General features: G+C 47.7%; 2 protein-coding genes across 2 annotated transcripts; one reads left to right on the top strand and one right to left on the bottom strand.

Annotated features, from left to right (window-relative positions):
- Window positions 1-11,925: 11,925 nt before the first annotated feature.
- Window positions 11,926-32,442, bottom strand: ZNF142 (zinc finger protein 142). Its single transcript, XM_056861601.1, has 8 exons — window positions 32,187-32,442; window positions 30,001-30,699; window positions 28,706-28,987; window positions 24,271-25,083; window positions 22,544-22,721; window positions 17,921-21,161; window positions 15,938-16,043; window positions 11,926-12,404 (listed from the first exon to the last, which is right to left on the bottom strand). Exons 1-8 carry the CDS (start codon window positions 32,440-32,442, stop codon window positions 11,926-11,928), a joined length of 6,054 nt encoding a protein of 2,017 aa, XP_056717579.1.
- Window positions 32,443-39,714: 7,272 nt separating this feature from the next.
- On the top strand, window positions 39,715-59,808 carry LOC130487882 (mitochondrial chaperone BCS1). The gene is made up of 7 exons (XM_056861431.1): window positions 39,715-40,103; window positions 42,730-42,869; window positions 43,923-44,117; window positions 53,123-53,186; window positions 56,994-57,163; window positions 58,333-58,450; window positions 59,555-59,808. Exons 1-7 carry the CDS (start codon window positions 39,784-39,786, stop codon window positions 59,805-59,807), a joined length of 1,260 nt encoding a protein of 419 aa, XP_056717409.1. The 5' UTR covers window positions 39,715-39,783; the 3' UTR covers window position 59,808.
- Window positions 59,809-62,885: the final 3,077 nt, after the last annotated feature.

Here is a 62,885-nt window from a genome sequence, read left to right as displayed (position 1 = left end):
TGACTCATGTTCAGTGTTTGGTCTAACTAAGACCCCAAGATCCTTTTCACAAACACTACTGCTCAAACAAGTCTCCCCCATCCTATAATTATGCATTTGATTTTTCCTACCTAAATGCAAAACTTTACATTTGTCTTTGTTGAAATGCATTTTATTAGTTCTAGCCCATTTCTCCAGCCTGTCAAGATCATCCTGCATCTTGGCTCTGTCTCCTACCATATTTGCTACCCCTCCCAATTTAGTATCATCTGCAAATTTAATAAGCATCCCCTCTATTCCTTCATCCAAATCATTTATAAAGATGTTGAACAACACAGGGCCCAGCACAGATCCCTGAGGAACTCCACTAGTCACTTCTCTCCAAGTGGACGAAGAACCATTAACTTGCACTCTTTGGGTATTATCTGTCAACCAGTTGCAGATCCATCTAACAATAATAGGATCTAACCCACATTTTTCCAATTTGTCAACTAGAATACTATGTGGAACCTTATCAAAAGCCTCACTGAAATCTAGATAAACTATGTCTACAGCATTCCCCTGATCCAGCAAGGTAGTAACTTTCTCAAAAAAGGAGATAAGATTAGTCTGACGTGACTATTCTTGAGAAACCCATGCTGGCTCTTGGTGATCAGATCCATCCTTTCTAAATGCTCAAGGACGGACTGTTTGATGATTTGTTCGAACACTTTTCCTGGTATAGAAGTCAAACTGATGGCTTGGTAGTTACCTGGATCCTACTTTTTCCCCTTCTTGAAGATGGGGACAACATTTGCCCGCCTCCAATCTTCGGGCACCTCACCTGTTTGCCAAGACTTTTCAAAAATAATGGACAGAGGTTCCCAAATTACATCTGCAAGTTCTTTGAGTACCCTTGGGTGCAATTCATCTGGCCAGAGGATTTTGTTTCATTTAAAGAAACCAGGTGTTTGTGCACTAGCCCAATGCCAATTCTAGGCTGCAAATCCCTTCCCTCATCACATGTTCTGTTTATGCCATGTTGAGCACCACTTCCATCACGAGAAAAAACTGAGGAAAAGTAGGAACTGAGGAGTTCTGCCCTCTCTTCATCTCCTGTTACAATTTCACTTTCCTGTCCACGCAATGGGCTTATCTTGTCCTTGATCTTACTCTTACTCTGTACATAGAAAAAGAACCCTTTTTTGTTGCGTTTAGCATCTCTCGCTAGCCCAGTGGTCGGCAAACCGCAGCTCGCGAGCCACATGTGGCTCTTTAGCCCCTGGAGTGCGGCTCTGCCACAAATGACCATGTGCAGGCACACAGTCAGTCAGCAGTCTCATTGTGTACCAGGCAGGCGGGCGGCTTTGGCGGCGCGCCGCTTTTTTTGAGCGGCTCGCCCTCTAGCAGGAGAAAGGAGGCGGTGTCGGGCAGCTAGGCGTGACTTGGCTGGCATTCGCCTGCCTGCTCTCTCCTGCCCGCCTGCCGGGGGGACCGTGAGTCAGTGCGGGGACTGGTTGCCCCCCCTGTGGGTGTAACCCTGGGAGCTGCTACGTGCCGGGGGGGGGAGAAAGCAAGAGAGAGGCACGCCTGGCACCCAGACGGGAAGTTCCAGGCGCCGGGGGAGGGATCCCGTTATTTTGGCTGCCTAGTGCCAAAAAGTGCAGAAGTGAGAGCCGAGTTTCCTGCGGAGTCTGGAGCGGGAGCAAGGGCAGAAGCGAAGCCCATCTTGCTCGCCCCAGGAGGGTGGAGGGTGGATGGGCTGCCTTCGATTCCTAAGCCCAGAAACTTTGTGCAAGTTGCGCGTTGTTGGCCAAAGGGTTGAGGGCGGCAGCGGGGCAAGCTGGCTGCTCTGGCCATTTCTGCACGGGAGGCTTTGTCTGGGATTTGTTTTCCCCATCTGAATTCTCAAAACTCTGCAGGGAGGGTTATTGTTGAGTTTTGAGAATTTGGGTGGGGAAAACGTGCATCTAGAGCGCGGCAAATCCTCTGTATTTTGTCTATTTCTTGTCTGTTTCTGCTGTTACACGATGGTTTTAGAACTGAATCCATATCAGACTTGCCTTGTGTTACTTATTAAAAAATTAAAGTTTTCTGTTCAGTCACTGATTAAAATGGCACTCTTATTATGATAATATAGAAGAGAAAAGTATACCCTGCAGTGTATTACAAGGATGTAATTACGCTGAAGAACTCCTATAATGTATCTTTGGTCTCACGGTTTAGTTATCATTCTGCACAAAAAAAAAAAAAATTACAGCGGCTTGAAATAAAACAAACTATGTAATTTTTTAAAAATAATGATAATGCTGACGTAATCTGGATTAAGACTTAAAACTTTAATTAAAGTTTATTAAGTTAATAAACAGTGTACCTATCTATATAGTTTAAGTTTAAGAAATTTGGCTCTCAAAAGAAATCTCAATCGTTGTACTGTTGATATTTGGCTCTGTTGACAAATGAGTTTGCCGACCACTGCGCTAGCCTAAGCTCATACTGCGCTTTAGCTTTCCTAACATTCTCCCTACAAGCACTAATTATTTGCTTATATTCCTCTTTGGTTATAAGGCCCTCCTTCCACTTCCTAAATGAGTCTTTTTTTATTTCTCAACTCTTTAAAAAGCTGTTTATGGAGCCACCCAGGCCTCTTTAGGCTCCTCCCATTTTTCCTTCTCATAGGAATGGTTTGGGATTGCGCCTTCAGTATTTTATTTTTAAGAAATGCCCACCCTTCTTGAACTCCCTTCTCCTTAAGTATTTCTGACCATGGGATTCTACCTAGCATAAGTTAAAATTTGCTCTTTTGATGTCCAACCTACATGTCTGACTACGTACAGGTTTTCCTCTCCCCAAGATTGTAAATTCCAAGAGTACGTGGTCACTACTACCCAGGGTGCCTACTACTTTAACCTCATCAACCAGTTCTTCCCTGTTGGTGAGAATCAAGTCTAAGATAGCAGACCCCCTTGTTTCCCTGTCCACCTTCTGGAATAGGAAGTTGTCAGCAAGACAAGTCAGGAATTTATTGGATCTTGCATTTTTAGCAGCATGGGACTTCCAACAGATATCCGGGTAATTAAAATCTCCCATGACCACCATGTCCCATCTCTTTGAGAACTTTGTGATCTGGTCTAGGAGCGTCCCATCCAAGTCCTCTGCCTGGTTTGGCAGTCGATAGCAGACCTCCACGAGAATATCACTATTATTTCTTATTCCTTTTATGTTTACCCATAGAGTCTCAACTGCACTACCATGCTCAGATTCATGTACCTCTTCACAAGTATACACATCTTTGACATACAGTGCTACTCCTCCCCCCTTCCTTATCAATCATGAGTGACATCCCACCAAGTTTCAGAAATGCCTATTAGGTCAAAATCCCTTTCCTGTATTAGGGCTTTGAGTTCTTCCTGCTTGTTTCCCATACTCTGAGCATTAGTGTACAGATATCGGAAACTGTGGTTTATGTTTCTGTACTTACCTGTGAGTTTATGTTTCCTTGCATACATGCCACTCCCTGCAAATCTTTATTGTTCTCGTCTCCAGGTATTATCAGCATACAAGGCTTTAAATTGTTGTCTCGCTCCCCCATAGGATTTAGTTTAAAGCCCTCCTGATCAGGTTTGCAAGGCTCTCACCGAACACATTTTTTCCTACCCTCGTGAGGTATAAACCATCCCCCGACAGAAGATCTTCTCGAAAGTGTAAGCCATGGTCCAGAAATCCAAACCTTTCTTGACAACACCACCTACGCAGCCAGTCATTAATTTGGAGTATTCGTCTTTCCCTTCCTAAGCCCCAACATTCAACAGGCAGAACTGACGAAAACACAACCTGCGCCCCCAAGTCCTTCACCTTCTCACCCAGAGCCATGTAGTCTCTTTTAATACGTTCTGGGCTGTGCCAGGCAATATCATTTGTTCCCACATGAACGAGTAAGAAAGGGTAATAATCTGTGGGCTTGATGAGTCTTCCTACCCTTTCCATCACATCCTGGATGCATGCACCCGGTAAACAGCAGACCTCTCGGGACAACAAGTCAGGTCGGCATACTTTAGACTCTATCCCTCTCAGGAGGGAATCCCCAATTACGAGAACCCGCCTCTTCCTAAATTGTGGGGCGGAAGATTGAGTCCTCTCATGCGCAGGAGCCTGAGAAATTTCTTTCACACTTTGGTGGGGGGTAGCCCTTGTTCCAGTGGTCCAGAATCAGTATCTATTGGGAGATCCTGGAACCGATTGCTGAGCAAGAGAGGATCAGGATGTGTCCTGATTTTCCTACTCCTGTGGGCCACATTCTTCCATGCATCCTCCTCCTGTGCTGTTTGTACCTCCATTAGTTTAGATTCCTTACTCTCCTACTCCTGTTGCTCGCTAAAGAGAGCTTCATGAGTTCTGTCCATGAACTCTTCACCTTGCTTTAAAAAAATGGAGTGTGGACAAGCATGCCTCAAGACCCTGTATCTTCTACTCCAGTAGGGCTACCAACTTACACTTGCTGCAAGTGTAATTAATGTTACTCTCAGGTAAAAAGACAAACATGCCACAGACCTTGCATGTTACTGTCTCGGCTCCCTCACTAGCCACAATGCTGTGATCCATTTCTGAAGTTTCTTTCCTAGGCTACTCTGATAGTTTCCCTGGCAAACCTTCCTTCAAGGCTCCCTCCTTGAAGAAGTAAAACACTCAGCACATTAAAAATATATTACAGAGCCTCCAGGCCAGACCCCCAGGCTAAGAGCCCTTGTTGGCAAGCAGAGCCTGTTTAAATACTCTCAGTCCCACCCTCAGCAATCAACAGCACAGAAATTACCTTCAGCCAGCTACAGCTAGATAAAACAACAAAGAGAATCAGTCAGAAACCCCCCTCCAGCAGGCTACAGGCACTCTCTCTCTCTCTCTCTCTCACACACACACACACACACACACACAGCAACCTCAACTACTGCTCCCCAGCCACTGAGAAAAACACAAATTTTACAGTAAAACTTTCACTGACCTTTCTCTAAGCTCCTCCTCTGTCTCTCTCCCAGCTGCTCAGGCCAGCCTCTGGCAAGCAGAGCCTGTTTAAATACCCTCAGCCCCACCCTCAGCAATCAACAGCACAGCAATTACCTTCAGCCAGCTACAGCTTTCTCTAAGCTCCTCCTCTGTCTCTCTTCCAGCTGCTCAGGCCAAATGATTTGGATGAAGGAATAGAGGGGATGCTTATTAAATTTACAGGTGATACTAAATTGGAAGGGGTAGCAAATACGGTAGAAGACAGAGCCAGGATACAGGATGGTCTTGACAAGCTGGAGAATTGGGCTAAAACCAATAAAATGCATTTCAACAGAGATAAATGTAAAGTTCTGCATTTAGGTAGGAAAAATCAAATGCATAATTATAGGATGGGGGAGACTTGTCTTAGCAGTAGTGTGTGCGAAAAGGGCCTTGGGGTCTTAGTAGATCAAACACTGAGCATGAGTCAGCAGTGTGATGCAGTAGCAAAAAAGGCAAATGTGATCTTGGGCTGCATTAATAGAAGTATAGTGTCCAGATTATGTGAAGTGATGGTATCACTTTACTCTGCTCTGGTTAGACCTCACCTAGAGTATTGTGTTCAGTTTTGGGCACCACAATTTAAGAAACATGTAGACAAGCTGGAACGTGTCCAGAGGAGGGCAACAAAGATGGTGAGGGGTCTGGAGACCAAGTCCTATGAGGAAAGGATGAAGGAGCTGGGGGTATGTTTAGTCTGAAAAGGAGAAGACTGAGAGGGGATATGATAACCATCTTCAAGTACTTGAAGGGCTGTCATATAGAGGAGGGCACCGAGTTGTTTTCTGTTGCCCCAGAAGGTCAGACCAGAACCAACAGGTTTAATTAAATCAAAAGAGTTTCCATCTAGACATTAGGAAGAATTTTCTAACAGTTAGTGTGGTTCCTCAGCAGAACAGGAGGTGGTGAGCTCTCCTTCCCTGGAGGTTTTAAAGAAGAGGCTAGATGGCCATGTGTCGGCAATGCTGATTCTGTGATCTTAGGCAGGTGATGAGAGGGAGGGCACCTTGGCCATCTTCTGGGCACTGGGGGTGTGGGGGGGAGGTAGTTGTGAATGTCCTGCATTGTGCAGGGGTTGGACTAGATGACCCTGGTGGTCCCTTCCAACTCTATGATTCTATGAAGGTGGCACAGCACCTTCGTCTACTTTGGTGCTGGGCTGAATATTGATATGCTTAAAGGCTTCCACACACCTGCCAACTAAAGTCTACTTATAAAGCACATTTGCTTGAAATTGTGCATGATCAATATTCTTTCCCTCACACAAAGGACAATGGAATTTAGAAACCCATAAAGGAGCTAGATTGCTGTTCTACTTGCAGAGGTGCTGACACCCTAAAGAAAATCAGTGGTCTAATCTGAGTGGGGAAACTAGTGCTTGAATTACAGGGGGCTAGGGGTGCTTCCCCCTATCTCTTCTGATTGCTTCCTCCCCCCCTCCCTACCAGCTACTGTTTTAGGAGGCTCAGGAGCAAGATTGTGTTCAGCTAGGTCTATTAAATGGATCTCTTCACCATGTTTCTCTATGGCTGTGTGCCTGGCTGAGGAGGCAAGTCTGGTTTACGGCATGGTAATACTTTTATTTACTTTGCCCAGATCTGCTCCAGGTTATGATTCCAGGTGGGATCTCTCTTTAGCCTGCTGCTTGCCTCTTTCCCTCCACGCATTTGGCTTGGTCACATGTCCCACCCTCTCAGTGTGTCTTGCCACACCTTAAGAGCCCCAGCTGCCGCAGTCAGCTACATATACCAGTTCAAGGAGCTTTCTCTGGGGCCATGTCGAAATCCAAAAGAACCCTGCGCAGACCCAAGGTGAGCAGCGCCTGGGGGTCTTCTCTGAAATTAAGTAGATGGTGGGGAGGGCGCTGTTTCAGCCCAGAACGACCCCTGTGGCTGTCATCTTACCACAGTGTAGACACAAACCAGGGAAGACAGGTCCCTGACCAAGGGACTAAAATTAGCAGAAGGAATTATTTACTGTGCATCACTGCCATCCTGTGCCATCTCTCCTTTCCTGGGGAGTGTCTGGTAAGTCAGCCGAGAATCAGGACCCTGTCTTCTCACAGGCATAGTGAGAACAAAGGGGAAGAGGCTTGTTGCTGCAGGTAAACACCCCACTACTTTTTCCATAATGGAATGTTCTATAAAAATAATTTGCACAGAACTTCATAGTAACAGACATGGGGTGTGGCTTCTGAGAGCTGAGGGGAGCCACGAGGTAAGAACATCAGAAAGGCCCTGCTGGATCAGACCATGGCCCATCAAGTCCAGCAGTCCGTTCACACAGTGGCCAACCAGGGGCCTCTAAGAAGCCCACAAACAAGACGACTGCAGCAGCACCATCCTGCCTGTGTTCCACCGCACCCAAAATAATAGGCAGGCTCTTCTGACACTAGAGAGAATAGGTATGCAGCATGACTAGTATCCATTCTAACTAATAGCCATGAATACCCCCTCTCCTCCATGAACGTGTCCACTCCCCTCTTAAAGCTCTCCAAGCTGACAGCCATCACCAAATCCTGGGGCAGGGAGTTCCACAATTGAACTATGCGTTGTGTGAAAAAATACTTTCTTTTATCTATTTTGAATCTCTCACCCTCTAGTTTTAGCAGATGACCCCGTGTTCTAGTATTATGGGTGAGGGAGAAAAACTCCAAACCATGCATAATTTCATAGACCTCTATCATGTCTCCCCTTAGCCGCCTTCTTTCCAAGCGAAACAGCCCTAAGCGTCCTAACCGCTCCCCATAGGACAGTTGCTCTAGTCCCTTAAGCATTTTGGTTGCTCTTTTCTGCACCTTCTCAAGCTCTGCAATATCTTTTTTGAGGTGTGGTGACCAGAACTGTACACAGTATTCCAAGTGTGGTCTCACCATAGATTTGTACAAGGGCAGTATGATAGCAGCAGTTTTATTCTCTATTCCTCGCCTAATTATGGCCAGCATGGAATTTGTCTTTTTTACAGCAGCCGCGCACTGGGTTGACATCTTCATCGAGCTATCCACTACCACCCCAAGATCCCTTTCTTGATCTGTCGCTGCCAGCACAGATCCCATCAGTGAAGTTGGGATTTTTTGCCCCAATATGCATCACTTTACACTTACTCACACTGAATCTCATTTGCCATGTTAATGCCCATTCTTCCAGTATGTAGAGATCCTTCTGGAGTTCTTCATAGTCTGATTTTGTTTTAACCACCCTAAATAATTTGGTGTCATCTGCAAACTTGGCTACTTCACCATTTAACCCCAACTCCAGGGCATTGATAAACAGGTTGAAAAGCACTGGTCCCAACACCTTGAGGCACCCCACTGCTCACATCCCGCCATTGTGAAAACTGACCATTGATTCCTACTTTCTGCTTCCTATTTTTCAGCCAGCTCTCAATCCATAAGAGGACTTGTCCTCTTATCCCGTGACTATGAAGTTTGCTTAGCAGTCTTTGGTGGGGGACTTTGTCAAAAGCTTTTTGGAAATCCAAATACACAATATCCACAGGCTCATTCCTGTCCACATGCTTATTGACGCTTTCAAAAAACTCTAATAGGTTAGTGAGACAGGACCTGCCCTTACAGAAGCCATGTTGGGCTTTGCCCAGCAGACCTTGCCCTTCTATATGCTTGACAATTTTATCTTTAATAATGCTTATAAGGTAGGACTTAGGGCTTCCATCCAACAATAGTTTCCACAGACAGAGTCTATGAAGTGATTTCCTTGCCCCCCATTGCAGCCCAAATTGCTCCCCACCCCAATGCTTCTCCCAGGGAAATCAGCAGAAATCACCCCTCTCCCTATCTGTGGAAATGCGTTTTACGTTTCCCTTCATAATTTCAGCACTGTATTGAATGTTCTTATATGAGCATAGCCGTTGTAGGTCCCACAGGAGACAAGAGTATACGAGCCAGAGATATACACAATCCTCTCCCACTGCAGTTTCACAAGGAGCTGTGAGGCACTTAGTATGGGATCGGCATCGAATAAAAATATCTGGAGCTAACTTTGTTCTGCCATTTCACCAGTTCAGATAGTGGTCATACAGTATGATGGATTAGCCCCCCACCCTTTACACCTAAAGCCAGAAAGTATAAGTTTTATTACCTGACTTTTGATGTTGATATTTACTGTAATATAATCAATGATGTTATCAGACCTTTAAAAGTCATCATCAGACTACTACTAATTTATTGGAATATAATTCAGAAAATCCTAAAAGGGACAGGCTTTCAGAGTTAAACTGAATCTTGTGATTTTGTGAAATCAAAAAATGTGGTGGATATTAGTGGATAAAAGGTAGCTCAGTGGGTATAGGGTTGCCCTATTTTTTGGGCAGGGCTCCTGTGGCTTTAAAAGCTCCACAGCAAGTAAAAATTCAAGTTTTAACTTTGCCAGCATTCTTTGAGGAAGCTGGTCCTGGTGTATAAAAGTCACTAAGAGCCAAAGTGCACGAGACATTTGGGAGTTCTGTGGTCAGAGCGCCAAGGCTGCTTCTTCCTTTCTAAATAGGAGTGATATGCAGGGAAAGTAAGGTTAGGGGGGCAGCGACTCCCCCGACTCCATTTTAGCAATCTGAATCAGCCCAGTGGAGCTGCTATTTGAACCAGTGGGACAAACATACAGGTACTCTGTATGTCACCTGTATCGTTGCTCTAACAAGGTGAATAGTTTCACAGAGCCATTTCAAATCAGGCAAACAACGTGGAGCTTGGCAGGGGACAGGTAAAAGGTAAAACTTCTCTCTAAGTCAGGTCCCTCAGGCCTGCCATTTAAAAAGGAAAAAAACCAAGCAACCAACCAGAAGCCCGTCTAGGAAGCTCCACCCACAGCACATCCAGCCTCATATATACCCTGTGCTTCACCCAAAAGTATCATTTTGAAGTTCTGCAGGTGTCTGTGCCTGAAGATCCCAACAGAAGCCAGGCAGGGGCTTCATTCCGAGCAACACTCAGCTTTGCCAGTTTGCAGATAATACAGTGCACCAGGGGGAGGAGGGAGCTTACCTCTGTCGGCCATTTTTAATTCATTGATGGGTGAAGGCCTCACTTGGGCATCCTAGTGATAAATCTGGGGTGGGGGTGGGGGGCTTTATCCATTGCATCAGCCAGAGTCACTGTAGACAGGAGACAAACTTTTTCTTTTTAAAGCTAGTGTGTTGAAAATGATTCAGCCTCTTATCACAGATTCATCACTGCCTTACAATTCTTCGAATCTTGGCATTTGTGGAATCTCATCTCTAGTTTTCTACCTGAGCAGTGGTTTTTAAAGGGTCCAAAAGCAAAGGTAGGCTTGGAAGGCCTTTTGATTCTGCACAGTATTTTCTGACTGCAGAATTTGGGTTTTTCTTTAGGGAAGAGAGAAGGCAAAGTAGGGGGAGGTGGACAGAACAGATGAGGGCAAAAATAGCCAGCTGAAGCAGGAAGGGTGACAGTTTCACAGGAAAAAGGATCCACATTCTACCCTTAAGAAGAAAACAATTCTGTCATTGCATATTTTCATAAGCTTTGACTGACTGGGTTTGGTTACAGAATTTGGATTTCTTTTCTGACTAGGAGTTGGAAGTAAAGATGGAAACTCATGAGAAAATCTGGGTAACGTATCCCGTGTCAGAGGAATGATCAGTGTAGGATGTCCACAAACCTTGATGCTCCCCCCCACAACCTCCCACCAATCTTATATCTAAAAATATGCTTTAAAAACCTTAAAAGTGAGACTCTTGGGAAGAACAATAACAACTGGATTTCATGCTAGAGGGTACGTAAAAATCACAGCCCTCGATCTTCTGGCAGACGAGAGAACAGAAGACACTTTTAATTAACAGCCACCGCATAAGAACACTACCCTAAATATGTGCAGCTGCAATATATGCAACCCCACCTGGGCTTTGTCCAGGAGTGGCAGCTCAGACTAGTAGGAACCCTGAGGGGCAGTGGGGGCCCCAAGGAGGGTCTTGGTTTCTGGTCCAGCTCTGCTAGATACTTTTAGTTGCCTCATCACCAAAAACATGCACGTTTTGAAACTCTGCTTGAACATAAGGTTTAGCAAGAAGATCAAGCTTCCAAGAAAGTTATAGCACCAGGACAAACGAGATCGATTAAGAACAGCTAAAGCCTATCTTGGCACAAGGCTGTCAGAAGGAAGCAGCCTCATAAAAGCTCTTAAGCAAATGTTCTCACCATTTGGGAGCTGAAAAAACTGATTATGTCAAACCTGGATCCATGCCCTGACAACAGCTTCTACCGTATCGTATTATTCCCCCCCCCAAACACACACACAGAGAAACACTGTCACACACAAGCACTTTTTTGCTCTAGTGCAGTAATCCCTAACTCGGTGCCCGTGGGTCCTGTGGGGCCCATCAATGTACTTCCTGGTGTGCACTACCTTTTTTTCCCAAAGCAAACAGCTGATCACAGCTTCCCTCCACCTTCTCAGCACAGGAGGTATTTCAGAAGAGCCCAGGAGGCATCCCCTCTGTGTCTGCAGGGACAACCTATTTGGAAATAGCTACTTGCGTAGTAAAATGAAGCTTGGCTTGGCAACGTTTTATGATTGGTCCCATCCACCCCAATGTAGCCATTTTGCTGTGGCACCCACTACCTGTTCTTGAAAACTAAACTACAAAAATTCCCATGGGTTCAACAAGGTCAGTGACCTTGCTTTCGTGCGCAAACCCAAAGAAACCCAGTGCCATTGAAATTGCAAACAATGCTGAGAAGATCCTTTATATAGTTACATCAGATATACAGATATGCCTATGAACATACACGAGTGCATCCACTTGACCTAGAATGGCCTGTGTTTGCCCTACTGGGATTGAAATGGCTTGGGCGTGGCTCCCTGGTGCTGCCAGCACACTGCTTCCGCCTTCCTATGGCTCCTGGAGAGTACAGCAGAGCAGTCCTGATTTCTAAGTCAATCTGTCTGTCTTAAATTAGCTGTGTGGCAATCCCTGAGCCTCTGGATGCCTGGAGGGGAACATTTCCAGCTGAACATCATGCAGGTGAACAGGGAGTGTGCCGGGGTCTTTGCCTACCCCTTTGCTGAGGTCCCCCTCTGTCCCACCCTGCTCACGATGGTGCCTCTGCAGATGCTTGATCACTTGAAACTTCTGCTTGGCCTTGTAGCTGCAATAGCGGCAGAAGAAAGGGTGCTCGTTGGTGTGGGTGAGGTAATGGTGCCGCAAGCCAGCCGCCCACCGAAAGCCGCGGCAGCACACGTTGCAGACGTATGGCTTCTCCTCGCTGTGCTTCTTCAGATGAGTCTTCAGGAGGAAGCGGGTCTTGAAGGCCTTCCCGCACTGCTCACAAATGAAAGAGCGGGCTTCACGGTGGCGCGTCTCCTTGTGGATGCGCAGGGCATCTGCTCGGTTGGTACAGTACTGGCACTCATCGCACTGGTAGGGCTTGATTCCTGCACGGGAAGCAGAGAGCCACGCATCAGAAGTGGAGGGGGCTGATGTGACCTCAGCAGCAGAGCTGAGCTTCCAAGCATGCGTATTCCACTTTCAAAGCAAGATTCCACCTTACCCCTCCGCATTGAAAGCCTGAGGCGCACACAAGTCTGAATGTGCCCCTAAATCCCCACCCCGCATTACAGCTCCCTAAACTGCCAGGAGCAATGGCTGCAAGCAGCCAATTAATGCAAATGCAGTCAGCAGACCAAACCCCACTCTAAAGCAACAGTGCCCAGTGGAAGTAAAATGGTTCAATGGTGTTAGGATTTGTTAGAATCAGCGCTTTATTAGCCCCGAATCCAGAAATATGCTGGGGTTGTCCGATTTCTAACTCCTTCCTTGCTGTAAGAAGTTCCTTACAGCTCCGGAGGAGGGCGACCAGAATGGTCAGAGGTCTGGAATCCATGCCCTATGAGGAGAGACTTAGGGAGTTGGGTTTGTTTAGTTTGGAGAAGAGAAGGTTGAGGGGAGACATGATAGCCATGTTTAAATATTTGAAGGGATGTCACGTTGATAAGGGAACTAGCTTGTTCTCTGTTGCTCCAGAGACTAGGACACGGAGTAATGGATTTAAACTAATAGAAAAGCGATTCCACCTAAACATTAGGAAGAACTTTCTGACGGTGAGGGCTGTTCGATGGTGGAATGCCCTGCCTTGGAGGGTGGTGGAGTCCCCGTCTTTGGAGGTCTTTAAGCAGAGGCTAGATGGCCATCTTTGATTGTGGGATCCTGTATGGCGGGGGGAGGGTTGGGATCACTGGGGATGTGGGGGGAGGTTCCTGCATTGGGCAGAGGGTTGGACTAAATGACCCTGGTGGTCCCTTCCAACTCCATGATTCTATGATTCTTCACTCCTTAGTTTGTCACCACACAGAGGAACTGTTTTGGGGTCCAAGCACCATCTCAGCCAGGTCATCCTCTCAACATCTGAGCCCATACTCAAAGTGAGGCAAACCTTTCTTCCAATCCACAGATGAGAGATTAGAGAAGCCTGCCAGCACTCCCAGGCAACTCACAAAGTTCCTCAGCAGTTGGAAGTACAGAGCTATTTAGCACTTATTATTACTACTAGCCTGGCGCTGTGAGTCCCCCAAATTGCCCCATTAATATCCATTATTCCAGTTATCATTCAAAGCCAAATATTTGCTGCAGAGCTACCTGCAGGTGAGATTGAGTGTGCATGTGTCTGTATTTCTGCATTCAGAACAAAGGAAGCTTCCACTGGGAACATTTCTCTTAATTATTTCAAATACAAAAGTATAATTTTTTTATCAGGGGAGGAAAAGTAAGGGTTGGAGTAGCAGTGATGGGAAGTAAAAGACACTGAAGGAGGGCGGGGGAAGCAGTGCATGTGTAGAGAAATAGCTTTTTAATTTGAGTTTTGGGCTTGACAAAAACCCCATATTTAGGTTTTAAAGTTTTTCTCTCTCCTAGCAGAAGATAACCAGGAACGGGGAAGCAATTGCTCTCAAGGATCGCTCAAGTACTAACCCTCAAAGCTTTGGAAATGCCAATGGCCATCCTGACTGGAGACAGTGAAATGGCTGGCTCATACCTGAGCTGGACTCTGACACCTAGGAGTTGACAGAAAGACTGGGGGAGGGGAGACGCTAGACCGGGAGTCCCCAACCTTTTTGAGCCTGTGGGCACATTTGGAATTCTGACATAGCCTGGTGGCCACAGCAATAAAATGGCTGCCACAGGTGGCAAAGTCAGCCACAAAAAGATTGCCACAGCTTAATTTCAATAACACAGTACAGATCTTTGTGCTGTGGTGGCAGCTGCTGCCAAAGCAACAGTTCAAACATCTGCACAGCCAATCAAATCTCCAATAGTCACTCAGAAGCCTTGCTGGGCAAAAGCCCTACCTGGCCCCACCCACTTCCTGAGAACACTTGGCAAGTGCCAGAAAAGGTGTTGGTGGCCCACCACGGGGACCCCTGAACCAGATTAAATCTTTCTGAAGGTTTCAGGGAAATATTCTTTGACCCACAAGGGATGGGCAAACACAATAAAGTCCCTTGGGGTGGAGGGAGAGGGTGCCATTTTGGCTGATTCCACCTAGAGGGCGGAGCTCACACCTGAGCTCATTCTCGATGGCCACTATTGCCATGTGGAGAAAACAAAGGCCAGGCTGCCTGGACGAAGGCTCCAAGGTAACAGGAGGCTTTTTAGTGAACTTAGGAAGTTAAAGAGCCTGCCTTAGAGCCAGACCAGAAGGTTGAGGGACACGGGATCTTTCCCTTTGTGGTCCTTGTCCAGTCCATTGCTGTGCAGCGAGAGTGTGGGTGTGAACATTTTACTTTCAATAAGTTATTTACTATTTAAAATGCTGGTAGTTGTTCTCTGTGCCACACAGACTGTTTGAACATACTATTTGAAAAGAGTTCCAGGGAAGGGAGGCAGATAGTCAAGAGATTGCTGTTTCCCTCCCCAGAAATGCCCAAGTGCTTAGTAAGCTGTCCCCGGGGTAACCAGCTGCTGGGCAGCAAGAGATGTGGGCGCTTGGTGGAGCCTTAGAATGACCATGCAGAAAGGAAGCTGGGAGTCCTGGCCCTCTTAGCGGACAAGTCCTAAGACGACCAGTGAGTGGCAGCAGACCAAGGGAGGAGTCAAGGCAATCCAGGGGAGTGACAGGTGCCGAGAAGAGCGGTGGCTCTCACAGGTCAGTGGGGCCATTCTGACACAGTGCACATAAGAAGAGGAGGATGGGGATTGTAAGCACACCCACACAGTTACACTGGGAAGTATAACAGCCGAGCATTTGTGTTCTGGACCAGCTGCAGCTTCCAAACACTTTTAACAGGCAACCCTGCATACAGTGCATTGCTTTAATTTTATAGTACAGCAAGAGAGAGACAGCCACAAGGACTCACAAGGAGAAGAAACCCCACACCTTACCTTTTGGTCTCTTCTTACTGCCCTCTTTTGCATGTGTGTTTGAGGAAGGAATTTCTGCCAATTCCCCCTTCCCACTACAACATTCCATGCCAAATCTCACACTTTTCCAGAGGTCCCAACCCCTCAGGAACACTCTGCGTGTTCATTTGTACTTTTCTGTGCCCCCTGCAAAGAGACCTTCTGCAAAGCTGTTCCATTTATAGTTGGCTGGAGCCAGTTCAGGTAGTGTGCCTCTAAAGTAGGCCATGCACAATGAACCATGCAGGTGCTTACCCAGGGGTAACTCACATTTGTCCCTGGTGAGCAGATAAATGACAAATTGAAAGTGTCACAGAACAAACCATCAACACATCTCTGCAAGAACCCTACAAATCACACCTTTCTTAGCTCCAGCAACTCCAAAAAAAATGTTTATCAGCTCAAGGAGGCATTAACCATTTGCCTGTGTAAGGTACAAAGACTAATGCAGCCCTGTGAGGCTTTCTCCCATACGAGGCGTAAAGGTTGCACTTGCCCAACTCCCTCCCCACCCCCAAGCGTGTGGCCCTCCTCCCTCCCTCCCTCCCTCCCTCCCGGCCCAGCCCTTTACCTGTATGCTTCGTCATGTGGTACTTCATTTGATTCACCCACTTGCACTTGTAGCCACACTCTGGGCAAAGGTACTTCCTCTCTTCCTTGTGGATGCGCATGTGATACTGGACAGGAGAGAAGAGTCAGGGGTGGCAGGTGAGACCTCACGAGCACTTTTGCCTACTTTCACTGAACAGTATAAACTTGATCCACTGTAGTAAAGTAGGTAGAATGTCAAACCACACATGAGGTTGGGGAACCATGGATGGATCCCCTAATGTATGATTTAAGCTCAAAAGAAAGTGGGACGGGGGCTATCTGGATTGTGACAGTGGTGCTAGGGGCTTAAGAAAGCCCAACCGCTCCCTGGGCTGCTATCCAACCCAGTAATGGGGGGGAGGGGGGAGACAGGCACCTACGTTACGCCTGTCTCCCCCCGCCACTACCATGTCTAATGACAGCTTGGAGGAGGGAGTTTCTTTCAAGGAAACAGGACTGTGTGGAAGGTGTCGATCTTCTCCCACATTCTAGTGCCTCAGCCCTTATACAGGGTGCTCCTGTGGCTCCCCTTTGAGCTGAAATCACATGTGGTGGCATCTGATTACAGGTCCCCTGCATCACGTGTTTACCTGAGACCAGGTTTAAATCCCCATTCTTCAGTCATGAAGCTCCTCCTGGGTGGCCAGTCACTGTCTCTCAGAATAACTGGGTGCAAATTCAGCCGGTGGTGGCAAGGATAAAAGCAGTGAGGAGGGCACGTATGCAAAACCCCTGCTTTTCTCCCCAGTCCCCAAGGCGGCTGACGACATTGTTCTCCCCTCCTCCATTTCATCCTCACAGCAATCCTGTGAGAAAGGTGAGGGTGTGATGGGGCCAAGGTCACCCAGCAGGCTCTCATGGCATGGTGGGGAGCCCAACCTGGGCCTTCCAGACCCTAGTCTCCCGCTCTAACCACTGCATCACGTTGGCTCTAAACAGGCAGGGAAGTAAAAACCTGACCTAAGCCTTAGGGACAGTGCGGGCCAGAAAGTTAAAAGCAGCAACAGAAGCCCATTTGTCCCACTGACTGGCAGGTCACATGACAGCTCTCTCGCAAGAGGACTGGAAAAATACATTAAAAATAGTGAGGGGTTCAAGAATTCCAGTAGTTAGGGGAGACCTATGTAGGGCACCCAGGCACACCCTGTTATTTTTCTAAATGTCTCGTCCACAATATCTGCTTCTAATCAGAGAGTGATACAATTGCTCAGGAGCCCACCTTTTAAAACGCCCAGTTTGTGAGGGAGGGGGGAATGACTACAGTGCGGAGAATAGTTCAGAAATTTCAAATCACGAAATCAGAATCCTAAGCTGGAGGCAGTCAGTCTATTTTTGCTGCAAAAACAAAAACAGAATGGCAATTGGGATGTCAGAATGACCTGTCAGTGGAGGAACATTTTAAAACCAGAAGCAGCAGTTTACGTCAGTTAAAGGAAGTTAGGACCAAAACAAATGACTTGGAAGTTAAAGCCACAGGCCACTTTCAGGTATTCTAACTGAGCATGAAACCAAGGAGGCGACCCAGAGGTGCCTGCTGCAGGAGGAAGAGGCACATTAACTGTCACCTAGAACTTTCAGATCACAGATGAAAGAATGACAACGTGACCTGGCATTAGGCAAAGCTGTATGGAAGTGATCACGGAGGAAAAGGAGAACTGAAGAGCTAAAGGGCAGGGATGCGTTCTCTGTCACAGACAAGACAGAAAACTATGTGGGGGGGGGGGGAATTATTTTATCTAGACAGTTTGATTGAACCTCAATAGAAAGGAATTCCAGGAATTGGGTTTAGAAACCAGGGAAGGTCCCACCATGTGACAGCATCTAACCGGAGTCATTTTTAAAACGAATTTCCCCTCTTTGGACAGAGCCTTGCCTTCTGCCGTGCCAAGAGAGGTTTAGTTTCTGAGGTTAGGGTTTCCAGTAACCTTCTACAACCCACCAAAAAGCCCTAGAAAGTTCTCACCTTGAGGCGTGAAGGGTCAGCGCAGGCATACTGGCACACGGGGCACTGGTAAGGCTTCTCTCCAGTATGGATGCGGAAGTGCCAGGTGATCTTTTGCTTGTTCTTGGTGGTGTACTCACAGTCGGAACACTTGTAAACACGGGTGCCGCCGTGACCCTTCACGTGGTGGTCAAAGACCAGCTGGCGGTGGCAGGCAAAGTCACAGAAGGAGCACTTGAGCGGCCTTTCCTCAGCCACAGAGGGCTCGTGGGCCTCCAAGTAGTGGTTCACGAGCTGCTGCCGCTCTTTGGCTGCAAAGCTGCAGCAGTCACAGCGGTGACTGAAGTGCAGTTTCTTATGCTCCTCCAGCTCCTCGCGGGTGGTCAGAGTCTCCTTACAGGTAGCGCACTGCAGGTGAGGGTGCTGCTTCTGGACGTGGCACTTGAGGGTGGCCTCACTGTGGCAAACGAAGGCACAGTGCGGACAACAGTAGGAGACTTTCTCCTCATGCTGCCGCAGAGCATGCTGCTTGAGCGCAGTTTCGGAACTGAAACGAGCCGCGCAGTGTGAGCAGGAAAAGTTCAGCTCCCCTTGGTGGCAGCTGTTGACATGGCGGGTGATGTCGTTCTGAATATAGCCACTGTAGTCACAGAGCGGGCAGAAGTGCGTGGGCTTCTTCTCATGGACTCGCAAACGGTGAATGCGCAGTTTGGAGTTGGTGCCAAAGGTCTGGCCACAAGTAGGGCAGGCAATGCGGCCTACCCCTGTGTGCAAGGACTGGTGGGCATCCAGGCGGTAGCGCCGTGTGGTGCTGAACTCACAGTAAGGGCACTTGTGGGGCTTCACACCTTCGTGCTTGAGGCGCTCGTGCTGGCGCAGGCAGCGGGCTTGCTTGCAAGTGAAGTCACACTGGTGGCAGGCCAGCTGGGGCCGCGTGCTGTAGTACTTCCGGTGGACCTTGCGGTGCAGCCTCAGGGCTCCGTCAGCCTCGGAAGTGAAGGGGCACAGTGTGCAGCGGAACTCGCCCCGCTTCAGGCATCCCCGGTTCCTGTGAGTCTTCAGGGCACGCTCCTGGTGGCACGTGAAAGGGCAGGCGGGGCAAGAGAAGTGCCGCCTCTTGTGCCCAGTGGCTGGGTGGGGAGACACTGCTGCTGCCGCCGCTGACCCATCAGGCTGCCCCACCTCTGCACGGCCAGCCTGCCCGTTCTCGTGCTCCTCTCCTCCTTCTGGGGGGACGGCGCCTTTGGTCCTTCCAAGCAACTCGGTGGGCTGGGCTTCAACGTGCGCTTCTGATTGGTGGATCTTCAGAGCCCTCTTGGAGCGGAGAGGCTTGGAGCATAGAGGGCACCAGAACCTCTCCAGGCCACGGCAGCCAGCCTGCACGTGGGAACGGATGGTGGACGCTCGGGAACAGACGAACGAACACGACTTACAGCGGAACCGGCCCCATTCCAAGGAGTATTTTTCTGAATGGGAGGTGGCTGTGTCTATGGCAGCTTGTGACAATTTTTCTTCTACCGCCATCGCAAGGACATCCTGAGATGGCTGATCAACGGCCAAATTCTGTACGTCAGGATGCACAGTGGCCAGACAGCCTGCATCCTCGTGTCCCACAGCCCCAGACCCCTCCTGCAGCTTGCTCATCTCTAGCTCATTTAAGGCTCCTGCACCATTCCTTTTTGCCTCTACCATTTCCAGACCCTTCTGGCTGGTCTGTTCAGCAACAGACTGATCCATGCAGACTAATTTTCCATTGTTCTTTTTCATGAGGACTGGGCACTTCTTAAGGATGTGAGTGTTTAACCCTCTTTGCTGCTTGAAGATGGCTCCACACTCTTGGCACACCAGAGGGCCCTTTCTGCCCTGGCAACCTACTTTGAAGTGCACTGACATGGACTTCTCCTTCCTGGTGATGTATGAGCACTTCTCACACCTGAACACCGGGCTTTCAGACTGCACCACCAGCATCTGCACCCTCCCTTCCAGCACCAAGGTTTCTGCCTGCTCTCTGTCCTGCCTCCTTAGAGCCTTGAGAAGTGACTCTGATTGGGAAACATCTTCTGAATGGAGAAGAGCACCTCCTGGGGCCAGGTAAAAGTCACAGCAGGCATCAGGTTGGAGGGAGTCTGACTTCAACACGTTTGACCAGGTCTCCTGTTCACTCAGCTCTTTGCACCCTACTCCCTCCTCAGGACTGGGTGGTACTTGCAGGGGTCCTGGGTCCTGCCTGTCCTTCTCTTTCCCCCCTGGATCTTGCCGAGTGTCCTTTTCACTGTTCTCACTAACACCAGAACCAACATCTTCCTCCTGCTCCAACTCTCCGTCCCCATGGACTTCGGTTTCCTCCTCAAAGTCAGGTATATCTTCAAGGGCAGGATCACTGTCCTCCATCGTAAGGGGATCTCTAGGGCCTAATGCTTCACAGGCTGACCCCATTATCCTGCAGTCCAGAGCCTCTTGTTTCCCTGGCAGAGCTGTGGGCATCTCCTTGGCCAGCTGCTCCAGAGCCTGTTCTGAATCACACAAGGGCTCCAGGTGCAAGGTGCAATTTTGATCCAGCACGCTGCTGACATCGCCGGGTTCCCTGGAACTCACAGGTGCTTTCTCGGAGAATTCTCCTGGAGGACCCATGCCTGCCTTGCTGTGGTCCTGCCCTCCAACAGCTTCTTCTGCCAGTGTCTCAGCGTTATTTCCATTCCCAAAGACCGGTATGATGAAAGACTGTCGCCGCTGGAACTTCGCCTGAGCTTCTGGAGGTGGGGAATTTGCTTTGTTGGGCCACGGCTCTTTCCCACACAGAGAAGGGCTGGAGTGGGAACACAGCGTCATGGCAAGGTTGCGACCGAGCACAGCCTCAGTGGAGCTGACTTCCACCTCCTTGCTGGCATAGTTCACCTGCCAGTCTTTGTCACCTGGCACGTACCCATGGACCTTGCGCTTGTGGAAGAAGAGGCTAGTGTTGCTGAAGGTGCGGTAAGGGCAGAGGGCACAGCGGAACTCCCTCTGCTTGGTGTGCTTGCAGTTCTCGTGGTTGAGCAGGGCTTGCTTGTACTTGGTCTGGTAGCTGCAATACTGGCACTGGAAGACAGGCACCTGGTAGTCCTGAGAGTGTTTGGCCAGCATGTGCTTCTGCAGCTCATACTTGCGCTTGCAAGTGAAGCCGCACACCTCACAGATCAAGGACTTGCCTTGATGACGTAGCTTGTGGCTGCTCAACTGGTCAGCCCGATGGCAGCGGTAGGGACACTGATTGCACTGGTACCTTGACACAAAGAGAAAAGTGGGTCAGACTGCAGGAACTCAGGCTGAGGACGGGCATCAAGACATTACAGTTTCCACATTCTTTCAGCAAGCAAGCTCTAGTCACCACTGCACAATAGCCTGGTAAGCTGGTTATCGTCCTCTTTTCACGGTTGGGGAGCCGCGAAGACAGAAATTATTTGCTCAGGCCACCCAATAGCTTCATAGTAAAGTTGAAATTTGAATTAGGGCTTCCCAAGTCTAAACCCTGTGGCTCTCGTTATCATCATGGGGGCTCCAGCATTGCTCAGTTCTATACACAGGGATGGGCAGGTGTCCTGAGCTTGGAGGTAAATCCCAGAGATTTGCGTTCTAGTACAGGAGAGGAGTATTTTTCTTTAAGAAAACAGGCTTACAGCAACAAAAACAAATAACAAAATATTTTGAAGTGTTTGTGAATGGCTGTGGGAGAAATCCCTGGCATCTCCAGTTAAAGGGACTAGGTAAGTAGGTGATGTGAAAAGCCTCTACCTGAGACCCTGGAGAGCCGCTGCCAGTCTGAGTAGACAATACTGACTTTGATGGACCAAGGGGGGTCAGTATAAGGCAGCTCCATGTGTGTTCGTGTGAAAATAACTTTACACTCGCTGTTTCCCTAAAATGCTGTTGAAATGGATCCTTTTCTGAGTTGTGGGAGAGGAAGTAAGCAGAGACACACAGAAGACTTCCATCTCTCTCAAACTTTGTCACTTGCTCAAACTCTAAACACATTAACAGTGTCAAAAAGCATATTGTCCTGACTACAATCTTTTTGAATTCTTTTAATTTTATTTCCTAGTAGACACCACTTCCGCTGTCATCTGTCCCAAATATCTGGAGGACAACCCAAGTTGTCTCAGCATCTGCTTTTTCTGGGCAGATGTTACAGCTACTGCCCCTTCAAAACAAGATCACACATTCAGACGGCCATCACTGTCAGAAAGTTGATTACTGCCTCTCGTGGGCTCTCAACCTGAGACAGAGGGCTGTGGCAAATTTGAACAAGCAGTGTACATAGCAATCAACACCTTGTGAAACTTACAAAGGCTATCACGTGATGTGCTATGACATGCAACTGATTGCTGCTCTCCAAAATAGTAGCATATTCAAGTTGTGGATTCAGACTACGTAGATCCATACAAGTTAATCTTAACAGGTCTCTTAGTGAACCCTTGAATCTGCCATTAAATATATGAGCACTTCTGATTTTGACCCATAGATATACGTCCACTGACCCAAGCGTGGGCCTGAGCTCTGCGCAGGCATTGCTTTTGCAATACGGATAGGCTACTCTAGCCGTCCAGGTTGGATTTGATTTAAGAAGCAATTTTAAGGGAAGGAAGGGGGGGGGGAGACTATCTGTACCTGAGATCTCCTGTGTGCTTGCGCATGTGAACATTCAGGTAGTGCTTCCACTTTGTCACATAGCCACATTCAGTGCACATGTAGTTCTTATCATCAGAATGGGTCAGCATATGCTTAGAAAGGTAGCTCACATCTCGGCAAGTGAAGTCACACAGTTCACATTTGTGAGGCTTCTCTCCTAAAGTCACAGAGCAAACCAGAAGCTGTGGATGAATATTTCTACATGGCCATATTAAAAGTGATGCCCTGCTTGTATAGAACTGAAGAAAGTACTTCACAATGCTCAACTTTTAGAAAGGTTTACCAGTGGATAGTTATGATGCCTTACAGGCAGAAAAATCTTAACTTTTCTATGGGAGGTTGCCAATAGTATAGTCAGAAGACTCAAATAAACCAGTAAAAATACCTTCTTTAAAATTTGGCACATTTGCTTTACTCCAGTTTCTTCCAGGTACACAATCCAAGCCCTCTCGCAAGGGATGGGGTGGTACAAGGAAAATCCACGCTGTTCCTTTCTGGGAGAGTGTGAAATCTTAAGCAGTCTGGAGTCCCAGGCACACAAACTAGTTCTGATTGGTGTGGGGCAGGGGTCGGCAAACTCATTAGTTAAAAGAGCCAAATATCAACAGTACAACGATTAAGATTTCTTTTGAGAGCCAAATTTCTTAAACTTAAACTATATAGGTAGGTACACCGTTTATTAACTTAAAAAACTTTAATTAAAGTTTTAAGTATTAATTAAACTATAGGTACACTGAATAAAACTTGATATCATACTTAATAGTGATCTTATTTATTGATAAAAATTAAATTGTAAGTCCCTGCCATTTCCCCCTCCCCGTCTGGAGTCCTCGTCTGGAGGCGTGGTCTACCGCCATAAAAGCCTATTGGTAGACCTGGCCTCCGGCTGAGTCCCATTGGGAGGCCAGGTCTACCCATTGGCTTTCTTGGCAGCAGACCTGGCCTCCGGAGGCCCATAGAAGCCAATTGGTAGACCTGGCCTCTGAAGGGGGACTTTTTCCCCTCCTCGGACTCCAGGTCTACGGCCAAGAAAGCCAGTGGGTAGACATGGCCTCCCAATGGGACTCAGCCGGAGGCCAGGTCTACCAAAGGAAGCCCGCCCCGCCCAACAGCTGATAGGCGGGCGGGGGGGGGCAGGAACCGCCGAGCCGCCCGCCCAGCAATTGCGCGGCTGGAGGGGAGGCTTTAGCCTCCCAACCATTGAGGGCAAGGGAAAGGGGGACCTGGCCATTCTCCACGGTGGGGGGTGGGAGAGACAGCGTGCCCGCTCTCCTGCTCTCTCACACTCGCTCTCTCTCTCTCAGGCACGCCGGCTGCCGGCGCGAGAGCAGGGGCTCTGAACCAAGTTCGGAGATCCGCACTCAACGGGCCAAAGAGCTGCATGCGGCTCGGGAGCCACAGTTTGCAGACTCCTGGTGTGGGGGATGGGTCAGGTTCCATGCTACCTTCTTCCTTGCACTTTGGAGGAAAAGACTGGGAAAGCCTGCAGTAAAAAGGGAACACCTTGAGCTACAGCAGCCTTCAGAACTCTGATCTATTTACAGACAGGCGAAATGTGGGCTCCAGGCTGGCAGGTGACATTCTCCGTTCAGCTCTAGAGGTCTGCCTCCCAGAGCGCTACAGGAACACCACACAGTACTACAGGAGAGTTTCAAGCACATACTCTTGAAAAAGAGCTCTGCTAGTCATAGAAGAAGAAAACTTGCCTGTATGGAGCAGCATGTGGCGGATGAGGACCCTCTTGTGCGCAGTGGCAAAACTGCATTCAGTGCACTGGTGTATCTTCTCGCTCGCATGCATCTTCCCAACATGGTCATGGAATTCCACAGCGTTGAAGGTGGCAAAAGGGCAGAAACTACACTGGAGCTCTTCGCTTCCTGGGTGGCCTTGCTTCTTATGTTTGCGGAAGATATGCTTGTTGGAGCAGATGAAATCACACTGCTGGCAGTGGAAGGCATAGTGTGTTTTGCGATGCACCTCCATGACCTCTGCAGATGGAAAAAGCAGGGAGCAGGCATAGTACTTGCACTCCACAGCTTTAATGCCATGCACCTCCCGGACATGCCGCAGGAACTCCTTGCGATCCTCGGTGCAGTAGCTACAACCTGCCTGGAAGCAGCTCAATTGCTTGGGCTCTGCTTTGTGAGTCTTAAGATGTTCCTTGAGGGCGTGGCTGAGCTTGAACGTCTCCTTGCATACGGGGCAGGAGTAGACGTCTGAGTAAAAGTTGGAGATGTCCTCATGCATGCTGGCCATGTGCCTGTTGAGGGCATTCTTCTCAACAGAGCTGTAGTGGCAAAGAGGGCAGCGATGAGCCTTCTCCCCAGTCTCGCGCATCATATGGATCTTCAGCTTGCTCTTACTGGTGAAGAATTTCTGACAGTTCGGGCACTGCAGTCTGGGGTCTGGGAAATGCAGGTGAAGGTGTTCCACCAGGTGAGTCCGCTTCTTGAAACACCGCTTGCACTCTGGGCACATGTGGGTCTTGAACAGGTATTTGGAGTCCTTTGCCCCGTCTCCTGCAATGATACAAACAAAACCACAAGTGCAACATTTGGTGTATTTGTTTACTTCATCTATTGCCCATCTTTCTCGCTGAGTCTCAAGGCAGATTACATGTATGAGTGACCAAAGGAAACTACCAAAATAAATATGCCACAAATCTATTTTACCTGGTCTTCTATCAGAACAATCAAGCAGTGCTCTGTACTTCAAAAACATGGGAATTATTCGAAGGCCTACATGAGAGGTATCTTTATTTCAATAAACTCAAAAAACAAAAAACGCCTGATAGATCTCCAAACCAATCTCGCACAATTAGAAAAAACTCATCAACAAACAAATAGCAAAAAAACTTTGAAAGAGCTTAAAAGGGTAAGACATGAAATTGACTTACTCTATACCGATGAGATGGCAAAAAAATTGAAATTTATAAAACAGAGACATTTTGCACACGCTAATAAGCCGGGCAAGTACCTGGCATCGATGATAAAAACAGAAAAACAGAAAAGAACAATACTCGCGGCAAAAATAAAAGGACAGATAACTCATAAAGAAGATGAAATAGCACAGTGCTTCTTAGAATATTTTGATCACTTGTACAAAAAGGAAAGACAAAATGAACAAACGGAGGAGATAAAAAAATATATCCAACAGAACCATTTGAACTATCTTTCCAAGGAAGATATAACCTTTTTAAATCAAGAAATCACTATAGAAGTAGTAAAACAGGCAATCAAGAAACTAAAGAGTGGGAAGACTCCAGGGCCAGATGGTCTTACAGCCATATATTATAAATCATTTATAGAAGAAGTTGCCCCAACGTTAATGAAAGTGATAAATGAAATACATAAGAAAAAGGTGCCAGATTCTTGGAAAGAAGCATATATAACACTCATCCCCAAAGGAGGAACGGACCCAACGTTACCTTCCTCATACAGGCCAATATCTTTGCTTAATACAGATTACAAAATATTTACAACGATAATTGCACAAAGATTGCTAGCTCAGGTAGAGACACTAATTAATCCAGATCAGACAGGCTTTATACCTAAACGTCATATGGCAGACAATATTAGGTTCCTGATCAACGCGAGGGAGCTTGTAAAGCACAGAAAAGAAAAGATGGCCTTTATTTTCGTCGACGCAGAGAAAGCTTTTGACAACATCTCCTGGAACTTTATAAGACAAGTAATCCATAGTATAAGTAATGAAGGCAACTTATTTTACTGGATATCCAGTATATATACAGAGCAACAGGTGAAACTTATAATAAACGGCACTTTGACAAAAGATATTAACATTGAAAAAGGAACCAGACAAGGATGTCCTCTGTCCCCATTGTTATTCAACTTAACACTAGAAGTATTGACAAATAAAATTAGAACAAATCAGAAAATAACTGGTTTAAGTGTACAAGGAGAAGAATTTAAAATAAGAGCATATGCTGATGATGTCTTGCTAACAATCTCGCAACCAGAGACTAGCATCAAAGAACTTATGAATGATATTCAGGCTTATGGACGATTGGCGGGTTACAAACTCAATAAAATCAAAACAAAAATCTTTTTAGAACATCTAACTAAAGAAGAGGAATTAGATATAACAACTATTTCAGGATTTACAATATCAACTAAACCAATAAAATACTTGGGAATAACCTTTCCAAAAGAAAATCAAGATCTATATAGCCACAATTATCAAATGGTCTGGAACAAGATAGAGCGTGACTTTCAAACTTGGGCCAAGTTGAAGGTTTCCTGGCTGGGCAGAATATCTATAGTTAAAATGAATATACTTCCAAGACTCAACTTCCTATTCCAAACGATTCCTATTAAAATCCCAGACAAGGACTTAGTCTTGGCAACGAAAAATCAACAGATTTGTATGGGACAAAAAAGTCCCCAAATAAAATTCAAAATTATGACCGATGAAAAGAAAAGAGGGGGCATGACTCTTCCAAACCTAATAATATATCATCAAGCGGCAACCTTGGTATGGGTCAAAGACTGGATTATGCAGACAAACGAAAGGACTACTAAACTAGAGCGGGCAAGTTTGCAAGGTGGAGCGCATCATCTATTATGGGGAAAGAACTGGAGGAAGAGTCTAGAAGAAATGGGAGGACATCCAGCTGTAGAAAACATGGTTGCAGTATGGCGGAAATTGAAATCTAGACTGAGTTTTGAAGGGTCATTATTGATGGCGCCCTTCAACGTTTATGGTTCAGCAGCTGACAGGAAGAAATACGGGACATTACAATATCAGGATCTGGTAAAAACAGATGGCTCTCTCAAGACACTAATAGAGTTACAAATTAACTACGCGCAGATGCCTTGGTTGATACATCACCAACTAATCTCAAGATTTAAAGAGGATTGCTGGACCCGGGGAGTTCTAAAAGGTAAAACAGATTTCGAACAGTTGATAAGCAAGCCAGCAGACCACCTTTTAGGAAAAATTTATAAGCTATTTCTGATGTATGATACGGAAGATGAACAAATAAAATCATGTCAAATTAAATTGATGGAAAACCTGAACGAGATTATAACAACGGACGAATGGGAACAGTTATTTCGTGGTAATCTTAAATTCACCCTCTGTCAAGGGATCCAAGAAAATTGGCTCAAAATGTTGCATAGATGGTACATTACGCCGAGCGACATCCAGAACATGAATAGTTCGACATCTGATTTGTGTTGGAAGTGTGGCAAAGCTAGAGGTACTTTCTATCATTGTTGGTGGATGTGTATTTTAGTCCAAAGAGTTTGGAAGAAAATTCATAAGAACATAGAAAGTATTATTGGTCAACCTATCGCATATGATCCTAAACTCTTCCTCCTGAGCAAAATAAAAGATGAATGCAGCAAAGACCAACAGATCATATTAAAATACCTAATAACAGCGGCAAGACTAGTGTTAGCATCACAGTGGAAAACAGATAAAATACCACAAATCGAAATTTGGATTGATAAAGCATATGAATTCATAGCAATGGCACACCTAACAGAACTACTGCAAACGAATACTCAGAGTAAATAAAGACAAATGGCACGCCTTCTATGAATATACTAAAACCCCCCCAAAAAAACCAATATAATTTTATAAATGTTATGAAAGTTAAAACGATGATTAAATATATTATGTTAACAAACAATGATAATTAGAATTTTATAAGGGGGTAGAAATATTTATTTTCTTACTGATGTTTTTTCTCCTCCCTTTTCTTTTTTCCTGTATCCCTATCTAATATTACAAACCAATTAAAATATTTAACAAAAAAACACACATGGGAATTAGAGACCCAATCCAAGTCAATATTTTCTTGTCACCCTGGCTATTGAAAGGTACGTTGAGAGTCTATCAGCACTCACTGCATTAAGAGTAGTGTATCACACTCTCAAGAAAGACAGCGGAACAGGGGAGTATTAGCAGATGATTTCTTAGCAAGGATGGAAGCTGGTATGTGAACTCAAGCCAGAGACAGACGAGTTCAGACAGCTTTTCTCCACCTTTAGGGCACGCTGTCAAATACCTCTGCACACCATCCCATAACAATCAACTTTCCTGGCTACTTCCCACAAGCTCTTTTTAAAGGATCATGCCAGAAACCACAAAAGCCAAATCAACCAAGACCTCTACCTTTGAGCAGCTGGACATGAGATGCTTTTGTTTTCTTGGTATAGGCTTTCTTGTTCCCTTGGGCTGCCTTGCATGAGATCCCCTCTCCCTCCTCCTCCTCTTCTTCCTCCAGTAATGCATTCCCTCTCTTTCCAGAATTATCTTCCTTGGTCAATACTGTCTGGTCTTCATGAAGCACTTCCTTGCTATCAGCATGTCCTTCCAGGCCAGAATCTATTTCCATCACCGCCCAACCATGCTGAGCTTCAAGAGAATTCCCTGATTTGCTCAGTGATTCTACCTCTGCTTGAAAAGGAAAAACAACCAAAGAAATAGAAAATTTAGACAGAAAATGTGAGATGAACTGATGAGGCAAGTAAATAATTATATACCAAGTCCAAAGGAAGCTCTTTAATCTGACAAAAAAGGCAGAAAGAACAGAAAGAGAGTTAAAGCGGGACACAGACCAATTTAGAAATCAGGCCTTTGTGTTTGACAAATAGGGGGATTAAGGAAGGGGGCCGGCACTCTCAAAAGCTTATACCCCCCAAAATCTTGTTGGTCTCTAAGGTGTTACTGGACTCAAAACAAGGGGTAGATTAGAATCTCTCATAGTACCCTTCTAGAATTGCTCTCAGTCTTTCCATCTCTTTTAACAGAAAACAGAACCTTTATTGGCATTAACAGTAACAAAACAAACATGTAAAGCAGCTAGATATGGTATAGTCTTTCCATCTATTTTAAACACCATCTGCATTGCTGTTCATACCCTATCTACTCTCTCTGACTAAAAAAAAAAAAAGGACAGGCGGTTCCACTCCACCAGATTTGCTGGGGTCTCTGAAAGTTATGATGTTTTCCCTCCTGCAGTTGCTACCTTTCATGTTGTTGCTTTTCCATCAAGTCACAGCAGACTTATGGCGACTCCGTAGGGTTTTCAAGGCAAGGGAGTTCAGAGGTGGTTTGCCATTACTGGCTTCTGCATAGCAACCCTAGTCTCCCATCCAAATACTGAACAGTGCCAACCCCGCTTAGCTTCCAAGACCTGACAAGATTGGGCTAGCCTAGGCTATCCAGGTCAGGGACCTTTAATGGTAGCCGCCACTACCAGATCTAAAAGCTGTAGGGCATTTGGCAACAGACCTTGCAATCAACACATTTTGCTGCATAAGAAAGACTAATGTTATGACCAGAACTCTGTTTCATAAGCTGGGGCAGGTCATATAAGTCTCAAGGATTCTGACACTTGCTTCTCGACCGTCCCTTGCACTCACCCCAATCATTCTCTTAGGCCCACAGCATGTTCTGTCCAATACCTGAGTTGAGAAGCAGATGATCAGTCCGTTCCTTTCTCTCCACAGCAGTGAAGCTATGCTCATTGCTCTCGCCAACTGCTCCTGCCGCCAGCACCGTCTCCACCTCCTGCACATGGCTGCGTCTGTGCTGCCCAAACTGCTTGGTGTTGGCACTGATGAAGTCACAGTGCTCACAATGAAAGGGGAAGTGGCTCCTGCGATGAAGTGCCATTTCTTCTTGACATCGGAATAAGAGTGGGCAGCCCCGGTAGGCACAGGCTACTGGAGAAACCTGATGGACATGCCACAGATGATCCCGTAGCTGCTTGCGGTCCTCCGAGCTGAAGTGACAACCTTCCTCAGGGCAAACTGAGGTACCCTGAGGTTTATGCTGATCCTTGAAATGTTCCTTTAGCTCACCAGGCAGTGCAAATTCAGCTTGGCAAATGGGACACAGGAGGGGCTCGGTGTATAACTCAGGGTCCTGCCTGCTTCTTTCTGACAAGTTCTGTGTTGGTGCTTGGTGGACAGCTGGGCCTTCTCCAGGCACAGCCAGATCCTGGTTAGCAAGTCCTAGTGGTAACCCTTGGAGTTGAGGAATGCTTGTGAGGTGCTGTCTGGAAAGCTCAACACACTGATGCTGGGAGAGCAGGCTGGGATCAGAAAAGCTCTGCCCACACCGCTCACAGAAATACAGCTCCACAACTTTGACCAGGACTTCTGCAGGAACGAGAATGGGAGGTTGTAAAACAGCTAAGCCATCAAAAAGCACAAGGGCTTTACCCCTCTCTCATCCCACAGTGAAGGCACACCTGGAAGCACTACTAAGAAAACTAAGTAGTTCCAGGTGCCCTGTATGCCTGGATAGGCGACTTTACATTACACCACCTTGAGCTCCTTGGATGAAAGACTGGCTTATACATTGAATGGACGAATGAACGCTTCTAGGTAATAAAATCTATTCAGGGCAGAAGTAACTAAAACAGTTGATTCTGTTTAAGAGAGGATTCTTCGACCAGCTGGACACAACAGCACCTGTAGCAAACACAGCACACAAGGAGGTCCTGGCACCTTCCTAGCATATGCCTAGGGTCACACCCAAACACTAAAAAAACACCAATCACAGTTTTTTTAACTTGCAAAATCAGTGGTAGTACTGAGAATTACCTTCTAAAAATTCCCCACCCACTTTTCACTTTCTCTGTGCACTGCTCTTCCTCATCTTGCCTTCCAAAAACAGTGGCCCCACTGTTACGTGTAATTACCACCTCCACAGTCTGTGCATCTCCTTGCAACTCCCAGATCCCCAACATGTCAGCCACTTCCCACTTCTTCCCACAAGCCACTGCGTAAACATCCCTGTCACTCAATCTGCCTTCTCTACTAGGTATATGTCTCCACCCCCCTCAATTCTACTTCCTGCCTCCTTGGTGGCAAATTTGAAATACTATTTTTTGCTCTACTCCAATGTACTGAATTCTTTCTTGTACTGTTCACACATTGCTAATTTAAAGAACCGGTCTAAAAGGATGCTCAGGCAGACAGTAAAAGCCACTGCGAGTCAGCTCCTTCATCCTAACAAGGGCATCAACTTCTGGCCCTGAAGATATTTCAGAAGTTTGTATGGAATATGGTAGTGGTGCCTTGGGCCATACTGGTGACTCCCAAAAACCCTCTAATCCTACTGTCCAACAGCCCCTTTGTAATATTAATCACTGTGGCGAAGGCTTGTGGGAGTAGCTGCCACAAATTCACTCATACTAGGCCCTGCTACTATTCTAAGCCCATCAGGTACTTTGAAAGGAAAACCCCTTCAGACAGGTACCCATCATATCTTTCCTGCCTCAGCTCATGGCTGCCTTAAGCAGCTCTAGTCACAGTCGTGGTTATTCTGGCCACTAGTTTTGATGATCATGCGATCTTTGTAGTCCGCTCACGGGGCCCTACAAGTTCAGCCTCCATGCCCTCTTCTCCTAGAAGCATCAGAGGTTGGTTCACATTCCTACTGCCAACAGATATAGAAGTACCAGCCTGCATTTTCTCTGTATAAGAGGCCTTTTGTAGCACACCAAAGGTTGTCCTGTGCTATGATGTACTTTATCTATCAACACTACAAAACACAGTCCACTCAAGCATTTTAAGAGATGGCAACCACAAAGCGGGTCTATTGTTATATGGTTAGGCTGTCCTACCTGAGCACAACATACTGGTCGTGTTTCCAGGATTGCTCAGGGACATGCTGCTAGCCGCGGCTTCTACAAGTATTTCAACCTCACCCGTTTCTGTTTCTACCACAGAAGCCTCTGTTAAAAGTAAGCTCTGTCCCATGGCTAGATTTTCACTGGAGATGTCATGGCTGTCTTCATTTCTTGAATCCAATGGTCTGGGTAGCAGCAGCTCCTGGCAAAGAGTACTCATTTTGTCTCTTCCCTCAGGCTCTCTGGTCACTGCTCCTGTGTTCATTGCCTTTCACCCCTCAGTGTGGTCTTCGCTCCATGACGCAAAGGGGCGGGGTACAGCTCCTGTTAAAGATACACCAAGAAAGTGGCATTGATACTCCCCTAGAGAGAGGAAAACAGAGGTTATGCCTGCAGGAAGCCAGTAAGGACTGGATGGGCAATATCAAATATTAGCTTCTGTCCATAATAATGGTTATTATATATTAAAAGGTTAGCAGATACAACAGTGGAACAGCCTAAAATCCAATTCAGCTCCAAAATTCTCTCTTAAAGGTAAAGGTCCCCTGTGCAAACACCGGGTCATTCCTGACCCATGGGGTGACGTCACATCCTGACGTTTTCTAGGTAGACTTTGTTTACGGGGTGGTTTGCCAGTGCCTTCCCCAGTCATCTTCCCTTTACCCCCAGCAAGCTGGGTCCTCATTTCACCGACCTTGGAAGGACGGAAGGCTGAGTCAACCCTGAGCCGGCTACCTGAAACCGACTTCCGTCGGGATCGAACTCAGGTCGTGAGCAGAGCTTTTGACTGCAGTAGTGCAGCTTACCACTCTGCGCCACGGGGCTCCTAAATTCTCTCTACTGGAATATTTTATGATTGAAGAAATATGGCCTCTGACAGGTTAAAACTAGGGAAGCTACGGGTCCCCAAAGTTGTGCAAGCAGGCACCATGGCACCCATTAACACCTTTCCTGGTGCCCACCGAGTGTTTTTGGAAAGTGGAGGGGGGGGGCTCTTTCTAGCAGGGCTTCTGACTGGTATGCAGATTAAAATAATGTTTCAGCAGCAGCTACCACACAGTGTTGGTTTTATTCTCTCTCTCACTCCTCTTTCTCAGTGTATTTTTTAAAATTGCCCATCTTCTCCTCTGCATTTGGGCTGCTTCTCTGTGTGTGGCTCTGCCTTCTGTGGCAGTTATTTTGTGGTTGTGTCCACCACCGTGTCAGAATTCCAAAGGTGCCCACAGGCTCAAGAAAGTTGGAGACCCCTGTGTTAGAAGATGAGATTATGAACATGTCTCCGGGAAAACAGATGAGCTGAAAGCTTCCTTTTAAAATACCTTAAAATTAGGGATTAGATACAATGCCACAATAGCAAAGACTCTGGCTAGGATATGAACAAACATAGCACAACCAATCTGAACCCAATGGGCAATAAAATCTGTGGCTCATCCAAAGGTAGCCAGTCTGGTTTCACATGGTATATAGACAAAGATCTAAATCTCCAGAGATGTTATCTAGTAAAAGCATTGGAGTGTTTAAAATTAAGAATGCATCCAGTGACTATAAAAATAGAGAGAACTTGGTACATTAATAGTTGGATTAGACAGGGATTCTGAAATTTGTATGATTATGGAAGTACATCCCATTTGCTGTTATCCCCTTGCAGAAAATCCAGTAAAGGTGCTAATTTGGAGATGTAAAGCAGATATGCAAGTTAAAACATGTAGGCTGCTAGAAACATGGAGCTGAGGATGCTGGAACTGTACACACACCTAGGGAAAAATCTTATTGGACACAGGATATTGAATGCTTGAAAACATAATACCATTAGATCCTACCATAATGGTATTGGGAAGCCTTGGCTGGCAGCCCTAATTCTACTGCCCAGTGCTATTCATGGTCATCTATCTGATTGCTGAATTCACATCCAGCACAGATGGAGACGTCTCTACGCCTGTATGAAATTCTGCATTCCGAGATCCATAAAAAGTATGTTCAGAACTTAAGAGTCATGACTAAGCACCCTTCGTGGCTTCTCCCTGTGCTAGAGATCCTAAGCTGTTCTGCTGTTGTTGTGGCTGCTTTGCACTACCTGATTCGCTTATCTCATCTATGCTAACAAAGCCTTGAGTTTGGATCGGCTGGATATCTTACTCTCCAAAAGTTATTTCAGTCTTCAAAGCTTGAAGATGAAATATTTGGGGAAAGGCATGATATACAGCTTAGCCAATGTCATACAATACTCATTCCCTATAAGCCAAGTTTATTGGGCCTGATTCAGACATTCAGTGACACTGTAGGTGAGACACGAACTTCCAGAGCTGGAATCAAGTCGGTATGCCTAGGAACACAAACACATTGGAATTACCGACCCAGACGTTTAGATTCCTCCTGACCTGCACAGCCCCAAGCGACCCTGACCTTGCCAGATCTCAGAAGCAGAGCAGGATTGACCCTAGCTAATATTGAGAAGGGAGACTTCCCAGGCATACCAGGGTTGTGATGTGGGGGCCGGCCAGAGACACCCACCTCTGAAGGGCCCAAGCCTTGAAAACCCTGCGGGGCTGCCCTACGTCGACTGCGACTCGGTGGCGAAAAACAAGAAGTTTCTTTCCGAGCCACCCGTGTTTTGTGGACGGAAGGGATTCCCGCTGTGGAGCACGCTGCCTTGCCTCCCCCGTCCCGCTGCAGCCCGAAGCGTCCCTGCAGACGCTGCCTCGGGAGCCCGCGCGAGCCGCCGGAGGGGGAGGGAGCCGCCGGAGGCCCGCCGCCAGGGGAGAGGGCAGCGGCGCCACCCAGCCCCCCTGCCGCCCGGCGCCACCCCCCCCACCCCCCCACCCCCCCGACTGCATCCAGGCCAAGTGACGGGGACGACGAAACACACCCGTCGTCTCCGGGAAACAGGTTTCACACGCGCGCGCGTGAAGTCCCAGCGCCTCTCGTGGGCGAGCCTCCCTCCGCGCAGCCTCCTCCCGCGCGCCTTCTGCAGGGCCGCGGGTCCCGCGGCCCCAAGGGCCGGAGCCCAGCAGCCCGGCCGGCCGGACGCACCAACACAAGGGCGGCTGGACCCGCAGGGAGGGAGGGACGGAGGGAGGGACGGAGGGAGGGACGGAGGACGCCCCACCCCGCCCAGCGTCGATGGCCCGGCCCCCTTCCCCCCCTCCTCCTCCTCCTCCGTTCAGCCCCCCGAGCACCGCCTGCCGCCTCCCCCCCCCTTCTGGCTACCCTCCGCCTCCCTCGAAGGCGGAGCCTCCCCGCATCTCTCCCCCTCCCCAGCAGAGGGTCCCGCGACACTCCCGTATTAAAGCCCCCCCCGCCCCCCCCTCCCCTCACCGGCTCCCGCTGGGTGCGTCATGTGTGTGTGCGCGAGTGTACAGCGACAAGGGGCCTCTCTCCCTCCGGCCAACTCTATGGTGTCTCCAGACGGCGTCCGGCACGGCTCTCAGAGGCGGGCCTTCCCAGAGCTTCCGGTCCCGAGCCGACCAGGCCCCGCCCCTCTTCTCCAAGGCGAGACGCCTGAGGCCCCTCACGAGAGAGATGCCGGCGCCCAGAGCGGCACGACACGGGGGGCCCCGGGAGGCGCCACGGCCGGGGGCGGCTCCTCCTTACCGGAAGTCCGGCCTGCGCGTGGCTCCCAGGGCCCACCCCCCTCGGCGCCGGGCTGCGGGAAAGAAGGCAAGGGCGGCCGCCGCGCGGGCACCACCCACCCCCCCCCGCTCGCCGCCCCCTCCCCCACCGGCCGCCGCGCGCGCGCGCACCCCAGCCCCCCCCTCCCCTGCCGTCCCCGGGGAACTGGCCCAGGGTGCCGCGGGTACAAAACACCGCCGCCCTGTGAGGGAATCTCTCGCACCGGGGGTGGGGTGGGGTGGGGTGGGGGGCGGTGGAAGGCTCCGGCCTGCGGAACGCTGCGCCACGAGACGGCAGGCAGAGGCCGCGGGCGGAGCTGAGGGTTCCCGCCCGGGTCAGGGGGCGGCGGGGCGGGGCCGTGACGAGGGGGAGGTGCAGGAGGGTCCCGTGGGGCCCAGGGCTCCTCTGGCACGCGCCGAGCCCCCCCTCCCCCTCCGGCGGTGTCCGCCCGCCCGCCCTCTGCGACCCCGGCGGGCTCTGCGGGACGGGACAGGGCGCTGCTGCCGGGCCGGGCGCAAGGGGGGGCGGGGGCGGCGCGTTTCGCACGCGGAGAAGGGGGGCCGGGGGCGTGGCGGGCTCAGCCCTGGCCTTCCCGGGGGGGTGGGGGGGGCTCAGAGACCCCGTCCGCCCGCCCGCCCGCCCGCATTGGTATCTGTTTGCCGAATTCATTCGTAACCCTCCTTTCTCCCCAGTGGGCACCCAGCTAGGGTTGCCAACCTCCAGGTAGTAGCTGGAGACCTCCTGCTAGGACAGCTGGTCTCCAGCCGATAGAGATCAGGTCCCCTGGAGAAAAGGGCCGCCTTGGCCATTGGGCTCTATGGCACTAGAGCCCCTCACCTCCCCAAACCGCACCCTCCTCAGGCTCCGCCCCGGAAACCTCCTGCCGGGGGTTCTCCTCCCCGGGGTTGCCAGCTCTGGGCTGGCAAATTTGGGAGGTGGCGCTTGGGGAGGCGCTTGGGGTTTTGGCTGCGGCATTTTGTACCTATAGGTTTCCAAACGCTTCAAGATCAGCCCTATGCACAGCGCACGGTAGTCCTGTCGCTGAAAAGCACGTGTTTTGTGAATGAAACTTTGAACCTAAATTCCTATTTAAAATCTGTTGTGCATTGACAAGATGGTCAGAACTACAGAATATACAGTACGTGTTTATAACTTCACTGTAGCCAAGTTACTTCAAAAACTATAGTTTAGCGGCCAGACCTTGCTTTTTGTTCCAAGCAGAGCTATTCAGTAACACAAGCAAAAAAAGCATCACAAACCACAGAAATCCACAATGAACATATTCTGCAGCCACGTAACATGATTTTGCTACTAATTCACAATTACGCTGTTTCAACAGTATATTTAGTCAACCCCTACAAGTGCCCTGATTTTTGCTCAAATGGCAAGCCATATTCCTTTGCTTGCCTAAAAGAACTGTACTGCTATGTGTCTGTATGCCTAAAAGGGGTATGAGCTTTTGCTTTTCAAACACCAACCCATAATGCCTCACGTGGCAAACTTTGTAAAACTGAAGGGTGTTCCAAAATCTGTTTGTAAGGTGGCATGGTGGGCTGTGCTTCACCGTGGGGAGGGGGCAGTGGGCTTGCTAAAGCTGCCCTGAAGACAATTTGAAAGCTTTGACTGGTGTAAAGATGTGGCTGCCCATCTGATATCAGTGGCTGGGGATACATTACACAAATAGAAACAATGACTATGGCTGCCTATATTACATATTATTTAGAAAATTTACATTGCACCTTTCTGCCCTCACAAATTAAAACGTATGTAATAAAACCACATTTTAACTCCTCTACAAAAACAATAATTAAAACAAAATCAGAGTTACAATACCTGAGACATAAAAACAACAGTGAAGACATTGGTCAGGAATGAGGGGATGTCAAATGGAAGATAGCAACAGAAGCAGACAGACAAATCTCCCTGGGGAGAGAGTTCCAGGGGTTTGGTGCCACAGCTGAGAAGCCCCTGTCCTGGGTTGTCACCTGCCTAATCTGAGGTGGGGGTACCCAAAGCAGGGCCTCTGAAGATGACCTTAGTGGTCAGACAGGTTCATAAGGTATAGGTTTCCAGGCTCAATTCAAGGTGCTCTTTCTTATTCTTTAAAGCCCTTCATAGCCTGGGGCCCACGTATCTGTTCTTTGCATAAGCCCTGCATGCTGTAGTAGGGCTGTCCAGTGTTCCCTTTTGACTGGTCCCTCCTCTTGTGTTGTTTGTTTGGCCTCCAGTAGAAATCAGATCTTTACCATTTCTGCTCCAGTCTTATGTCTCCCTGTTTCTTTGTTGCCTTTCTGAAGGGTATGCAAAACTGTTCTTTTGCTTTCTCTTGAGCTTGTTAATACAAATAGAACAAAGTTCTGAGAAGGTACATTTTGGGCAGTTGCTTGGTGTGCACAGTTAATAAACATTATATTTACCCTAAATGAGAGTGACCCTGAATGAAATACACAAACCTTTTTTGTCACTAAATATAACTGTAACTTGTATGTGAATTTAAGACAGACCCCTCTTTTTCTTAAAAAGCCAGCCTTCCTTTCTGGTAATATATGTATTGCTGGTTTATTGTTTTATTGTTTATGGAGAGCTATCTCGTCAGATCTCAGAAGCTAAGCAGGGTCAGCCCTGGTTAGTATTTGGATGGGAGACCACCAAGGAAGTCCAGGGTTGCTGTGCAGAGGAAGGCACTGGCAAACCACCTCTGTTAGTCTCTTGCCATGAAAACCCCAAAAAGTCGGCTGCGACTTGACTGCACACACATCTAGAAAAAGACAGGGAATAATTTTTTTTAAGAATAAATAAGATTGTTCTTTGGATCTTGGCCATGGATGAAGAAGACAGGAAAGCTGGAGGCCAGTTTGGAATGGTGTGTTCACGTGTTTGCAACCATGCCAGTAGAGTACTGAAATCTGTCGTTACACGTCTGCCTATATCACATCTGATGGGACTTGGAGCCTTTGCTAAAGAAGGCTAATATTGTCGAAGGCTAATATTCTTTAACGGGTCTGAATGTTCCTTAAGAAGAACTAATTGTTAAGAGATAATGAGATACCTGTTTCAGTCTGAGGGAAAGAGGACCCCTCAGCTGAGGAGACTAGGCACAGTGCGTGTGCGAAGAGGCAGAGGCAGGGTATGAGAAATACGTTGGCTGAAGGTGAATCACATTGGGCTATCTCTCTGGTGATCTGTGGCCCTGAAGGACTGCTGCTTTGCCTCTGCCTAGAATCTACTTTAGTGTTTGTAAATGAAGCAAGTACTACAACAATCACCGCGCTTCTCCAGTGAGCTCTCACCCAAAGGAAATCAAACCCTGGTTGTGCTTCTCTGAAATTTGTCACTGCTCAGGGAAGGTAGGGGGAGCAAGCAACAATAAATTGAGAATAGGAGAAAAGATCTTCCTAGTTAAATGTGCATAGTAAGGATTGCCTTGTTTTTTGTAAGGAAATAGGAGTGGTGAAATTTGCCAGTGTTTGCAGGTACGGTGGTGTCTCTTTGTTAAAGAGTTTTATTGCTGATTATGGTACAGATTTATCAGACAGAGGTAATAGTGTCACATATAGTAGGTATTTTAAGTATCGCTTTTGTACTGTCCCTGCTCAAAGCAAACGAGAAAGTTCACTTTCCTTCTGACAAACAAAAAAGTGAGGGTATCAACTGCGCTCTGCAATTCTTCACTTCTATTGAGGGGGAAGCGCACCATGGCAGCAGTAGTAAGTGGCTTTAGTGCCACAGCTAACCTTTTGTTTCCATAGTTACTCGCTTCCCACTGTGGAGAGTGCTCTTTCAGGGCCCTATTTTGTTTAAGTGTGGGAGACGAAAAAGAAAAGTTGGCTTATTTACCTCCTCTGTATTTAAGCAGGCATATGACTAAGACATTAGACGTCCAGGGTCCTTCAAATCTGTTTGCTTTCTTATGCAGGATTGCTTAAGATGTTTAGAAGAAATGCCACTGAGAACCGTTCTTTAATACTGGAGTTCCTTCTTCTCGCCATCCACCGCAATGCCTCTTTCTGACTTTGTTTTGGCACTCAAAGACAATCCATACTTTGGGGCAGGCTTTGGCCTGGTGGGTGTAGGTACAGCACTAGCTCTGGCCCGCAAGGGGGCCCAATTTGGCATGGTGGCTTTCAGGCGGCATTGCATGATCACTCTGGAGGTACCAAGCAAGGACAAAAGCTACTACTGGTTGCTGAGCTGGATCTCTCATCATGCCAAGCACACCCAGCATCTGAGCGTGGAGACCTCTTACCTGCAGCATGAAAGTGGCCGTGTCAGCACCAAGTTTGATTTTATCCCCAGTCCAGGGAATCATTTCATTTGGTAAGAGAAGTCATAAAGTGGCTTTTGGAAGGGCCGGACTAGTTCAAAGCTGTCAAGGAAGTGGTGGGAGACTTTTTGTGGTTGCTCATATGTGCTTTTCACTAGCACCAGGAATGTCTGCATGCTCAACCAGCACAGCATGGTGGATAGTCACTGTGATGGCTGCATTAATAGATTCCTCATTATTAAGAAGCAGTGAGAGAATGAATTACAAGAACAGAATCCTGCTAAAATATCATCTTGTGGTAGGGTAGCAATATTTAGTTGTGATCATTCTTGGACTTTGTGTTGCATTTGCAGCAGCATGTAGGAGGAACTGCTTGAATGCTTATTTTTTATCCAGAATGGTATATCTAAGTTGTATGGGTGAAATCTGAACAGACAGAACACTAGCGATTTTTTTACATTTAAAATGTTTATCTTCCATCTTTGGTCCTTTCAGTCTTAGGCTGTCAAGGTTGTTTACAGGGCCACTTAAAGCAATAAAAATGTAATATAAATAATAAATTACTAGTAAATTAAATATAAGCAATTCAAGTTAGCAGCAGCAGCAAAATCACCTCTAGTGTGATAAACCCCTGGCAATACAGTTTTTCTGTGGCACCACATAACCGTAGAGTTTGCATCAGATGTATGGAGGTGGGGTGCCACTAGAGAGAGCCAGCGTGGTGTAGTGGTTAAGAGCAGTGGTTTGGAGTGATGGAGTCTGATCTGGAGAACCGGGTTTGATTCCTCACTCCTCCACATGAGCGGCAGAGGCTAATCGGGAGAACTAGATTTGTTTCCCCACTCCTACACACAAAGCCAGCTGGGTGACCTTGGGCAATTCACAGCTCTGTTAGAGCTCTCTCAGCCCCACCTACTTCACAGGGTGTCTGTTGAGGAGAGGGGAAGGTGATTGTAAGCCGGTTTGAGTCTCCCTTAAGTGGTAGAGAAAGATGGCATATAAAAACCAACCCTTCTTCTAGTTGCAAGGGGGGAGCACCCAGAGCTGGGTTCTTTTACAAACATACTTGAGAGTCAATCTGTTGCACTTCTGAAGTAAGATGGGGGAAGCCAATGTGCAGAGAAAATTTAGATGACATTCATGTCTCTTTCTTAGCTTCTACAGTTCTGTAATGTTAACAGATGTAATTTTGGGATTCTTATTCCAAGCCCACAAACTTGGATGAACTCCTGGGGATCTTTGGTCCTAACAGAGAGAGTGGAGAACTTGGAACTCACATGCAACATTGATGTCTTTAAGTATTTTCTGTTTTATTGAGATACACAGAATAAGTAAGCTTCAGTGGGCTTAGAAGGATGTGACTGTTTAGGATTGTACTCTTACAATATAATTATGTGCTAATATAATACAGTGCTAATGCTGCATGACACAATAATGTTAGGAATTTCCAAGATCAACCAACAGAATGAGTTGGCCAGTTTTTACCTGCTTGGAGCAGTCAGGCTGGAAGTTTTCTAGTGGCAATCTTGGACCCTTTCAGCAGAAGGAGAGGAAGAGAAGCAAAGGAGAATAGAACTGACAGGTAGAAATACAGAAAATAGCAGGTGTATGAGAAATAGCTTCTTTCCTAGAGTGTGACCCAACTTTTATAATCTTTTGAGGTATGTCCCCCCCCCCCCAACATTATCATGTCTCTTCGATGTCCAATCGTGGGGCGAAGGGGAACCCTTATTGGAGCTGATTGACAAAATCTTCCAGAGTAGTCTAGATTTTAATCTAACCGGATATCTATCTAGATCATTGGCTCACCCCCAGTATTATGCCAACACTTCATCACGTTGCTAGCCCACCCCTGCAATGTCATGATCGTTCCTCAGAAACTTAAACTTGATCGGTGACACTTCCATTGGCTCGAAACCACTTCCTGCCCTAATCCCCATGTCTCATTTGTGAGACTGTTCCCATTAGGTGCTGGCGAATTCCCCCTCTTTATATTACACCCATCTGGTTCAATCAACTGGCATATTTCTGGATGTCAATATCCTATATTTGTTTACCATTCAAACTATCTTAAACCAGTTAGGGACTTTCTTCAAGTAAAAAAAAAGCACCTTTCAGGTCACCATGGCCTGTGTGAAGAAAGGCAGCAGCTAAAATGTCACAGAGACGGCTTTATATGTGTGTAGCTGAAAAGGCTTTTTGTGTGTGTGTTATCAAAGGTATCGTATGGAATGTAACAGTGATTCAGAATGGGGCAGTGTTTATTCCTTAATGGTCCTGTAGCTGCTCCTGTATGTTCAAACATTAGGTACTGATAGTTTTGGAGGTGAGATAACAAACTGGGGCCTGGGACGTTGGTCTGCAGCTATTCTAGATCCAGACTTTATTGTTTTCATCAGAGTTTTTCAAGTTAATCTTATTGAGGAGATAGGGTAAGATGTAAAAAGCCCATCCTTGAATCTGTACCATTACCTGGCCTCCTTTGTGTCTGTGCCGACAATGGATACCTAAACAAGGGCAGTCCTTGCTCGGTTGTGGCCCCAGATTCTATGTACTGGCATGGAAGGGGTTTGTAAAAGAGGTACAAGCTTTGTGGACTTGGCTTTAAAAAGTTGCTTCTGAGACTGTCCAGCTGTCTCCTCTCTCCTTCCTGCTCAGCCTCTCTCTGTGTGTTTCCAGGTATCAAAACAAGTGGATCCGCATAGAACGGAATCGGGAGAAACAAATGATTGACTTGCACACAGGCACCCCATGGGAGTCTGTCACCTTTACAGCAGTAGGCAGCAACCGAGAGATTTTCTTCAGCATCCTGCAGGAAGGTACAACAGAACCCAATGGTTTGGTGAAGCTCAAGGCAAGATCTGAAACACAGCAGCCAGGGACACTTGTCTAAGTGGACAGATTCCCTTCACTGCCATTACCCCCCAGCCCCTCGTTGTTGTTGTTGTTGTTTGAGATGTTCATGGTTCCCACTGACCTGAGCCTTCTTGAAGGAGGCTAAATATGTTCAGACACTCTGTTGTGGGTTAGAAAGGCCCCAGGTTTGTGGATGCATTTCTGCATGTATGTGAAAACCAGCAGCTAAGAAGGATCAGTCCTGAGATTAATTGCACTGGCTAAGCGTGGTGTTTGGACAGAACTGACAGCTGCCAAGTGATGTGATTTGTCAGCTCAGTTTACCTAACTATTGGTGAGCTGAGGTTTCAGAGCTCTTTCTTCATCTTCCTGTGTGAGCAGCTTACCCACAAACAATCAAGTAACTAATAAGAGGGATGTTTCCTAAATAGTGCTTTTTGCTAACAGGCACCCTGCCACTTCTGACAGGCAAGACTTCTAAGGTTAGGTCATACTTGGAACAGCCATGTCAGGAGATCACAGATCTATAAATCCAGATCCACATTCTTTACTTTCACCAGTTCTTCATTCATATTCCAGCAACAAAGTTCCAATTGTAAGATATCCATTAAATGATCATTCATATCTTAAAGAGTTCAAATTAACCATGCCTTGTGTCCTACAAGGATGATCACATATGTTACCATAGCAACTCCCACTTATGCATTCAAGCCAATTATAAAGGAGTGTTGTAATCTGAATTTAGTGAGTTGTCTAGCTCAGTGGGTTTAATCTTTTAAAATGTCATAGTTGCATCAAAGTTCTCTGTGATGGTTGCTCTTACTGCTCCACTTCCATTCTTGATCAGCCTTATCAGATTTCCATTATCACCTTTTTTATGAACTTTGTCACTAAGAGTGAGGTCCAGAATGGAAGAAGAGGGTGTAATTATCCAATGGGACATTTTCCTCCTATCCTCCACCCCTCTGTGTACTCACTTCTCAGAATTTTCTGAACCCCTTACTCTCCTTTTATAGCCAAAGAATTGGCCTTGAGGCAGCAAGAAGGAAAGACGGTCATGTACACTGCCATGGGTGCTGAATGGAGGCCGTTTGGTTTCCCACGGCGCCGGCGCCCACTAACTTCTGTGGTGCTTGATGAAGGGATTTCAGAGAGGATTGTGCAGGATGTGAAAGAGTTCATCGGCAATCCCAAGTGGTACACTGAGCGAGGCAAGTGTATTTTTCAGAGGCTTTCAACCTGCCTTCAATGTTCTGGTCTTTTCCGTTGTGGGCTAAATTAGCATAAAGTTATGTCTTTTTTTCTTCTTCTTTTTTGCCGTCAAGGCGCAGCTGACTTACAGCAATCCTATAGGGTTTTCAAGGCAAGAGAAGTTCAGAGGTGGTTTGCCATTGCCTGCCTCCGCATCATGCCCCTGGTATTCCTCGAAGGTCTCCCATCCAAATACTTGTCACCCAGCAAGTCTCCATGGCAGAGTGGGGATTCGAACTTGGGTTTCCCAGATCCTAGTCCAACATCTTAACCACTACACCATTCTAGCTCTCGATGTCATGTATAGGGCCATGATATCCCCTTCATCAGCCCAGGAACCTGCTGTAGTTGCTTACAATTACTAACGTTCAGTCCCTGTACAGTTTATGTCAAGATGAACTAAAAAAACCTTATGCTGAAACTTGTAACCAAAGCAGAAAGACACCATAAAAATTAGACCAAAAGGAGGTTTATATATAATGTAAATTTCTATGAAAATTATTTTTTTATTAGGCTACAAGCCTAATTTCTACAATGTTTGGGAAGAGTGCCAATGTGCTTATCACCATTGAGTAACCATTTGTAGTTCGGCTGAAAACTATGGAAGGATTTTTTACGTAATTTCTTTTACTTGGAAGTCTGCCAAGGTGTTACTCGGGGATAATGAGCCCTATACACTTGGATTGAGACTATTAAACCTTCCATTTCAGCTTGTTATTATTTCATTAATTTGCTGAACAACGTGTGATTTGGGCTGAAGAAGTTGTTTCTTACAAAATGGATCAACAGTACTGGACTACAGTTCCCTGTTTGTTTTTCAGCTACATAGCTGTGTTCGTTTTCAGTCTTCAGTGCAGCCCCACATGAGACTGCACCTGTGCGCAGGCCTGCTACCAGCCTGATCTTTTCTATTAGCTAAAATCTCCTCCAGGGGGAGCGCTCCCCCCCCCCCGCACAATGCTTTCCTGCTCAAGCATCACATGTCCAGGGGAGGAGCGTCCCCCTCTCCCTCAGTTCCTTTCTCATTGCCGCCGTGTCTGGTTCCTTTTCTAGCTTATTGGAAGGCAAGTAGTTAGAATAGTTGTTCCTTAGCTTATTCGTAGATTGGATAATTAGAAGAATTTTAACCTAGTCAGTTATACCGGGAGTCCTCGTTTGACCCTCACGCAGGGAAAACGTTCAGTCTCGCTCCCGCTATTGATACAGAGCACAACAATGACTTCTAAGGCACTTTTTAAAAAGTGCGAAAGATGCCCTACTAAGATGACTCACACTGATGAGCATCAGCTTTGCCTTTTGTGTCTGTGTGAAGCCCACAACGTACAAACCTTCAAGGTATGTTTAAAGTTCATCCTGAAGGCTAGAGCAGATAGAGCAGCTCTAAAAGAAAAGAAACACGGGGAGGATTCAGAGCCGGCTTCTAAGAAACACTGAAACAAGAGCAGGCACAGACAAGTCGGATGGGAAAAAGACCTCCCAAACTGAGATGACTCTGATCCCTCTGAAGACCCACACATACACGATCCAGCTTCCCTACCTTCTCCTAGGTTGTCCCAGATATTTAGTGAGGAAGCAGAACCGGCTTTGGGTACCTTGGAACCAACCATAGATCTGATAAACCAATTGCATCCACTCGACCTAATGCAATTCCAAGATTGGATCGAGTTTTGTCGGTTTCGACAATTGGAGAGATCGAGCCGGGTCCAGTCCAGACCGGACATGACTACATCTGGTTTACAACCACCATTCACACTACTTATCGAGTTTGAGGGCTCAGAACCAGATATGGAACAGGCTCCTTTGACCTTTGGTTCCGAGAGCTGTTCTGCAACCTCACCAGATGAACAGGTTAAGGACCCAAGCCCCATGTCTCCTAGTGAGAGCATTAGACTCCATACTGAACAAATGCCCCACATGGCGGAGGCATTAGATATTGACATCTATACATCACATGAAAAACCTCGGGACAAGATACTGAGCAGACTCCATACTGAAACCCCTTCAGTTGCAGCATTCCCAGTGTTAGAGGGTCTCACTGAATTAAAGGAAACAGTGCAATTGATCAGCGTCTGTATCACCATTGACCAAGAAACTTGAGAATTTATATAGAATAAAACCCGGAACATCGGAATTACTATTTTTACACACACACACACACCCATCATTGCCACTGAGATGCAACCTAAGCAGAGAGTTGAACAACACTCTTCTCCAGTAGATAAGGAGAGCAGAAGGCTGGACTCCCTGGGTCGATGTTTCTGTACCATGTCAGCACTTGGATTTAAGGAGGCAAATTACCAAAAGATCATGGCAGGGTACCAATTATTTTTATGGGAGGAATTGCCAGCCCATTTTCAGAACATGTCTGAAGAAACCAGGGCTCTCATGCAGACCATCCAAGCTGAAGCCACTATGCTCTCAAAACAAAAGTTCTCAGCAGGGCGACATGCGGCAAAGGTTACTGTCAGAGCCCTGACAGCTGCTGTAACCCTTAGGCGAGATGCATGGTTACGTGTCGTGGCCCAGCCCTCCCCAGGCGAGAAATCATCAGAGGAAGAGCCAGACCAGGATAAACCAGTCTCCCCTGAACCCCAAACAGCCGAGAGTCCATGCCAAAGTGAACCCCAGCAGGAAGAATCACATGCCAGCCCTGCTGAGAGTTCTAGAGTGGCTGCAGAACCACCACACTTTGCTGACCCAGCTCCCGCTGGAACTCAGCACACCTACTGACCCAGCTCCCCCCCCCAGTTCACCTGAAGCAGATAAACATAGGCAACGGAGTAGAATGGAGCTTCAAGCTAAAAGACGCAGCGCCCGATTAGAAGCACTAAGGAGACAGATGGAGGACTGTGAGTCTTCAGAGAATGACACCTGAGATGAGTAGAAAGCAGGATAAAGCTGTGCCTAAGACAAACCGGCGCTGGGAAAGCAACTTTGCAAAAAAGCCAGTGACTTTGCTGATAACGCTTCCCTGAAAGGACTCAACGGAATTCTGAAAATTTGGACTGAACTATTGACCTTGTCCCTGCGTGTCGACTGTGATTCCTGTTCCCAGCTCCAGGTAAGACTCTCACCTGACTCCTGCTGTGCGTTCCTAGTGGCTGCATTCAATCTACTGTCAGGGCCTCCAGTAACCGGAGACTCTGTAACCTGACCTGGCTCAGCACAGCTTGTGTTCCCCACCGCATCTCAACTATCACCAGGGAAACAAGCTCCTGTTTTCCCCGGAAAGGTGACTGAAACAACAGCTGCTGCTTTTGCTGACCTAATGGCTCGAAATCAAGCGTTATGGGACCAAGTGCAGCAATTGACCTCAGCAGTTGCCGGGATGCAACAATAATTAGCAGCCATTGCAGCCAGACCAGCAGTCACACCTCCTTTGCCCTGTGGCTCCTCCAGAGAAGTTTGGGGGCAGGGCAGATGAGTTTTCCCAGTTCCTTGCCAAGTGTAAGCTGTACATGAAGGTGTGGGCTCAGGACTTCAGTGTTGACCAAACCAAGGTCAGCTTCATTTTGAGCTTACTAAAAGACCAAGCTGTTGGTGAGTGACTCACCCCTCCTCAGTGACTATGCAGGCTTTTGACAATGCTTTCAGGCAGCCTGCACTGACCCTCAGGTACTAGGGTGGGCTAACAGACATATCAGACAGCTGCGATAGCGACAGACTTCAGTGGCAGAATTCACCTCGAAGTTCCAGGTAATCGCCCAAGACCTGGACTTGAATGAGGGTGCCGTGCAAGACCAGTACCTGGAGGACTTGGCAGATGACATCCTAGATGAGGCTGCACGGGTGGAACTGCCCGCTGCCCTGGAACCCCTGAGCCAACTGTGCCTGCAGATTGATGGCCGGTTAGAGGACTATGGTCGGTCGGGGAGACTGATCGCACTGCCAACCCCACAACCTAGTCCAGGAGGCAGCAGGCCAGCTGCGGACATGGGCGAGCCAATGCAGCTTGGGGCAATTCGGCCTCGACTCTCCAAAGAAGAAAAAGAACGTCATCAGGCCAACCTCTGCCTGCACTGTGGCAACCCAGGGCACTATGCCCAAGGTTGCCCGGAGAAACGCAAGATGCCGGGAAACTCCAAACCCCAGGTGATGGCAGCCCTAGCTACCTGGAGAGAACCACCGAGCACAGTGGCCCATCTGACAATGGACCCCGCCATGTTCTAGTCCCAGTTAAGTTACTACTACCGGAGGGGCCCTGGATTCTGGCCCGTGTGCTGTTGGACCCGGGTGCCTCACACTCCTATATGGACATATCTTTTGCCTGGCAACACCAAGTACTCCTACGGGGCAAAGAAGTGGCCAACCAAGTGGAAGCAGTTGATGGAAGACTACTTAAGTCTGGGTCAGTCCGGCAGGAAACCCAGCCGCTACTTATGCGGATACAGCACCACCAGGAGAAGCTTTGCTTGGATATTGCACACATGCCCCAATTTCCGCTGGTGCTTGGAATGAATTGGTTGGTCCGGCACAACCCGATAGTTGATTGGGTGGAGCAGAAACTCCAGTTTCAAGACCCTTGTCCACACCAAGAGCAGGCCTAGATGGTTGGGGCTGTAGTAGGGGCTGCTATGTCCGAAGCACCCCCTATTCTTCCCAAGGAGTATGAGGCCTACTGAGATGTCTTTGAAAAAAAAGGAGCCGACGTTCCCCCTCTGTACCGGTCATTTGATTGTGGCATCGACCTGCAGCCAGGAGCCCCACTTCCCATAAGCTGCTTATATTCGTTGACTGAGCCTGAGTGGGAAGCCTTGCAGAACTTCTTGGGAAAAAATCTCAAACGTGGGTACATTCAACCCTCCACGTCCCCAACCTCTGCACCAGTTCTCTTTGTAAAAAAGAAATGTGGGGAGCTCCGACTCTGCAACGATTACTGTGCACTGAATAAAATTACCATCAAGGACCGATACCCGCTGCCATTAATCTTGGAGCTCCTAGAACAAGTAAACGGGGCTCCAATATTTTCCAAGTTGGATCTTCGGAGAGCATACAACCTCATTCATATATGCTCGGGATGAGTGGAAGACGGCCTTTAGCACCAGGTATGGCCAATTTGAATACCTGATAATGCCATTTGGTCTCTGTAATGCCCCTGCAGTCTTCCAGCGCTTCATTCACAAGATCTTCAGAGACCTGTTAAACCGCTGTGTAGTCATCTACCTAGATGATACCTTGATTTACCCCTGAGACCCCCCCAGCATGTCAGGCATGTTAAAGTGGTGTTGCAACGATTACGAGAGCACAACCTCTATGCCAAGCTCGAGAAATGCGCCTTCCACCAGACCACCATCGACTTCTTGGGGCACCGCATTTCTCCTCAGGGAATCCAGATGGACCCAACTAAGGTGGAAGCCATACTGCACTGGCAAGAGCCCCGCAACCGCAAAGACATCCAACGCTTCCTTAGCTTCACCAACTATTATAGACAGTTTATCGCCAATTATGCGGCCCTGTCCGTTCTCCTGATCCGCCTATTACGGGTGTGGGAGCCGTTGCAGTTTGACTCCTCCACTCGCCAGGCATTCCAGACCCTGAAGACCTGTTTCACCACCGGACCAATACTACAGCACCCAGATCCGGCTTTGCCGTTCACTGTGGAGACCGATGCATCAAGCACGGCCATCGGAGCAATCCTGTCACAGCAGTCCTCGCCAGAAGGACCCCTGCATCCATGCGCATTCTACTCCCGCCAACAGACTCCTCCTGAACGGAATTACACTATCCCGGAGCGAGAACTACTAGCCATTTAAGATGGCATTTGAGGTATGGCAACACCACCTAGAGGGAGCCCGCCATCCGGTACAGGTGCAGACCGACCACCAGAACGTAAAATACCTCCAGACCACCCGTCGGCGGCATCAACAGCAAATCCACTGGTTCCTTTTCTTTTCCCACTTCAACTTTGTGATGCGGTATGTTCCCAGCAGCCAGAACCGAAGGGCAGATGCCCTGTCCCAGAAGCCAGACTACAATCTCCCACTTCGCCAGACATTCTCCTGGCCACGATCCTGCCACCTGCAGCATTTGCTGCCACTATGGAGTAGCCCTCGATCCAAGTTCATATTCAGGAACAACAGCTCCGGGTTCCTTGGGCTCAAGCACGTCGGCAAGAACTGCAGAATGGCACGCTAACCAGAAAAACAGACCTGACCCTGCACCAAGAGATGCTTCTGCATCAAGGGTGGCTCTACGTTCCACCTGGCCCATTACGAGGGGAAATTCTGCGTATCTCCCATGACGTGGTGCCTGCCGGGCACTTTAGATGTTATTGGACACTTCATCTCCTGACCAGAGAATTTTGGTGGTCTCGGATACAGGCTGATGTGGCCCAGTATGTAAATACCTGTGAGACCTGTCAGCAAGCCAAAGACCAGCCGGGTAAGCCAACAGGCCTCCTGCAGCCACTACCTACACCCCCTGGGCCATGGTGCACTTACAGACATGCCCAAATCGGGACCTTACACCAGCATATTGGTAGTGGTGGACTTCTTTACCAAGATCAGTCACTTTATTCCCTGCGGTGGGGTCCCCACAGCATGAGACACGGCCAAGCTGTAACTTCAACACATCTTCTGGCTCCATGGGCTCCCAGAGAGTATCGTGTCAGATTGGGGAGCACAGTTTACCTCATGCTTTTGGTGTGCTTTGCACTCTAGCCTTGAAACTCGGGTACACCTCTCCTCAGCACACCACCCCCAGACAGATGGACAAACTGAGCGGGTTAACACGATTCTAGAACAGTACCTCCGATGTTACTGTAACCACTAGCAAGATAAGAAGAAGAAGAAGAGTTGGTTTTTATATGCTGACTTTCTCTTAAGGCAAAATCAAACCGGCTTACAATCGCCTTCCCTTCCCCTCCCCACAACAGACACCCTGTGAGGTGGGTGAGGCTGAGAGAGCATGACCAAGGTCACCCAGGTCACCCAGCCAAGGTCACCCAGCTGCCTTCGTGTGTAGGAGTTGGGAAAGAAATCCAGTTCACCAGATTAGCCTCCGTCACTCATGTGGAGGAGTGGGGAATCAAACCCGGTTCTCCAGATCAAACTCCACCGCTCCAAACCACCGCTCTTAACCACTACACCACGCTGGCCCGCTCCTACTAAGCCTTTGCTTAGCCCTGAAAGCTACGGGGGTGGACCTAGTACCCCTGGCAAAGTTTGCATACAATAATGCGGTATATGCCTCTGCCAAACAGACCCCGTTTCAGGCGAACTACACACATTATTCCAGTAAGATCGCTGCCTGCCTCCAAATTTTGGTAAGCTTTCTACGATCCTATGTGGGGCTGCACTGAAGACCAAAAAGGCAAACAGAGTTGCACTTACCTGTAACTACTGTTCTTTGAGGTCTTCTGTGCAGATACACATCCCTCTCCTGCCCCGTTGTGAGCTCTCTTACCAAAAAAAAAAGGTCTATTTGTTATTGAGCTTGTGGCGGCATCCAGGAATTGAGGGAGAGGGGGACACTCAACCCCTGGACACGTGATGCTTGAGTGGGAAAGCATTGCACTGGGGGGGGGAGCGCCCCCCTGGAGGAGTTTTTAGCTAATAGAAGAGATCAGGGCAGTTTGCAGGGCGCAGTCCCCATGTGTGTCTGCACAGAAGACCTCAATGAACACTAGTTACAGGTAAGTGGAACTCTGTTTTTTAGCTGTTTGTATAACCCTTATGTATCTTAGGTGCTTGTTATACATACTACATGTTTATTTTCTGTATTGTGTTTATAATGATATCAAATATTGATTGCATATATGGAAAAATTGATAAAAATAATTTTCATAAAAATTTACATTATATATAAACCTCCTTTTGGTGTAACTTTTATAGAGTTAGTTTCTGTCAAGGGCATCCTTGAACCTCTGTAAGTGGTTGGTAGTTCCCACTTACCAGCTCCCCAATCCTTGACGGGCTCTCCGTAGTTCTATTGATGGTCTTCAGTCTTTGCCTGCCATCTCTGGCAGTCCCAATTGTGCCATCAGTATGCAGCTCCCACAGTCCCAAGCCGTGACTATTCTGCTGACCTGTTTCAGTCCTTATAATTCTAACTTCCATTAATTTCCAACGGAGAGACTGTCTCAGTCAGACTTTGTACTGTGCAAATTGTTGGTAGATGTTAACAATCATTCTAATTTATCACAATGTTATGTACTTAACAAGTTGATTAACAGCTCCCCTTCATAGTGGCCCGATTAAAAGTTAATGGTTTATTCATTCTGTACCTCATGCAACACCTTAAATTTATCTCCTGAATTAATACAATGACTGCCAAGTGTGCTCTCTTCCAAAGAATGTGTGCTCTCTTCCAAAGAGAGATTTTGAGTCTCACAGGTTTAGAGAGCTATTAGAGACATGCATTGGACTTGGTTTTCCTCATTTTGGAAAGTGCTGTCAAGTTGCAGCCAACTTATGGTGTTCCCATAGTATTTTCAAGGCAAAAGACAAACAGAGGTGGTTTGCCAATGCTGGCCTTTGTGTAGCAACTGTGGACTTCCTTGGTAGTCTCCCATCCAAGTACAAGCCAGGGCCAGCCATGCTTAGCTTCAGAGTAGGACTTCATTGTGTCCTGAGGCATTTTCCCTTCCCTAAATCCTTTTTTATACCTTTTTAAAAATAACATCCAGTCTCAAGAAGAGTTTTGGAAAACTCAAAAGCTTGCACACTGTTATGGCTCAATTGCTTGGTCCTAATAAAAGGTATTATGTGGATTGTGTTCTTGGTTTGGGGATATTGCTTTTAGACAGGGATGGCTGGAAAAAAAAAATCTGTTCATTAGGACCTTATTCCACTACACTTGGAACTGGCCATTATCAGTGACCTGGCTCAGGGGGCCATTGGTCAGAGCCACTAAGGGAATTCTTATGCCAATTAGGTTATAGGAGTAGTAGCTCAAGTCTGGTAGGAAGTTGAGATGTGCTGAGTTTAGTGCCTGCTGATGTCTTCTTACTAGTTTTCTTCTGTAGGTATTCCCTATCGGAGAGGATACCTGCTCTATGGGCCCCCAGGCTGTGGCAAAAGTAGCTTTATGTGAGTATCACTTTCTCAACTTTCCTTCCAAAAACCTGCTTTGTGTGTGTTCACAGTTTCAGAAGCACGAAAAAGCACAGTACTAGTGCATAAATGGAAGGAGAATAGCCTATTGCAGGAAATACCTGACGTTTTGGAATATTTAAAATAATTTTTCCACTTGGGGGCAAAAAGATGAAGGCTGGGTGATTCATTCCCCCCCCCCCCCCCCACACACACACACACACACACTGGGTTTACTTTGGACAATTGCACTTATTTCCTCCCAAGCCTTTTTTATTGAAACATAGAACTGGAAGTGGATCCATGTGGTCCTGGCCCTTCACCCAGAGGCAGAATTTGTGATGTCTAAGTATCCTGACGGATTAGCCTGTATAATTAAGATGACCTTGCATCAGAAGTACTTAGTAGAAATGATCACATGGTAGCACACCAAAGAATATGCAGCACAGAGGTCCTTCACATTGAAAAGGCCCAAGCGGTACAGTTGTGATGCATATGTGTAGTTGGGAAAAGAGAGTGGTAAGTCCATCTGACCCTAAAGTCCATCTAAAAACTTTGAGCCACAAACAATGTGTTAGAATTTCATTTGTCATAGCTGCTTTCTAATGCCCGCTCATATACATGTTCTTGAGGGCCAAAGTAGATGGGACAGCAGCTGTTAAAATCAGACCCACCTATCCTTTTTTGTTTGCAACTAGTATCGTGTGGAGTTTAAATGCACAACACTGCTGTAATTCTCTCTAGTTTGGTTCTCAAGGAGCCACTATGGTGAAATCCCATGATCCATCGGCAGAAGGTGCTGCCCATGGCTCTCCTCTCACACCCGGCAGCCATTTCTGACCCTAGAAGAATTTCTGTCAGGGGTTGTAGAACTCAAGTGGAGTAATCGTTACACAGGTTGAGCGGCCGCCTAGGGAGGAGGGCAAAATAATTCCCTTGTCCTCTTGCATCTGTAGAGCACCACTCATGCAAGAATGAGGAAGGAGTAATTTTGTCTCTCCCCCCCCCCACCCACCCATCCTCCCGCACTGGAGACATGCTCCTTCCTTAAAACGGCGTGCCTTTTCCAGCCTGAAGCCCCCTCGGTTCCTTCCGTCTCGCCGCGGTTCCACTGCATTGCCCCCTTTGGCGGGACCTGCGGGGGGCTCCTTTGACAGGCGATCCTTGGAGAACTGGAGGGTCTGCTTACGAGTCTCTACCAAGGCCGCCAGTTTAATCCATTCCTCTACCGACTCTGGGTCTCCCAGGGTCAGGCAGCCATCCAGCACTTCCCAACGCAGTCCTTCGCGAAAGTGCTGAACCTTGGTGGCCTCACTCCATTCCCGTATCTTAGAGGATAGGGATTGAAAGTCCTGGGTGTACTAAATTACAGAGCGGGCTCCCTGTTTCAAATGACGCATGGCAATCTTGGCCTTCTCTCCCCAATGAGGGTCTTCAAAACGGTGTCGCAGAGCAGACAAAAACTCATCCAGGGACCTCAAGACCCCGGGCATAGTCTCTGCCACCATCACTCCCCATTCCACCGCCTCTTTCTCCAGTAGGCTGATCACGTACCTGACCCAGGCTTCTTCCGAGGAAAAAGTCTCCCCTTGGTCCTTCATGAACCCGGAGGCTTGGAGTAGGAAATGGGGTAACTGCGCGCTGGATCCGTCAAAGGACACCTTCAGATCCCTGGAAGTAGGGCGCCTGGGTAAGGACGCCTCTCCACAGACGGGTGGTTCAGTGGCAGGCAGCGAGCTGGCTCGGGGTTGCTGCGAGGGCTGTCTGAGATCCCTCACTGCCCCCAAAACTGCAGCCAAGTCCCTCTGCAGAATGCTCATCTGTGCCTGTAGGTCCCGGTTCTGTCGAGCCAGCGCCTGGTTCTGTCCGTGTAGCACAGGAGTGGGGAACCTTTTTCCTGCCAAGGGCCATTTGCACATTTATAACATCATTCAGGGGCCGTACCAGGTGTATATACCAGGTGTAGATCTCCCGGCGGTGGGGGGGAGAGGCTAGGGTTGCCAGGTCTCCAGTCACCACAACCCCAGGGGAGGCCACGCAGAGAAGGCCTGCAGGGCGCCCCCGCTCCCCCCCTCCAGGCGGGAGGGCAGCCAGCGGTGGGCCCGAGGAAGGAAAAGAGGAAAAGGGAGGGAGGGAGAAAGGGAGACAGAAATGGAGGGTGAGAAAGAAAGAAAAGGATGCAGGGAAAGAAAGAAAAGGACTGAGGGAGACAAAGAAGTAGACAGAAAAAGAGGGAGAGAAAGGAGAGTGACAGAAAAAGAGGAAGAAAAGAGAGAAAAGCCTTCCCCACCCACACACACACACACCCGCACACACCAGCCCCGCATCACTGGGCCCCAGTCTCCCCACTTCCCCCGCCCACACACACACACACACCCGGCGGCGCACGGAGCCCTGTGCAACCAGACCCCAGTCTCCATGTTCTTCCCCCCACAGAGTCCACAAAAGCCCCCCTCCAGAAGCCCGATCGGCTCCCACATGCATGCTCTGCCACGGGGAGCTGCCGGCCTCTTTCCCTCCTCCCTCTCGCTGCTCAACAGCCGACAGGCAGCGAGAGGGGCTTACAATGTGCCGCGGTGTTCCTGCACGCTGCGGCTGTAGGGGGCAGCCTTGGGGGAAGCATCCCTCCCCTCTCCTCTCGCCGACCAACAGCCGACAGTTGGCGAGAGGAGGTCCAAATGGTGCCGCAGTGCCCCTGTAAGCCACGGCCCCAGGAACACACTCAGGGAGGGTCACCCTGTGCCCCGCCTCCGCAGCAGGGCCCCAGAGCTCCCGAGAGCCACAAAAAATGTCCTCAGGGGCCGCATACGGCCCCCGGGCCTGAGGTTCCCCATCCCTGGTGTAGCAGGATGGCTTCCTCCATGACGATGGGGGCTGGGGTGACCGGAGCGTTGGTGATCGAGGGTCCTTCCAACCATTCCCTAGGAACGACCTCCCGGCTCCGCTCTTCCCCCTGGCTGTACCAATCGGTTAGCGGTCCTCGGTACAACCCGCCCCAAGGTTCCGACACTGCCTGTTCGCTGGCCCCGATTCTCCATCGCTGCTCGGCTTGCGTGGGTAAGGAGGTCCACGTCGGCATCCCAGAGAAATCGGTAAGCCCGGGCTGGCGCTGCTTCAGGGTCGCTTCTTCCAGGCCAACATCAATATCAATGACGGTCTGACAGAGGTCCTCTCCCGCGGAGAGCGGATTTGAGGATCGTGCAGACATATTAATACTAACTATTAACTAAACACGCACACAAAATAAAATAAAATTAAAATAAAAAGGAAGGCTAAGAAAAACTGTGATTCTGACCTACTGTCAGGACTTCAGTACCTCGTTGCATATCAGTCATGGTAAGCTTCACTCCAGACGGTGCAGCAAGTTAAAAGTTTTATTAAGAAAGCAAAACGAGTTCAGTAGGTCCATACAAACTTAAGGTCAGAATACAGATGGGGGAAATACTGGTCATCTTTATAGGGAACATACAATAGAATTGATTACACGTAATGGCAGAACACAAAAGGATTAGATGCAGCAGAGCTGTCCTGAATGGGAAAGGATACAAGTTTACAATAAGGAAGTATTTGCCGGTGATTACCCATTAAGAGACATACTGGTGAAATTGACTAGTAAACGACGGGGCGATCTCTCGGGCTCCCAGGCATAGTCCTGCGGCTCCAGCTAGCTCACAGCAGATGTCTATTGAAATGCTAATGCCGAGCAAGAGAAAGAATGAGCACGGGGGGGGGAGGGGAGAAGAGCTTACTTATCCTGGGCCCAACTGGATGCCCTTGCTGACAAAACGTTATTCTCCATCACAGCACAGCATTGGCTGGGGAACTGCAGTACAGCATCTGTCTTCTGAGCCTGAGTGACCGCAGCCTTTCAGATGACCGCCTCAACCACCTGTTGAGTGTGGCACCTCAGCAGAGCATCATCCTCCTGGAAGACGTGGATGCTGCCTTCGTCAGCCGAGACCTAGCCGCTGAAAGTGAGTAATTGGATCCTTCCCGCGCGGCTATGCCAGGTGCTCTTTTTTGCTGCCATAACCTGATTAAGCCTGGCCTAAGTGTTCATTGTACCCAGCATCTTATGGAGACCTCCATGTGAAATGCTGTTGGGGCGCAAGTTTCCCTTTGCTGGTCACAACCTCTCAAAGGGAATAGCAAGGAGGGGCTTGAGGAGGAGCTTCTGGGGGGGGGTCATATCTTGCCAGTGCCTCTGTTCTCTGCTGCAGTATTACTGTGTCCAGATCTATGCCGAGATTGCACAGTGGTGGCCATGATTCAGGAACACCCACAGGTTACACTGCCAGGCCACAACACATTCCCAATCAAAGTTGCCCATAATTCAGCAGATATCTGGAGTTTTGGGACAAGCTCCTTTCTTTGTCCAATGGAAGGGACCCCCTGCAAGGATCCAGGCAGCACCATATTCTGCCAGTGTATATTGGGTGTAGGATCATGGGGGGGTGTCTCTATGCTTTACTGCTTCTGCCTCCAAGGGGAATGCTGTTCTATTATATGTTGTGATTGGCACTGAGCTACCTGCTTCTTTTAAAGTATTCCATCTGGGCTGTTACCCGCAGGTCATTGTGCACCAAGAACAGAGTTCAAAGCGGCTGCTAATGCTACAGCCTAGAGCAGATCACAGCCTTTCCACCCCTGAAAGGCTGTAAGTCTAGACAGAACTCAGGCAGGCCAAGTATTTATATAATGCATTTAAGTATTTAAAATGTTTATGCCCTGCCTTACCTCTGCAGACTCAAGGCAGCTAACAAAATAGCAGAAGCTGCAGGAAACAGACATCAGGAGTGTCCCACAAGTTAAAACCAATACAGAATTAAAACACATAGTTAAAGGCCAGTACACAGTGTTAATGATGCTAAAGCAGTTTACCCTCTACCAGGTCTTGCACACCTTCCTGAATGCAGCAAGTGAAGGCACCTGCTGCACTCTAGTAGGCCATTCCAGAGGAATGGACCTACCATAGAGAAAGCCATGGCCAAACTGTTGCCAAATGGACCATCCTAGGTGAGGATATCATGAGGAGAAAGCTGTCTAAGGATTGCCAATGGGGCACAAGAGTATTGTCTGTACCTTTGCTGTTCTCTACTTCCCTACCTCTGAACTTCCTTTGTGCTGCTGTGTTTCTGTTTAGACCCCAATACATACCAAGGCATGGGACGCTTAACCTTTAGTGGCCTTCTCAACGCATTGGATGGTGTGGCTTCCTCCGAAGCCAGGATAGTATTTATGACCACCAACCACGTGGACAGGTCAGAACGGTTGCCTTGGAAATGGGGTGGGGAGAGGTGGTTCACCTCTAACAACCTTTTGCTTGAATAAGACAATCTTATGGTTCTGCACCTGAGCAAGTGTATACTGCTGTAATTAATAGAGATTCTTTACTATCCCAGCAGATATAAATCAGAAACACAATAAAAGTAGGAGGGGGGAAAGAGGCAGTGTAAGAACATTGCTGCCACTCCCAAAGAGTCCTTTGTAACTCTTTTACCATCTACCAGTCACAGTGTTATGCCGTGGATGGTTCCAGTCAACACAAAATGATAATATTAACATCATAATTAAAGCCATTCGACAATCTGTCCCCTACACACACACACAGTTGGATCCAGCAGTAATTTTCCGCTAGTAGAAGGCACTTACTTCAGCGGAACAAAGAAGTTCTTGACTTCTTCAGCCCAGTGCGCTCCACAAAATGCTGGTCCTAAGGAAAAGAATGCTCAATAACAGCATGAAGGGCAAAGTGGGGGTCTGTAGTGGGAGGGGAGAATCAGTGTAAATCACCTCCCCTTCCACTGGTGTAAAATTACTACAGGGTGTAACCCATAATGTACAGTCCTGCTGCCAAGAAAAGCTCCCTGCATAGTTAATACTATCGCTCAGTGATTGACGTCATGCACACCAAGGTTCCCTTGAAATATGTTGCCGGAACAGCGAGCTCAAAGGAGACAACCGTATGAGTTGCCTGATAGTTCATTGAGAAAGAACATTGCAAGGGGAGACAGAAGAGGGGCAGCTTGAGTGCAAACGCAGAAGCGGGAAATATGGCGAAGCCCACCTTTTGGGGTCCAAAATGCAATTATAATTTTAAATAGAAGGAGGAAGAGTCAACAGGAACTTTGTAATCATGAAAACTAGCAATTTAATTCTGGTTTCTGGTGGGTGTTATTTTAAAATATGCCAGATTCTGCCATAATCAACATATGCAAAATCACACATTGAATATATACTGTTCCTGCTCTAAAGTTTCAAGTGAAGCTCTGGGAGAAGAATCAGTCCTCTGCTTAGAAGGGAACTAAATTTGACCTGAGATTTCCTGGAGTTGTCTCTTTGAGTCGTCTTCTCTTTCTTTACAGGCTGGATCCAGCTTTGGTTCGCCCTGGCCGGGTAGATCTGAAGCAGTATGTGGGACACTGTTCGGAGTGGCAGCTTGGACGCATGTTCCAGAGGTTCTATCCAGACGAGCCACTAGCTGTGGCCCAGCGGTTTGCTGAACAAGCCCTGGCGGTCTCTGATCAGATCAGTGCTGCACAAGTGCAAGGCCATTTCATGCAATACAAGGCAGACCCGGATGGAGCCATTAAGAGTGTGCAAGCTCTTGTGTCCTGATCATGGGGCACGCTCGGAGAAAACTCTGTGTGCAGCATTCCTGAGGGGAAGAGTTGTTGCAGAAGCAATTCACACAGAACATAGTAGCCACAAGGGTGATACTGGTGAGGCTGTTTGTCTGCTGACCTTGATGAGTTCTTTTTGTAAGGAAAATAAAAGAGTAAATCAGCTACCTTCCCCACCAATCTTTCCAAAACTAGAATATGGGACAGCCTGAAGGGAAGGTGCATATTCATAGATGACCCCACCAGGGTCATCTAGTCCAACCCCCTGCAAAATGCAGGAAATTCCGAACTACTCCCCCTCCACACCCCCAGTGACCCATACTCCATGTCCAGAAGATGGCCTCTCATGATCTGCCTAAGGTCATAGAATTAGCATTGCTGACAGATGGCCATCTTGCCTCTGCTTAAAAACCTCCAGGGAAGGAGAGCTCACCGCCTCCTGAGGAAGCCTGTTCCACTGAGGAACTGCTCTAACTGCTAGAAAGTTCTTCCTAATGTTTAGATGGAAACTCTTTTGGTTTAATTTCAACCCGTTGGTTCTGGTCCAACCTTCTGGACCAACAGAAAACAACTCAGCACCATCCTCTATATGACAGCCCTTCAAGTACTTGAAGATGGTTATCATATCACCTCTCAGTCTTCTCTTCAGGCTAAACATACCCAGCTCCTTCAAACATTCCTCATAGCACAAGAGGAGATGGTTTGGGCTTCATGCAGCTAGAGAATCTGAAGCTTGTGGGGGAAATGCATGTAATGTAACTGAGCTTTCTCTCGTTATGAACTTTCAATTATTCTGCTGCTTGAGATGAAAAATTCCGCACTTAAAACCAATAACACTTCAGTCTGTTAGGGCGGGGGGAACAATTTCAAATTATTTCCCATTTCCATTGGAAACCCTTCAAAATAAACCCACAATTCTGTGGCATTCTGTGCTACTTTTAAAGATTCCTTGCCTCTCGTGAATTTCAGGAGGCTCATTGGATTGCAGCAGGAGGGGAAAGGCAAAAAGTACCTACATAAAAAGGCCATGCTGGATCAGACCGATGTCCATCAAGTCCAGCAGTCTGTTCACACAGTGGCCAACCAGTTGCTTCTAGGAAGCCCACAAACAAGACAACTTTATCCTGCCTGTTCCACAGCACCTAAGATAATAGGCATGCTCCTCTGATCCTGGAGATAATAGGTATGCATCAAGACCAGTATCCATTTTGATTAGTAGGCATGGATAGCCCTCTCCTCCATGAACGTGTCCACTCCCCTCTTAAAGCCTTCCAAGTTGGCAGCCATCACCACATCCTGGGCCACGATTATAACAGCACTACTTTTCGTGCTCATCATGTCTGTTCATCCCAGTTCTTCGGAATACCCCCTCCACGTGGTCTGCCTGCCTCTACATATTATCTGACAACTCCTCGTCTCTGTAGAGCTTTTTGCTTGGCTAGATTGAATGCTAACCCTTCTATGGTAATGCAGGGCAGAATTCTGAATATACCATACTCAGACAGGATCTGCCCTTGCTCTTCTGGCTCTATTGACTCATTAGCCCATGCCCTTGGAGATCTGTGCATGCGGGAGATCTGCGCATGCGGGAAGGAATTTAGCAGCCCTTCTCTACCCCCTCCGAGGAGAAAGCAATTAAATAGCCCTTAAATGGTGAAAGTTTGATTGGAAAGACAACTATTTGTTGTAAGAAAAGGTCAACATCACTGGGAAGAAAATTTATGGTGAGTGAGCTGTTGCTCGGACTGTGAGTTGTTGTTTTCCGGCTTATCAGCAGAAGAGGTGGAGGAGGAGTAAGAAAAATGGCCACCAAAAAGGACATTAAAGATATCATGTCGGCTATTGCGGGCCTGGCAAAAAAATTAAAAAAGGATTATAATGATTTATACGTTGAAGTTAAAAAAACAAACACTGAACTGCTAAAGTTTAAAGAGACAGTCAAAGCGAATGAGAGAAGATCAAAAACCAACAAGAAGAAAATAGCGGAATTAACAAATAGGCTGGCTGCTTTAAATGACAGACAGAAACGAAGAAATCTTCGTTTTCAGGGCTTTACTGAACAAGTGAATGCACAGGAATTGGAACAAACGTTCGTAACTTGGCTCTAGGATCTGGGGGTGCAAATTCAGCCTAACGATTTGGAAAGAATTCACAGGGCATTGAGGCCACTGACGCGGAAGCCAAGCGGATTAGCAGTCTTGTCCAGGATACCCATCAGAAAGTCCATGGCCACATAGAAAAAGTGACGTTTATTTGTACAGTGCAGAAATATATACAGATACTCCTTTCACACTCTCCGCTCATAACATCCCGCATAGAACTGCGGTTTCACTTCAATATATACACCTTGTGGTTGCAGCCACCAATCACAGTAGATATCCGATTATCCTGGCATTGCTACTGCATTGCATCAGCCACCTGGCTATAGCTGGATCAGGCCAGCTTTCTCTAGCTCCCCAGGTACTTTCCAGGCTGATTACATCATCCTTAGATCTCACTGATCTATCCTGCACCTGTCAAACTAGCTGACAGACTTGCAATCTTGACAGCCACCCCCCCCCCCAGTGGGAGCAAACCCACGTGAAGTAATAGTTGCCTTTGCCAGGGAAAAAATGCAGGAGTATGTGTATAAAGCCTTGAGAAAAATCAAAGACCTGAAATTCAAAGAGAATAAAATTGTAGTTCGACAGGACTTTTCAACGGAGACATTGCAGCTGAGAGCAGTAATGAAACCATATGCCCAAAAGCTGTTTGATAATGGAATAATGCTGTCCTGGGCCTATCCAGCAGTGATTCTGGTGTATAAAGATGGAGTCCTGCACCGAGCAAAGAACCCAACAGAAGCTTTAAAAATGCTGGAGAAGTTTGGCATAAATGCAGGCAACTTGGAACAGGAGTCCAGGGAATCGATGGAACTACAGAGTGAAGAGGAAGAAGATGAAGAGGAGGAGGAGGAACCAGGACCCAGCCAGACTCCAAGCAGAGCCAAGAGACCCAGACAAGGCAAAACAACGGCTTGAAGTACAAGTATGTTTGGGGGGGGGAAAAGAGCTACATTGATAAATTGGAACTA

The sequence above is a fragment of the Euleptes europaea genome, chromosome 15 (assembly GCF_029931775.1).
Source record: "Euleptes europaea isolate rEulEur1 chromosome 15, rEulEur1.hap1, whole genome shotgun sequence".
NCBI lineage: Eukaryota > Metazoa > Chordata > Lepidosauria > Squamata > Sphaerodactylidae > Euleptes > Euleptes europaea.
The sequence above is the reverse complement of the archived record's forward strand: the minus strand, read 5'-3'. Positions and strand labels throughout refer to the sequence as shown.

Coding starts and splice junctions, on each gene's coding strand:
- ZNF142 (XM_056861601.1), bottom strand. CDS start 32,442: ATGAACACAGGAGCAGTGACCAGAGAGCCTGAGGGAAGAGACAAAATG. Junction 28,988..30,000: donor TCATCTGCTTCTCAACTCAG/GTATTGGACAGA, acceptor CTTTTCAAGCAG/AGGTAGAATCACTGAGCAAA. Junction 16,044..17,920: donor CTGACCCTTCACGCCTCAAG/GTGAGAACTTTC, acceptor TCTCCTGTCCAG/TATCACATGCGCATCCACAA.
- LOC130487882 (XM_056861431.1), top strand. CDS start 39,784: ATGCCTCTTTCTGACTTTGTTTTGGCACTCAAAGACAATCCATACTTT. Junction 40,104..42,729: donor CCAGGGAATCATTTCATTTG/GTAAGAGAAGTC, acceptor GTGTGTTTCCAG/GTATCAAAACAAGTGGATCC. Junction 53,187..56,993: donor TGTGGCAAAAGTAGCTTTAT/GTGAGTATCACT, acceptor TCTCCATCACAG/CACAGCATTGGCTGGGGAAC.